Consider the following 72,089-nt stretch of genomic DNA (forward strand, 5'->3'; position numbering starts at 1 on the left):
CACACACACACACACACACACACACACACACACACACACACACACACACACACACACACACAAAGAGAAGCCAGGTCAGATCTGCATAACTTCTCTCCCTCTGTCAGATAGGATGTGAAAGGTTGAGTTGGAAGGGAAATGCCGGGGACATCACACTAAACGGCCCTCGCTGTGTGTGTGTGTGTGTGTGTGTGTGTGTGTGTGTGTGTGTGTGTGTGTGTGTGTGTGTGTGTGTGTGTGTGTGTGTGTGTGTGTGTGTGTGTGTGTTAAAGGGCAAAGTTAAAGGGTACCCAGCAGAGCCACCAGACTAAACTGCTGTCTGATTGTGTAGGAGGGTCTCAGCACTCGGAATGTACTTCCTCCTCTGATACTCACACCCTACCCTCCTCCCTCTTGTCTCTGTCCTCAACATCCCTCTGATTCGCACACCCTACCCTCCTCCCTCTTGTCTCTGTCCTCAACAACCCTCTGATACTCACCCCCTCCCTCTTGTCTCTGTCCTCAACAACCCTCTGATACTCACCCCCTCCCTCTTGTCTCTGTCAACAACTGATTCTCACCCCTCTGATACCCTCCTCCCTCTTGTCTCTGTCCTCAACAACCCTCTGATTCTCACCCCCTCCTCCCTCTTGTCTCTGTCCTCAACAACCCTCTGATTCTCACCCCCTACCCTCCTCCCTCTTGTCTCTGTCCTCAACAACTGATTCTCACCCCCTACCCTCCTGCCTCTTGTCTCTGTCCTCAACAATCCTCTGATACTCACCCCCTCCTCCCTCTTGTCTCTGTCCTCAACAACTGATTCTCACACCCTACCTTCCTCCCTCTTGTCTCTGTCCTCAACAACTGATTCTCACACCCTACCCTCCTCCCTCTTGTCTCTGTCCTCAACAACCCTCTGATTCTCACCCCCTACCCTCCTCCCTCTTGTCTCTGTCCTCAACAATTGATTCTCACCCCCTACCCTCCCTCTTTTCTCTGTCCTCAACAATTGATTCTCACCCCCTACCCTCCTATTTCTTGTCTCTGTCCTCAACAATTGATTCTCACCCCCTACCCTCCCTCTTTTCTCTGTCCTCAACAATCCTCTGATACTCACCCCCTACCCTCCTCCCTCTTGTCTCTGTCCTCAACAATTGATTCTCACCCCTACCCTCCTCCTCTTGTCTCTGTCCTCAACAATCCTCTGATACTCACCCCTACCCCCTCCCTCTTGTCTCTGTCCTCAACAATCCTCTGATACTCACACCCTACCCTCCTCCCTCTTGTCTCTGTCCTCAACAACCCTCTGATTCTCACCCCTACCCTCCTCCCTCTTGTCTCTGTCCTCAACAACCCTCTGATTCTCACCCCTACCCTCCTCCCTCTTGTCTCTGTCCTCAACAACCCTCTGATTCTCACCCCTACCCCCTCCCTCTTGTCTCTGTCCTGATTCTCAACCCTCCAACTCTTGTCTCTGTCCTCAACAATCCTCTGATTCTCACCCCTACCCTCCTCCCTCTTGTCTCTGTCCTCAACAATTGATACTCACCCCTACCCTCCCTCTTGTCTCTGTCCTCAACAACCCTCTGATTCTCACCCCCTACCCCCTCCCTCTTGTCTCTGTCCTCAACAATCCTCTGATCTCACCCCCTACCCCCTCCCTCTTGTTTCTGTCCTCAACAACCCTCTGATTCTCACCCCCTACCCTCCTCCCTCTTGTCTCTGTCCTCAACAATTGATTCTCACCCCCTACCCTCCTCCCTCTTGTCTCTGTCCTCAACATCCCTCTGATACTCACCCCCTACCCCCTCCCTCTTGTCTCTGTCCTCAACAACCCTCTGATACTCACCCCCTACCCTCCTCCCTCTTGTCTCTGTCCTCAACAATTGATACTCACCCCCTACCCCCTCCCTCTTGTCTCTGTCCTCAACAACCCTCTGATACTCACCCCCTACCCTCCTCCCTCTTGTCTCCCCTCACCCCTACCCTCCTCCCTCTTTTCTCTGTCCTCAACATCCCTGATACTCACCCCCTACCCCTCCCTCTTTTCTCTGTCCTCAACATCCCTCTGATACTCACCCCTACCCTCCTCCCTCTTGTCTCTGTCCTCAACATCCCTCTGATACTCACCCCTACCCTCCTCCCTCTTGTCTCTGTCCTCAACAACCCTCTGATTCTCACCCCCTACCCTCCTCCCTCTTGTCTCTGTCCTCAACATCCCTCTGATACTCACCCCCTACCCTCCTCCCTCTTGTCTCTGTCCTCAACAACCCTCTGATACTCACCCCCTACCCTCCTCCCTCTTGTCTCTGTCCTCAACAACCCTCTGATTCTCACCCCCTACCCCTCCCTCTTGTCTCTGTCCTCAACAATCTCTGATACTCACCCCCTACCCTCCTCCCTCTTGTCTCTGTCTCAACATCCCCTCACCCCCTACCCTCCTCCCTCTTGTCTCTGTCCTCAACAACCCTCTGATTCTCACCCCTACCCCCTCCTTCTTGTCTCTGTCCTCAACAACCCTCTGATACTCACCCCCTACCCCCTCCCTCTTGTCTCTGTCCTCAACAACCCTCTGATTCTCACCCCTACCCCCTCCCTCTTGTCTCTGTCCTCAACAATCCTCTGATTCTCACCCCTACCCTCCTCCTCTTGTTCTGTCCTCAACAACCCTCTGATTCTCACCCCCTACCCTCCTCCCTCTTGTCTCTGTCCTCAACAATTGATTCTCACCCCTACTCACCCCTACCCTCCTCCCTCTTTTTCTCTGTCCTCAACAATCCTCTGATACTCACCCCCTACCCTCCTCCCTCTTGTCTCTGTCCTCAACAATTGATTCTCACCCCCTACCCTCCTCCCTCTTGTCTCTGTCCTCAACAACCTCTGATTCTCACCCCCTACCCTCTTTTCTCTGTCCTCCAACTTGTCCCTCTCTGTCCTCAACAACCCTCTGATTCTCACCCCTACCCTCCTCCCTCTTGTCTCTGTCCTCAACAACCCTCTGATTCTCCCCCTACCCCCTCCCTCTTGTCTCTGTCCTCAACAACCCTCTGATTCTCACCCCCTACCCTCCCTCTTGTCTCTGTCCTCAACCTACCCTCCTCCCTCTTGTCTCTGTCCCCTGATACTCACCCCCTACCCCCCTCCTCTTGTCTCTGTCCTCAACAACCCTCTGATACTCACCCCTACCCTCCTCCCTCTTGTCTCTGTCCTCAACAACTGATACTCACCCCCTACCCCCTCCCTCTTGTCTCTGTCCTCAACAACCCTCTGATCTCACCCCCTACCCACCTCCCTCTTGTCTCTGTCCTCAACACCCCTCTGATGTCCTCTCACCCCTACCCCCTACCTCCTCTTTTCTCTGTCCTCAACAACTGATACTCACCCCCTACCCTCCTCCCTCTTGTCTCTGTCCTCAACAACTGATACTCACCCCCTACCCACCTCCCTCTTGTCTCTGTCCTCAACAACTGATACTCACCCCCTACCCCCTCCCTCTTGTCTCTGTCCTCAACAACCCTCTGATACTCACCCCTACCCTCCTCCCTCTTGTCTCTGTCCTCAACAACCCTCTGACCCTCCTCCCTCTTGTCTCTGTCCTCAACCTGATACTCACCCCCACCCTCCTCTTGTCTCTGTCCTCAACAACTGATACTCACCCCCTACCCCCCTCCCTCTTGTCTCTGTCCTCAACAACCCTCTGATACTCACCCCCTACCCACCTCCCTCTTGTCTCTGTCCTCAACAACCCTCTGATACTCACCTCTGATACTCACCCCTACCCCCTCCCTCTTGTCTCTGTCCTCAACAACCCTCTGATACTCACCCCCTACCCTCCTCCCTCTTGTCTCTGTCCTCAACAACCTCTGATTCTCACCCCACCCTCCTCCCTCTTGTCTCTGTCCTCAACAACTGATACTCACCCCCTACCCCCTCCCTCTTGTCTCTGTCCTCAACAACTGATACTCACCCCCTACCCCCTCCCTCTTGTCTCTGTCCTCAACAACTGATACTCACCCCCTACCCACCTCCCTCTTGTCTCTGTCCTCAACAACTGATACTCACCCCTACCCACCTCCCTCTTGTCTCTGTCCTCAACAACTCTCTGATACTTACCCCTACCCACCTCCCTCTTGTCTCTGTCCTCAACAACTGATACTCACCCCCCACCCCCTCCCTCTTGTCTCTGTCCTCAACAACTGATACTCACCCCTACCCACCTCCCTCTTGTCTCTGTCCTCAACAACCCTCTGATACTCACCCCTACCCACCTCCCTCTTGTCTCTGTCCTCAACAACTGATACTCACCCCCTACCCCTGTCCTCAACAACCTCTGATACTCACCCCCTACCCACCTCCCTCTTGTCTCTGTCCTCAACAATCCTCTGATACTCACCCCCCCCTCCCTCTTGTCTCTGTCCTCAACAACCCTCTGATACTCACCCCTACCCTCCTCCCTCTTGTCTCTGTCCTCAACAACCCTCTGATACTCACCCCCTACCTCCTCCCTCTTGTCTCTGTCCTCAACAACCCTCTGATTCTCACCCCTACCCTCCTCCCTCTTGTCTCTGTCCTCAACAACTGATACTCATCCCCCCTACCCACCTCCCTCTTGTCTCTGTCCTCAACAACTGATACTCACCCCCACCCCCCTCCCTCTTGTCTCTGTCCTCAACAACTGATACTCCTCAACCCCTACCCCTCCCTCTTGTCTCTGTCCTCAACAACCCTCTGATACTCACCCCCTACCCACCTCCCTCTTGTCTCTGTCCTCAACAACTGATACTCACCCCCTACCCCCTCCCTCTTGTCTCTGTCCTCAACAACTGATACTCACCCCCTACCCACCTCCCTCTTGTCTCTGTCCTCACATCCCTCTGATACTCACCCCCTACCCACCTCCCTCTTGTCTCTGTCCTCAACAACCCTCTGATACTCACCCCTACCCCCTCCCTCTTGTCTCTGTCCTCAACAATCCTCTGATACTCAACCCCTACCCCCTCCCTCTTGTCTCTGTCCTCAACAACCCTCTGATACTCACCCCTACCCTCCCCTCCCTCTTGTCTCTGTCCTCAACAACCCTCTGATACTCACCCCTACCCTCCTCCCTCTTGTCTCTGTCCTCAACAACCCTCTGATACTCACCCCTACCCTCCCCCTCTTGTCTCTGTCCTCAACAACTGATACTCATCCCCTACCCCCTCCCTCTTGTCTCTGTCCTCAACAATCCTCTGATACTCACCCCCTCCCCCCTCCCTCTTGTCTCTGTCCTCAACAACTGATACTCACCCCTACCCTCCTCCCTCTTGTCTCTGTCCTCAACAATCCTCTGATACTCACCCCCTACCCTCCTCCCTCTTGTCTCTGTCCTCAACAACTGATTCTCACCCCCTACCCTCCTCCCTCTTGTCTCTGTCCTCAACAACCCTCTGATTCTCTGTCCTCAACCCCTGATACTTACCCCCCACCTCCCTCTTGTCTCTGTCCTCAACAACTGATACTCACCCCCTACCCCCTCCCTCTTGTCTCTGTCCTCAACAATCCTCTGATACTCACCCCTACCCTCTCCCTCTTGTCTCTGTCCTCAACAACCCTCTGATACTCACCCCTACCCACCTCCCTCTTGTCTCTGTCCTCAACAACTGATACTCACCCCCTACCCCCTCCCTCTTGTCTCTGTCCTCAACAATCCTCTGATACTCACCCCCTACCCCCTCCCTCTTGTCTCTGTCCTCAACAACCCTCTGATACCTCCCTCCCTCTTGTCTCTGTCTCCCCTACCCTCCTCCCTCTTGTCTCTGTCCTCAACAACTGATTACTCACCCCTACCCCCTCCCTCTTGTCTCTGTCCTCAACAACCCTCTGATTCTCACCCCTACCCTCCCCCTCTTGTCTCTGTCCTCAACAACTGATACTCACCCCCTACCCCCTCCCTCTTGTCTCTGTCCTCAACAACCCTCTGATACTCACCCCTACCCACCTCCCTCTTGTCTCTGTCCTCAACAACCCTCTGATACTCACCCCCTACCCCCTCCCTCTTGTCTCTGTCCTCAACAACCCTCTGATACTCACCCCCTACCCCCTCCCTCTTGTCTCTGTCCTCAACAACCCTCTGATACTCACCCCCTACCCTCCTCCCTCTTGTCTCTGTCCTCAACAACCCTCTGATACTCACCCCCTACCCTCCTCCCTCTTTTCTCTGTCCTCAACATCCCTCTGATACTCACCCCTACCCACCTCCCTCTTGTCTCTGTCCTCAACAACCCTCTGATTCTCACCCCCTACCCTCCTCCCTCTTGTCTCTGTCCTCAACAATCCTCTGATTCTCACCCCCTACCTCCCTCTTGTCTCTGTCCTCAACAACTGATACTCAACCCCTACCCCCCTCCCTCTTGTCTCTGTCCTCAACAATCCTCTGATACTCACCCCTACCCCCTCCCTCTTGTCTCTGTCCTCAACAACCTCTGATACTCACCCTCCCTCTTGTCTCTGTCCTCAACCCTCTGATACTCCCCCTACCCTCCTCCCTCTTGTCTCTGTCCTCAACAATCCTCTGATACTCACCCCCCCCTCCTCCCTCTTGTCTCTGTCCTCAACAAACCTCTGATTCTCACCCCCTACCCTCCTCCCTCTTGTCTCTGTCCTCAACAACCCTCTGATTCTCATCCCCTACCCCCTCCCTCTTGTCTCTGTCCTCAACAATCCTCTGATACTCACCCCCTACCCTCCTCCCTCTTGTCTCTGTCCTCAACAACTGATACTCACCCTACCCCCTCCCTCTTGTCTCTGTCCTCAACAACCCTCTGATACTCACCCCCCCCTCCCTCTTGTCTCTGTCCTCAACAACCCTCTGATTCTCACCCCCTACCCCCTCCCTCTTGTCTCTGTCCTCAACAACCCTCTGATTCTCACCCCCTACCCACCCCTCTTGTCTCTGTCCTCAACAACTGATACTCACCCCCTACCCTCCTCCCTCTTGTCTCTGTCCTCAACAACCCTCTGATACTACCCCCACCCCCCTCCCTCTTGTCTCTGTCCTCAACAACTGATACTCACCCCCTACCCTCCTCCCTCTTGTCTCTGTCCTCAACAACCCTCTGATACTCACCCCCTACCCTCCTCCCTCTTGTCTCTGTCCTCAACAACCCTCTGATACTCACCCCTACCCTCCTCCCTCTTGTCTCTGTCCTCAACAACCCTCTGATACTCACCCCCTACCCTCCTCCCTCTTGTCTCTGTCCTCAACAACTGATACCACCCTCCTCCCTCTTGTCTCTGTCCTCAACAACCTCTGATACTCACCCCCTACCCTCCTCCCTCTTGTCTCTGTCCTCAACAACTGATTCTCACCCCTACCCCCTCCCTCTTGTCTCTGTCCTCAACAATCCTCTGATACTCACCCCTACCCCCTCCCTCTTGTCTCTGTCCTCAACAACCCTCTGATACTCACCCCTACCCTCCTCCCTCTTGTCTCTGTCCTCAACAACACCCCTCCTCCCCTCTTGTCTCTGTACTCAACCCCCTCACCCCTCCTCCCTCTTGTCTCTGTCCTCAACAACCCTCTGATTCTCACCCCTACCCTCCTCCCTCTTGTCTCTGTCCTCAACAACCCTCTGATATTACCCCCTACCCCCCTCCCTCTTGTCTCTGTCCTCAACAACTGATACTCACCCCCTACCCCCTCCCTCTTGTCTCTGTCCTCAACAATCCTCTGATACTCACCCCTACCCCCTCCCTCTTGTCTCCCTCAACCCTCTGATTCACCCCTACCCCCTCCCTCTTGTCTCTGTCCTCAACAATCCTCTGATTCTCACCCCCTACCCTCCTCCCTCTTGTCTCTGTCCTCAACATCCCTCTGATTCTCACCCCTACCCCCTCCCTCTTGTCTCTGTCCTCAACAATCCTCTGATACTCACCCCCTACCCTCCTCCCTCTTGTCTCTGTCCTCAACATCCTCTGATACTCACCCCCTACCCTCCTCCCTCTTGTCTCTGTCCTCAACAACCCTCTGATTCTCACCCCCTACCCTCCACCTCCCTCTTGTCTCTGTCCTCAACAACTGATACTCACCCCCCCTACCCCCTCCCTCTTGTCTCTGTCCTCAACAACCCTCTGATACTCACCCCCTACCCCCTCCCTCTTGTCTCTGTCCTCAACAACCCTCTGATACTCACCCCTACCCTCCTCCCTCTTGTCTCTGTCCTCAACAACCCTCTGATACTCACCCCTACCCCCTCCCTCTTGTCTCTGTCCTCAACAACCCTCTGATACTCACCCCTACCCTCCTCCCTCTTGTCTCTGTCCTCAACAACTGATACTCACCCCCTACCCCCTCCCTCTTGTCTCTGTCCTCAACAATCCTCTGATACTCACCCCCTACCCTCCTCCCTCTTGTCTCTGTCCTCAACAACCCTCTGATTCTCACCCCCTACCCTCCTCCCTCTTGTCTCTGTCCTCCTCAACAACCCTCTGATACTCACCCCCTACCCTCCTCCCTCTTGTCTCTGTCCTCAACAACCTCTGATACTCACCCCTACCCTCCTCCCTCTTGTCTCTGTCCTCAACAATCCTCTGATACTCACCCCTACCCTCCCTCTTGTCTCTGTCCTCAACAATCCCTCTGATACTCACCCCTACCCTCCTCCCTCTTGTCTCTGTCCTCAACAACCCTCTGATACTCACCCCCTACCCTCCTCCCTCTTGTCTCTGTCCTCAACATCCCTCTGATACTCACCCCTACCCCCCTCCCTCTTGTCTCTGTCCTCAACAACCCTCTGATTCTCACCCCCTACCCTCCTCCCTCTTGTCTCTGTCCTCAACAACTGATACTCACCCCCTACCCTCCCTCTTGTCTCTGTCCTCAACTCACCCTCCTCCCTCAACAACCCTCCCCCTCTTGTCTCTGTCCTCAACAACCCTCTGATTCTCACCCCTACCCCCTCCCTCTTGTCTCTGTCCTCAACAATTGATTCTCACCCCCTACCCCCTCCCTCTTGTCTCTGTCCTCAACAATCCTCTGATACTCACCCCTCTCCTCCCTCTTGTCTCTGTCCTCAACATCCCTCTGATACTCACCCCTACCCTCCTCCCTCTTGTCTCTGTCCTCAACAACCCTCTGATTCTCACCCCCTACCCCCTCCCCTCTTGTCTCTGTCCTCAACATCCCTCTGATACTCACCCCCTACCCTCCTCCCTCTTGTCTCTGTCCTCAACATCCCTCTGATACTCACCCCTACCATCCTCCTCTTGTCTCTGTCCTCAACAACCCTCTGATTCTCACCCCCTACCCTCCCTCTTGTCTCTGTCCTCAACAATCTTCTTATACTCTACCCTCCTCCCTCTACCCTGTCCTCCCTCTTGTCTCTGTCCTCTGTCCTCAACAACCCTCTGATTCGTACCCCCTACCCCCTCCCTCTTGTCTCTGTCCTCAACAACTGATACTCACCCCTACCCCCTCCCTCTTGTCTCTGTCCTCAACAATCCTCTGATACTCACCCCCTACCCTCCTCCCTCTTGTCTCTGTCCTCAACCCTGATTCTCACCCCTACCCTCCCTCCTCTTGTCTCTGTCCTCAACATCCTCTGATACTCACCCCCTACCCTCCCTCTTGTCTCTGTCCTCAACAATCCTCTGATACTCACCCCTACCCTCCCTCTTGTCTCTGTCCTCAACAACCCTCTGATTCTCACCCACCCCTCCTCCCTCTTGTCCCCTACCCTCCACCCCCTACCCTCCCTCCCTCTTGTCTCTGTCCTCAACAACCCTCTGATTCTCACCCCCCTACCCTCCTCCCCTTGTCTCTGTCCTCAACAATCTGATTCACCTCCCTCTTGTCTCTGTCCTCAACATCCCCTCTGATACTCACCCCTACCCCCCTCCTCTTGTCTCTGTCCTCAACAATCCTCTGATACTCACCCCTACCCCCTCCCTCTTGTCTCTGTCCTCAACAACCCTCTGATACTCACCCCCTACCCCCTCCCTCTTTTCTCTGTCCTCAACAATCCCTCACCCCCTCCTGATTCTCACCTGATTCCCTACCCTCCTCCCTCTTGTCTCTGTCCTCAACAATCTGATACTCACCCCCTACCCTCCTCCCTCTTGTCTCTGTCCTCAACAACCCTCTGATACTCAACCCTCCTCCTCTTGTCTCTGTCCTCAACAACCCTCTGATACTCACCCCCTACCCACCTCCCTCTTGTCTCTGTCCTCAACAACCCTCTGATACTCACCCCCTACCCTCCTCCCTCTTGTCTCTGTCCTCAACAATCCTCTGATTCTCACCCCCTACCCTCCTCCCTCTTGTCTCTGTCCTCAACAACCCTCTGATACTCACCCCCTACCCTCCTCCCTCTTGTCTCTGTCCTCAACATCCCTCTGATACTCACCCCTACCCTCCTCCCTCTTGTCTCTGTCCTCAACAACCCTCTGATTCTCACCCCTACCCCCTCCCTCTTGTCTCTGTCCTCAACAATTGATTCTCACCCCCTACCCTCCCTCTTGTCTCTGTCCTCAACCCCCTACCCTCCTCCCTCTTGTCTCTGTCCTCAACAGCCCTCTGATTCTCACCCCCTACCCTCCTCCCTCTTGTCTCTGTCCTCAACAACCCTCTGATACTCACCCCCTACCCTCCTCCCTCTTGTCTCTGTCCTCAACATCCCTCTGATTCTCACCCCCTACCCTCCTCCCTCTTGTCTCTGTCCTCAACATCCCTCTGATCCTCCTCTTGTCTCTGTCCTCAACCCCCTACCCCCTCCCTCTTGTCTCTGTCCTCAACAACCCTCTGATTCTCACCCCTACCCTCCTCCCTCTTGTCTCTGTCCTCAACAACCCTCTGATACTCACCCCCTACCCTCCTCCCTCTTGTCTCTGTCCTCAACTGAACCCCCCTACCCCCTCCTCTTGTCTCCTGATACTCACCCCTCCTCCCTCTTGTCTCTGTCCTCAACAACCCTCTGATTCTCACCCCTACCCTCCTCCCTCTTGTCTCTGTCCTCAACAATTGATTCTCACCCCCTACCCTCCCTCTTTTCTCTGTCCTCAACAATCCTCTGATACTCACCCCCTACCCTCCTCCCTCTTGTCTCTGTCCTCAATTGATTCTCACCCCTACCCTCCTTCTCCTTGTCACTGTCCTCAACAATTGATTCTCACCCCTACCCTCCCTCTTTTCTCTGTCCTCAACAATCCTCTGATACTCACCCCCTACCCTCCCTCTTGTGTCTGTCCTCAACAACCCTCTGATTCTCACCCCTACCCTCCTCCCTCTTGTCTCTGTCCTCAACAGCCCTCTGATACTCACCCCCACCCCCTCCCTCTTGTCTCTGTCCTCAACATCCCTCTGATACTCACCCCCTACCCCCTCCTCTTGTCTCTGTCCTCAACAACCCTCTGATTCTCACCCCCTACCCTCCTCCCTCTTGTCTCTGTCCTCAACACCCTCCTTTCTCTGATACTCACCCCTACCCTCCTCCCTCTTGTCTCTGTCCTCAACAACCCTCTGATACTCACCCCCTACCCTCCTCCCTCTTGTCTCTGTCCTCAACAATCTGATTCTCACCCCCTACCCTCCCTCTTTTCTCTGTCCTCAACAACCCCTCTGATTCTCACCCCTACCCTCCTCCCTCTTGTCTCTGTCCTCAACAATCCCTCTGATACTCACCCCTACCCTCCTCCCTCTTGTCTCTGTCCCCTCACCCCTACCCTCCTCCCTCTTGTCTCTGTCCTCAACATCCTCTGATACTCACCCCTACCCTCCTCCCTCTTGTCTCTGTCCTCAACATCCCTCTGATACTCACCCCTACCCTCCTCCCTCTTGTCTCTGTCCTCAACATCCCTCTGATACTCACCCCCTACCCTCCCTCTTTTCTCTGTCCTCAACAATCCTCTGATTCTCACCCCTACCCTCCTCCCTCTTGTCTCTGTCCTCAACAATCCCTCTGATACTCACCCCTACCCTCCTCCCTCTTGTCTCTGTCCTCAACAACCCTCTGATTCTCACCCCCTACCTCCCTCTTGTCTCTGTCCTCAACTCTGATACTCACCCCCTACCCCTCCCTCTTGTCTCTGTCCTCAACAACCCTCTGATTCTCACCCCCTACTCCCCCCTACCCTCCCTCTTGTCTCTGTCCTCAACATCCCTCTGATACTCACCCCTACCCTCCCTCTTTTCTCTGTCCTCAACAATCCTCTGATACTCACCCCCTACCCTCCTCCTCTTGTCTCTGTCCTCAACAACCCTCTGATTCTCACCCCTACCCTCCTCCCTCTTGTCTCTGTCCTCAACAACCCTCTGATACTCACCCCTACCCTCCTCCCTCTTGTCTCTGTCCTCAACAACCCTCTGATACTCACCCCCTACCCTCCTCCCTCTTGTCTCTGTCCTCAACAACTCCTCTGATACTCCCCCTACCCTCCTCCTCTTGTCTCTGTCCTCAACAATCCCTCTGATACTCACCCCCTACCCTCCTCCCTCTTGTCTCTGTCCTCAACAACCCTCTGATACTCACCCCTACCCTCCTCCCTCTTGTCTCTGTCCTCAACATCCCTCTGATACTCACCCCCTACCCTCCTCCCTCTTTTCTCTGTCCTCAACATCCCTCTGATACTCACCCCCTACCATCCTCCCTCTTGTCACTGTCCTCAACATCCCTCTGATTCTCACCCCCTACCCTCCCTCTTGTCTCTGTCCTCAACAACCCTCTGATACTCACTTGTCCCTCAACCTGATACTCCTCCTCTTGTCTCTGTCCTCAACAACCCTCTGATACTCTCCCTCTTGTCTCTGTCCTCAACCCTGATACTCACCCCTCCCCCTCCCTCTTGTCTCTGTCCTGATCAACCTCCTCTTGTCCTGTCCTGATACTCACCCCCTACCCTCCTCCCTCTTGTCTCTGTCCTCAACATCCCTCTGATACTCACCCCCTACCCTCCCTCTTGTCTCTGTCCTCAACAATCCTCTGATCTCCCCCCTACCCCTCCCTCTTGTCTCTGTCCTCAACAATCCCTCTGATACTCACCCCTACCCTCCTCCCTCTTGTCTCTGTCCTCAACAACCCTCTGATTCTCACCCCCCTCCTCCCTCTTGTCTCTGTCCTCAACATCCCTCTGATTCTCACCCCCTACCCTCCTCCCTCTTGTCTCTGTCCTCAACAACCCTTGATTCTCACCCCCTACCCTCCTCCCTCTTGTCTCTGTCCTCAACAATTGATTCTCACCCCTACCCTCCCTATTTTCTCTGTCCTCAACAATCCTCTGATACTCACCCCTACCCTCCTCCCTCTTGTCTCTGTCCTCAACAATTGATTCTCACCCCTACCCTCCTTCTCCTTGTCACTGTCCTCAACAATTGATTCTCACCCCTACCCTCCCCTCTTTTCTCTGTCCTCAACAATCCTCTGATACTCACCCCCTACCCTCCCTCTTGTGTCTGTCCTCAACAACCCTCTGATTCTCACCCCTACCCTCCTCCCTCTTGTCTCTGTCCTCAACAGCCCTCTGATACTCACCCCTACCCCCTCCCTCTTGTCTCTGTCCTCAACATCCCTCTGATACTCACCCCCTACCCCCTCCCTCTTGATTCTGTCCTCAACAACCCTCTGATTCTCACCCCCTACCCTCCTCCCTCTTTTCTCTGTCCTCAACAATTGATACTCACCCCCTACCCCCTCCCTCTTGTCTCTGTCCTCAACAACCCTCTGATACTCACCCCCTACCCTCCTCCCTCTTGTCTCTGTCCTCAACAATTGATACTCACCCCCTACCCTCCCTCTTTTCTCTGTCCTCAACAACCCTCTGATTCTCACCCCCTACCCTCCTCCCTCTTGTCTCTGTCCTCAACAATTGATACTCACCCCCTACCCTCCCTCTTTTCTCTGTCCTCAACATCCCTCTGATACTCACCCCCTACCCTCCCTCTCTTCCTCCTCTGTCCTCAACAACCCTCTGATACTCACCCCCTACCCTCCTCCCTCTTGTCTCTGTCCTCAACATCCCTCTTGTCTCTACTCACAACCCCCTACCCCCTCCTCCCTCTTGTCTCTGTCCTCAACAACCCTCTGATACTCACCCCCTACCCTCCTCCCTCTTGTCTCTGTCCTCAACATCCCTCTGATACTCACCCCCTACCCTCCTCCCTCTTGTCTCTGTCCTCAACAACCCTCTGATTCTCACCCCTACCCTCCCTCTTTTCTCTGTCCTCAACTCTGATACTCACCCCTACCCTCCTCCCTCTTGTCTCTGTCCTCAACAACCCTCTGATACTCACCCCCTACCCTCCTCCCTCTTGTCTCTGTCCTCAACAACCCCCTGCCCACCTCCCTCTTGATACTCACCCCCCTACCCCCTCCCTCTTGTCTCTGTCCTCAACAATCCCTCTGATACTCACCCCCTACCCTCCTCCCTCTTGTCTCTGTCCTCAACAACCCTCTGACCCTCCCCTCTTGTCTCTGTCTCAACATCCTCCTCACCCCTACCCTCCCTCTTGTCTCTGTCCTCAACAATCCTCTGATACTCACCCCCTACCCCCCCTCCCTCTTGTCTCTGTCCTCAACAATCCCTCTGATACTCACCCCTACCCTCCTCCCTCTTGTCTCTGTCCTCAACAACCCTCTGATTCTCACCCCCTACCCTCCTCCCTCTTGTCTCTGTCCTCAACATCCCTCTGATTCTCACCCCTACCCCCTCCCTCTTGTCTCTCTCCTCAACACTCCTCCTCCCTCTTGTCTCTGTCCTCAACAACCCTCTGATACTCACCCCTACCCTCCTCCCTCTTGTCTCTGTCCTCAACAACCCTCTGATACTCACCCCTACCCTCCCCTCTTGTCTCTGTCCTCAACAACCCTCTGATTCTCACCCCCCTACCCTCCCCCTCTTGTCCTGTCCTCAACCTCTTGTACCCCCTCCCTCTGTCCTCAACAATCCTCTGATACTCACCCCCTACCCCCCCCTCTTGTCTCTGTCCTCAACAACTGATACTCACCCCCTACCCTCCTCCCTCTTGTCTCTGTCCTCAACATCCTCTGATACTCACCCCCTACCCTCCTCCCTCTTGTCTCTGTCCTCAACAATCCCTCTGATTCTCACCCCCTACCCTCCTCCCTCTTGTCTCTGTCCTCAACAATCTGATTCTCACCCCCTACCCTCTTCTTGTCTCTGTCCTCAACAATTGATTCTCACCCCCTACCCTCCTCCCTCTTTCTCTGTCCTCAACAATCCTCTGATACTCACCCCCCTACCCCCTCCCTCTTGTCTCTGTCCTCAACAACCCTCTGATTCTCACCCCTACCCTCCTCCTCTTGTCTCTGTCCTCAACCCCCCTCCCTCTTGTCTCTGTCCTCAACACCCCCTACCCCCTCCCTCTTGTCTCTGTCCTCAACAACCCTCTGTCTCTTCTCACCCCCTCACCCTCCTCCTCTCTTGTCCTCAACAATCCTCTGTCACCCCCTACCCCCTCCCCTCAACAACCCTCTGATACTCACCCCTACCCTCCTCCCTCTTGTCTCTGTCCTCAACAACCCTCTGATACTCACCCCCTACCCCCTCCCTCTTGTCTCTGTCCTCAACAACCCTCTGATACTCACCCCTACCCCCTCCCCTCTTGTCTCTGTCCTCAACAATTGATACTCACCCCCTACCCTCCTCCCTCTTTTCTCTGTCCTCAACATCCCTCTGATACTCACCCCTACCCTCCTCCTCTGTCCTTGTCTCTGATACTCACCCCCTACCCTCCTCCCTCTTGTCTCTGTCCTCAACAACTGATACTCACCCCCTACCCTCCTCCCTCTTGTCTCTGTCCTCAACAACCCTCTGATTCTCACCCCCTACCCACCTCCCTCTTGTCTCTGTCCTCAACAACTGATACTCACCCCCTACCCCTCCCTCTTGTCTCTGTCCTCAACAATCCTCCTACCCCTCCCTCCTCTGTTTTCTCTGTCCTCAACAATCCTCTGATTCTCACCCCCTACCCTCCTCCCTCTTGTCTCTGTCCTCAACATCCCTCTGATTCTCACCCCTACCCTCCTCCCTCTTGTCTCTGTCCTCAACAACCCTCTGATTCTCACCCCTACCCTCCTCCCTCTTGTCTCTGTCCTCAACATCCTCTGATACTCACCCCCTACCCTCCTCCCTCTTGTCTCTGTCCTCAACAACCCTCTGATTCTCACCCCCTACCCTCCTCCCTCTTGTCTCTGTCCTCAACAATTGATTCTCACCCCCTACCCTCCCTCTTTTCTCTGTCCTCAATCCTCTGATACTCACCCCCTACCCTCCTCCCTCTTGTCTCTGTCCTCAACATCCCTCTGATACTCACCCCCTACCCTCCTCCCTCTTGTCTCTGTCCTCAACAACCCTCTGATCTCACCCCCTACCCTCCTCCCTCTTGTCTCTGTCCTCAACATCCCTCTGATACTCACCCCTACCCCCTCCCTCTTGTCTCTGTCCTCAACATCCTCTGATACTCACCCCCTACCCTCCCTCCCTCTTGTCTCTGTCCTCAACATCCCCTGATACTCACCCCCTACCCTCCTCCCTCTTGTCTCTGTCCTCAACAACCCTCTGATTCTTTACCCTCCTCCCTCTTGTCTCTGTCCTCAACAACTGATACTCACCCCTACCCCCTCCTCTTGTCTCTGTCCTCAACATCCTCTGATACTCACCCCCTACCCCCTCCCTCTTTGTCTCTGTCCTCAACTCCTCTGATACTCACCCCCTACCCTCCTCCCTCTTGTCTCTGTCCTCAACAACCCTCTGATTCTCACCCCTACCCTCCTCCCTCTTGTCTCTGTCCTCAACAACCCTCTGATTCTCACCCCCTACCCTCCTCCCTCTTGTCTCTGTCCTCAACAATCCTCTGATACTCACCCCCTACCCTCCCCTCTTGTCTCTGTCCTCAACAACCCTCTGATTCTCACCCCTACCCTCCTCCCTCTTGTCTCTGTCCTCAACAACCCTCTGATTCTCACCCCTAGGGACCTCCTCTTGTCTCTGTCCTCAACAACCCTCTGATTCTCACCCCTACCCTCCTCCCTCTTGTCTCTGTCCTCAACAATCCTCTGATTCTCACCCCTACCCCCTCCCTCTTGTCTCTGTCCTCAACCCCTGCCCCCTCCCTTGTCTCTGTCCTCACCCCTACCCTCCCTCTCCCTCTTGTCTCTGTCCTCAACAACCCTCTGATACTCACCCCCTACCCTCCTCCTCTTGTCTCTGTCCTCAACAACCCCCTCCCTCTGATCTCTGTCTCAACAATCCTCTGATACTCACCCCTACCCTCTCCTCCCTCTTGTCTCTGTCCTCAACAATTGATTCTCACCCCCTACCCTCCCTCTTGTCTCTGTCCTCAACAGCCCTCTGATACTCACCCCTACCCTCCTCCCTCTTGTCTCTGTCCTCAACAATCCTCTGATACTCACCCCTACCCTCCTCCCTCTTTCTCTGTCCTCAACAATCTGATTCTCACCCCCTACCCTCCTCCCTCTTGTCTCTGTCCTCAACAATTGATACTCACCCCCTACCCTCCTCTTTTCTCTGTCCTCAACAATCCCTCTGATTCTCACCCCCTACCTCCCTCCCTCCCTCTTCTCTCTGTCCTCAACATCCCTCCCACCCCCTACCCTCCTCCCTCTTTCTCTCTCTGTCCTCAACAACCCTCTGATCCTCACATCCCCCTACCCCCTCCTCCTCCCTCTTGTCTCTGTCCTCAACATCCCTTCTGATACTCACCCCCTACCCTCCTCCCTCTTGTCTCTGTCCTCATACTCAACCCTCCTCTTGTCTCTGTCCTCAACAATCCTCTCTCACCCCCTACCTACCTCCCTCTTGTCTCTGTCCTCAACAACTGATGCTCACCCCTACCCCCTCCCTCTTGTCTCTGTCCTCAACAAACTGATTCTCACCCCTACCCCTCCCTCTTGTCTCTGTCCTCAACAACCCTCTGATCTCACCCCCTACCCCCTCCCTCTTGTCTCTGTCCTCAACAATCCTCTGATACTCACCCCCTACCCTCCTCCCTCTTGTCTCTGTCCTCAACATCCCTCTGATACTCACCCCCTACCCTCCTCCCTCTTGTCTCTGTCCTCAACATCCTCTGATACTCACCCCCTACCCTCCTCCTCTTGTCTCTGTCCTCAACAACCCTCTGATACTCACCCCCTACCCTCCTCCCTCTTGTCTCTGTCCTCAACAACCCTCTCTACCCTCCTTATCTTGTCTCTGTCCTCAACAATTGATTCTCACCCCTACCCTCCCTCTTGTCTCTGTCCTCAACAATCCTCTGATTCTCACCCCTACCCTCCTCCCTCTTGTCTCTGTCCTCAACATCCCTCTGATACTCACCCCTACCCTCCTCCCCTCTTGTCTCTGTCCTCAACAACCCTCTGATTCTCACCCCCTACCCTCCTCCCTCTTGTCTCTGTCCTCAACATCCTCTGATACTCACCCCCTCCTCTTGTCTCTGTCCTCAACAACCCTCTGATACTCACCCCTACCCTCATCCCTCTTGTCTCTGTCCTCAACAACCCTCTGATACTCACCCCCTACCCTCCTCCCTCTTGTCTCTGTCCTCAACAACCCTCTGATTCTCACCCCCTACCCTCCCCCCTCTTGTCTCTGTCCTCAACAACAACCCCCTCCCTCTTGTCTCTGTCCTCAACAATCCTCTGATACTCACCCCTACCCCCTCCCTCTTGTCTCTGTCCTCAACAACTGATACTCACCCCTACCCCCTCCCTCTTGTCTCTGTCCTCAACAATCCTCTGATACTCACCCCTCCTCCCTCTTGTCTCTGTCCTCAACAACCCTCTGATTCTCACCCCTACCCTCAACAATTGATTCTCACCCCTACCCTCCTCTTGTCTCTGTCCTCAACAATTGATTCTCACCCCCTACCCTCCCTATTTTCTCTGTCCTCAACAATCCTCTGATCTCACCCCTACCCTCCTCCCTCTTGTCTCTGTCCTCAACAATTGATTCTCACCCCCTACCCTCCTTCTCCTTGTCACTGTCCTCAACAATTGATTCTCACCCCCTACCCTCCCTCTTTCTCTGTCCTCAACAATCCTCTGATACTCACCCCCTACCCTCCCTCTTGTGTCTGTCCTCAACAACCCTCTGATTCTCACCCCTACCCTCCTCCCTCTTGTCTCTGTCCTCAACAGCCCTCTGATACTCACCCCTACCCCCTCCCTCTTGTCTCTGTCCTCAACATCCCTCTGATACTCACCCCCTACCCCCCTCCCTCTTGATTCTGTCCTCAACAACCCTCTGATTCTCACCCCCTACCCTCCTCCCTCTTTTCTCTGTCCTCAACAATTGATACTCACCCCCTACCCCCTCCCTCTTGTCTCTGTCCTCAACAACCCTCTGATACTCACCCCCTACCCTCCTCCCTCTTGTCTCTGTCCTCAACAACCCTCTGATTCTCTGTCCTCCCCCCTACCCTCTCTCCTCCCTCTTGTCTCTGTCCTCAACATCCCCTCTGATTCTCACCCCCTACCCTCCCTCTTTCTCTGTCCTCAACAATCCTCTGATACTCACCCCTACCCTCCTCCCTCTTGTCTCTGTCCTCAACATCCCTCTGATACTCACCCCCTACCCTCCTCCCTCTTGTCTCTGTCCTCAACAATCTGATTCTCACCCCTACCCTCCTCCCTCTTGTCTCTGTCCTCAACATCCCTCTGATACTCACCCCTACCCTCCTCCCTCTTGTCTCTGTCCTCAACAACCCTCTGATTCTCACCCCCTACCCTCCTCCCTCTTGTCTCTGTCCTCAACAATTGATTCTCCCCCTACCCTCCTCCCTCTTTCTCTGTCCTCAACAATCCCTCTGATACTCACCCCTACCCTCCTCCCTCTTGTCTCTGTCCTCAACAACCCTCTGATACTCACCCCCTACCCTCCTCCCTCTTGTCTCTGTCCTCAACATCCCTCTGATTCTCACCCCTCACCCCCTACCCCCCTCCCTCTTGTCTCTGTCCTCAACAATCCTCTGATACTCACCCCCTACCCTCCTCCCTCTTGTCTCTGTCCTCAACATCCTCTGATACTCACCCCTACCCTCTCCCTCTTGTCTCTGTCCTCAACAACCCTCTGATGCTCACCCCCTACTCCCTCCTCCCTCTTGTCTCTGTCCTCAACAATCCTCTGATACTCTCCTCCCCCCTACCCTACCCTCCCTCTTGTCTCTCTGTCCTCAACTGTCCTCCAATCCTCTGATACTCACCCCCTACCCTCCTCCCTCTTGTCTCTGTCCTCAACACCCCTCTGATACTCACCCCCTACCCTCCTCCCTCTTGTCTCTGTCCTCAACATCCCTCTGATACTCACCCCCTACCCTCCTCCCTCTTGTCTCTGTCCTCAACAACCCTCTGATTCTCACCCCCTACCCTCCCTCTTTCTCTGTCCTCAACAATCCTCTGATTCTCACCCCCCCTCCTCCCTCTTGTCTCTATCTCACCCCTACCCTCCTCCCTCTTGTCTCTGTCCTCAACAATCCTCTGATACTCACCCCCTACCCTCCTCCCTCTTGTCTCTGTCCTCAACAACCCTCTGATTCTCACCCCTACCCTCCTCCCTCTTGTCTCTGTCCTCAACAATCCCTCTGATACCCTCCTCCCTCTTGTCTCTGTCATCCCTCCTCACCCCCTACCCTCCTCCCTCTTGTCTCTGTCCTCAACAATCCCTCTGATTACCCTCTCCCTCTTGTCTCCCTACCCTACCCTCCTCCCTCTTGTCTCTGTCCTCTGATTACTCACCCCTACCCCCTCCCTCTTGTCTCTGTCCTCAACACCCCTGATACTCACCCCTACCCTCCTCCCTCTTGTCTCTGTCCTCAACATCCCTCTGATACTCACCCCCTACCCTCCTCCTCTTGTCTCTGTCCTCAACAACCCTCTGATTCTCACCCCTACCCTCCTCCCTCTTGTCTCTGTCCTCAACATCCTCTGATACTCACCCCTACCCTCCTCCCTCTTGTCTCTGTCCTCAACATCCCTCTGATACTCACCCCTACCCTCCTCCCTCTTGTCTCTGTCCTCAACATCCCTCTGATACTCACCCCCTACCCTCCTCCCTCTTTTCTCTGTCCTCAACAATCCCTCTGATACTCACCCCTACCCTCCTCCCTCTTGTCTCTGTCCTCAACAACCCCTCTGATACTCACCCCCTACCCTCCTCCCTCTTGTCTCTGTCCTCAACAACCCTCTGATACTCACCCCCTACCCTCCTCCCTCTTGTCTCTGTCCTCAACAACTGATACTCACCCCCTACCCCCTCCCTCTTTTCTCTGTCCTCAACAATCCTCCTCACCCCTCCTCCCTCTTGTCTCTGTCCTCAACAACTGATACTCACCCCCTGTCCTCAACATCCCTCTGATACTCACCCCCTACCCTCCCTCTTTTCTCTGTCCTCAACAATCCTCTGATACTCACCCCCTACCCTCCTCCCTCTTGTCTCTGTCCTCAACATCCCTCTGATACTCACCCCCTACCCTCCTCCCTCTTGTCTCTGTCCTCAACAACCCTCTGATTCTCACCCCCTACCCTCCTCCCTCTTGTCTCTGTCCTCAACATCCCTCTGATACTCACCCCCTACCCTCCTCCCTCTTGTCTCTGTCCTCAACAACCCTCTGATTCTCACCCCCTACCCTCCTCCCTCTTGTCTCTGTCCTCAACACCCTCCTCTTTTCTCTGTCCTCAACCCTCTGATACTCACCCCTACCCTCCTCCCTCTTGTCTCTGTCCTCAACAACCCTCTGATACTCACCCCTACCCTCCTCCCTCTTGTCTCTGTCCTCAACATCCCTCTGATTCTCACCCCTACCCCCTCCCTCTTGTCTCTCTCCTCACCCCTCCCTCTTGTCTCTGTCCTCAACAGCCCTCCTCACCCCCTACCCTCTCCCTCTTGTCTCTGTCCTCAACAACCCTCTGATACTCACCCCCTACCCTCCTCCCTCTTGTCTCTGTCCTCAACAACCCTCTGATTCTCACCCCTACCCTCCCCCTCTTGTCTCTGTCCTCAACAACTGATTCTCATGCCCTACCCCCTCCCTCTTGTCTCTGTCCTCAACAATCCTCTGATACTCACCCCCTACCCCCTCCCTCTTGTCTCTGTCCTCAACAACTGATACTCACCCCCTACCCCCTCCCTCTTGTCTCTGTCCTCAACAATCCTCTGATACTCACCCCCTCCTCCCTCTTGTCTCTGTCCTCAACAACCCTCTGATTCTCACCCCCTACCCTCCTCCCTCTTGTCTCTGTCCTCAACAATTGATTCTCACCCCCTACCCTCCTATTTCTTGTCTCTGTCCTCAACAATTGATTCTCACCCCCTACCCTCCTATTTTCTCTGTCCTCAACAATCCTCTGATACTCACCCCTACCCTCCTCCCTCTTGTCTCTGTCCTCAACAATTGATTCTCACCCCCTACCCTCCTTCTCCTTGTCACTGTCCTCAACAATTGATTCTCACCCCCTACCCTCCCTCTTTTCTCTGTCCTCAACAATCCTCTGATACTCACCCCCTACCCTCCCTCTTGTGTCTGTCCTCAACAACCCTCTGATTCTCACCCCCTACCCTCCTCCCTCTTGTCTCTGTCCTCAACAGCCCTCTGATACTCACCCCCTACCCCCCTCCCTCTTGTCTCTGTCCTCAACATCCTCTGATACTCACCCCTACCCCCTCCTCTTGATTCTGTCCTCAACAACCCTCTGATTCTCACCCCCTACCCTCCTCCCTCTTTTCTCTGTCCTCAACAATTGATACTCACCCCCTACCCCCCTCCCTCTTGTCTCTGTCCTCAACAACCCTCTGATACTCACCCCCTACCCTCCTCCCTCTTGTCTCTGTCCTCAACAATTGATACTCACCCCTACCCTCCCTCTTTTCTCTGTCCTCAACAACCCTCTGATTCTCACCCCTACCCTCCTCCTCTTGTCTCTGTCTCTGATACTCACCCCTACCCTCCCTCTTTTCTCTGTCCTCAACAATCCTCTGATACTCACCCCCTACCCCCTCCCTCTTGTCTCTGTCCTCAACAATCCCTCTGATACTCACCCCCTACCCTCCTCCCTCTTGTCTCTGTCCTCAACATCCCTCTGATACTCACCCCTACCCTCCTCCCTCTTGTCTCTGTCCTCAACAACCCTCTGATACTCACCCCTACCCTCCTCCCTCTTGTCTCTGTCCTCAACAACCCTCTGATTCTCACCCCCTACCCTCCTCCCTCTTGTCTCTGTCCTCAACAACCCTCTGATTCTCACCCCCTACCCTCCCCTCCCTCTTGTCTCTGTCCTCAACCCTGATTCTCACCCCCTCACCCCTACCCCCTCCCTCTTGTCTCTGTCCTCAACAACCCTCTGATACTCACCCCTACCCTCCTCCCTCTTGTCTCTGTCCTCAACATCCCTCTGATACTCACCCCTACCCTCCTCCCTCTTGTCTCTGTCCTCAACAACCCTCTGATTCTCACCCCCTACCCCCTCCCTCTTGTCTCTGTCCTCAACAATCCTCTGATACTCACCCCCCCTCCCTCTTGTCTCTGTCCTCAACATCCCTCTGTCTCTGTCCTCAACACTCACCCCTACCCTCCTCCCTCTTGTCTCTGTCCTCAACAACCCTCTGATTCTCACCCCCTACCCTCCTCCCTCTTGTCTCTGTCCTCAACATCCCTCTGATATCTCACCCCCCCCCTCCCTCTTGTCTCTGTCCTCAACAACCCTCTGATACTCACCCCCTACCCTCCTCCCTCTTGTCTCTGTCCTTCTCTGTCACCCCTACCCCTCCTCCCTCTTGTCTCTGTCCTCAACATACCCTCTGATTCTCACCCCTACCCTCCTCCCTCTTGTCTCTGTCCTCAACATCCCTCTGATTCTCACCCCCTACCCTCCCTCTTGTCTCTGTCCTCAACAATCTTGATACTCACCCCCTACCCTCCTCCCTCTTGTCTCTGTCCTCAACAACCCTCTGATCTCACCCCCTACCCTCCTCCCTCTTGTCTCTGTCCTCAACAATCCTCTGATTCTCACCCCTACCCTCCTCCCTCTTGTCTCTGTCCTCAACATCCCTCTGATACTCACCCCTACCCCCTCCCTCCTGTCTCTTGTCTCTGTCCTCAACATCCCTCTGATTCTCACCCCCTACCCTCCCTCTTGTCTCTGTCTCCTCAACCCCCACCCTCTGTCCTACTCTGTCTCACCCCCTACCCTCCCCTCTTGTCTCTGTCCTCAACAATTGATTCTCACCCCCTACCCTCCTCCCTCTTGTCTCTGTCCTCAACAACCCTCTGATACTCTCCCCTCACCCCTACCCTCCTCCCTCTTGTCTCTGTCCTCAACTCACTCACCCCTACCCTCCCTCTTGTCTCTGTCCTCAACCTCTGATTCTCAGCCCCTGATACTCACCCCCCCCCTCCCTCTTGTCTCTGTCCTCAACAATCCTCTGATCTCACCCCTACCCTCCCTCTTGTCTCTGTCCTCAACAACCCTCTGATCTCACCCCTACCCTCCTCCCTCTTGTCTCTGTCCTCAACAACCCTCTGATTCTCACCCCCTACCCTCCTCCCTCTTGTCTCTGTCCTCAACATCCCCTCTGATACTCACCCCCTACCCCCTCCCTCTTGTCTCTGTCCTCAACAACCCTCTGATTCTCACCCCCTACCCTCCTCCCTCTTGTCTCTGTCCTCAACAATCTGATGATCTCACCCCTACCCCCTCCCTCTTGTCTCTGTCCTCAACATCCCTCTGATACTCACCCCCTACCCTCCTCCCTCTTGTCTCTGTCCTCAACAATCCCTCTGATTCTCACCCCCTACCCACCTCCCTCTTGTCTCTGTCCTCAACAATCCTCTGATCTCATCTCACCCCCCTCTTGTCTCCCTCTGATACTCACCCCTACCCTCCTCCCTCTTGTCTCTGTCCTCAACAACCCTCTGATACTCACCCCCTACCCCCTCCTCCCTCTTGTCTCTGTCCTCAACATCCCTCTGATACTCACCCCCTACCCTCCCTCTTGTCTCTGTCCTCAACAACCCTCTGATACTCACCCCTACCCCCTCCCTCTTGTCTCTCTGTCCTCCACCCTCCCTCTTGTCTCTGTCCTCAACAACCCTCTGATTCTCCCCTACCCTCCTCCCTCTTGTCTCTGTCCTCAAACTGATTCTCACCCCCTACCCCTCTTGTCTCTGTCCTCAACAACCTCTGATCTCACCCCTACCCTCCTCCCTCTTGATTCTCACCCCTACCCTCCTCCCTCTTGTCTCTGTCCTCAACAACCCTCTGATTCTCACCCCTACCCTCCTCCCTCTTGTCTCTGTCCTCAACATCCCTCTGATACTCACCCCCCTACCCTCCTCCCTCTTGTCTCTGTCCTCAACAACCCTCTGATACTCACCCCCTACCCTCCTCCTCTTGTCTCTGTCCTCAACAATCTGATTCTCACCCCTACCCCCTCCCTCTTGTCTCTGTCCTCAACAATCCTCTGATACTCACCCCTACCCTCCTCCCTCTTGTCTCTGTCCTCAACAACCCTCTGATTCTCACCCCCTACCCTCCTCCCTCTTGTCTCTGTCCTCAACAATTGATTCTCACCCCCTACTCCTCCCTCTTTCTCTGTCCTCAACAATCCCTCTGATACTCACCCCTACCCTCCTCCCTCTTGTCTCTGTCCTCAACATCCCTCTGATTCTCACCCCTACCCTCCTCCCTCTTGTCTCTGTCCTCAACAATCCCTCTGATACTCACCCCCTACCCTCCTCCCTCTTTTCTCTGTCCTCAACAATCCTCTGATACTCACCCCTACCCTCCTCCCTCTTGTCTCTGTCCTCAACATCCCTCTGATACTCACCCCCTACCCTCCTCCCTCTTGTCTCTGTCCTCACCCTCTGATTCTCACCCCCTACCCTCCTCCCTCTTGTCTCTGTCCTCAACAGCCCTCTGATACTCACCCCTTCCTCTTGTCTCTGTCCTCAACAACCCTCTGATACTCACCCCCTACCCTCCTCCCTCTTGTCTCTGTCCTCAACAACCCTCTGATACTCACCCCTACCCTCCTCCTCTTGTCTCTGTCCTCAACCCCCTATTCCTCCTCTCCCCCTCTTGTCTCCCTCTTTCTCATGCCCTACCCCCTCCCTCTTGTCTCTGTCCTCAACAATCCTCTGATACTCACCCCCTACCCCCTCCCTCTTGTCTCTGTCCTCAACATCCTCTGATACTCACCCCCCCCCCTCCCTCTTGTCTCTGTCCTCAACAACCCTCTGATACTCACCCCCTCCTCCCTCTTGTCTCTGTCCTCAACAACCCTCTGATTCTCACCCCCTACCCTCCTCCCTCTTGTCTCTGTCCTCAACAATTGATTCTCACCCCCTACCCTCCTCCTCTTGTCTCTGTCCTCAACAATTGATTCTCACCCCTACCCCCACCCCCCTGATACTCACCCCCTACCCTCCTCCTCTTGTCTCTGTCCTCAACAACTGATTCTCACCCCCCTACCCTCCTTCTCTCTTGTCACTGTCCTCAACAATTGATTCTCACCCCCTACCCTCCCTCTTTTCTCCTCAACAATCCTCCCCTACCCTCCCTCTTGTCTCTGTCCTCAACAACCCTCTGATTCTCACCCCTACCCTCCTCCCTCTTGTCTCTGTCTCAACAACCCTCTGATACTCACCCCTCCTCCCTCTTGTCTCTGTCCTCAACAACCCTCTGATTCTCACCCCCTACCCCCTCCCTCTTTCTCTGTCTCAACAACCCTCTGATTCTCATCCCTCTCTTGTCTCTGTCCCCCTGATACTCCTACCCCTCCCTCTTGTCTCTGTCCTCAACATCCCTCTGATACTCACCCCCTACCTCCCTCTTTTCTCTGTCTCAACAACCCTCTGATTCTCACCCCCTACCCTCCTCCCTCTTGTCTCTGTCCTCAACAATTGATACTCACCCCCTACCCTCCCTCTTTTCTCTTTCTCACCCCTACCCTCCTCCCTCTTGTCTCTGTCCTCAACATCCCTCTGATACTCTCACCCCCTACCCTCCTCCCTCTTTCTCTGTCCTCAACAACCCTCTGATTCTCACCCCTACCCTCCTCCCTCTTGTCTCTGTCCTCAACATCCCTCTGATACTCACCCCTACCCTCCTCCCTCTTGTCTCTGTCCTCAACATCCCTCTGATTCTCACCCCCTACCCTCCTCCCTCTTGTCTCTGTCCTCATTCTCACCCCCCTACCTCCCTCTTTTCTCTGTCCTCATAACAATCCTCTGATACTCACCCCTACCCTCCTCCCTCTTGTCTCTGTCCTCAACAATTGAACTCACCCCCTACCCTCCTCCCTCTTGTCTCTGTCCTCAACACCCCCTCACCCCCTCCTCCCTCTTGTCTCTGTCCTCAACAATCTGATACTCACCCCCTACCCCCTCCCTCTTGTCTCTGTCCTCAACAACCTCTGATTCTCACCCCCTACCCTCCTCCCTCTTGTCTCCCCTCACCCTACCCTCCTCCCTCTTGTCTCTGTCCTCAACAGCCCTCTGATTCTCACCCCCTACCCTCCTCTTGTCTCTGTCCTCAACATCCCTCTGATACTCACCCCTACCCCCTCCCTCTTGTCTCTGTCCTCAACATCCCTCTGATACTCACCCCCTACCATCCTCCCTCTTGTCTCTGTCCTCAACATCCCTCTGATTCTCACCCCCTACCCTCCCTCTTTTCTCTGTCCTCAACAATCTTCTTATACTCACCCCCTACCCTCCTCCCTCTTGTCTCTGTCCTCAACAACTGATACTCACCCCCTACCCTCCTCCCTCTTGTCTCTGTCCTCAACAACCCTCACCCCCTACCCCCTCCCTCTTGTCTCTGTCCTCAACAACCCTCTGATACTCACCCCCTACCCTCCTCCCTCTTGTCTCTGTCCTCAACATCCCTCTGATACTCACCCCTACCCTCCTCCCTCTTGTCTCTGTCCTCACCCCCTGATTCTCACCCCCCCTCCTCCCTCTTGTCTCTGTCCTCAACATCCCTCTGATACTCACCCCCTACCCTCCTCCCTCTTTCTCTGTCCTCAACATCCCTCTTGTCTCTGTCTCATCCCCCTCACCCTACCCTCCCTCTTTTCTCTGTCCTCAACAATCTTCTGATACTCACCCCCTACCCTCCTCCCTCTTGTCTCTGTCCTCAACATCTGATACTCACCCCCTACCCTCCTCCCTCTTGTCTCTGTCCTCAACAACCCTCTGATTCTTACCCCCTACCCACCTCCCTCTTGTCTCTGTCCTCAACAACTGATACTCACCCCCTACCCCCTCCCTCTTGTCTCTGTCCTCAACAATCCTCTGATACTCACCCCCTACCCTCCCCCTCTTGTCTCTGTCCTCAACAATTGATACTCACCCCCTACCCTCCCTCTTTTCTCTGTCCTCAACATCCCTCTGATACTCACCCCCTACCCTCCCTCTTTTCTCTGTCCTCAACAATCCTCTGATACTCACCCCCTACCCTCCTCCCTCTTGTCTCTGTCCTCAACATCCCTCTGATACTCACCCCCTACCCTCCTCCCTCTTGTCTCTGTCCTCAACACCCTCTGATTCTCACCCCTACCCTCCTCCCTCTTGTCTCTGTCCTCAACATCCCTCTGATACTCACCCCTACCCTCCTCCCTCTTGTCTCTGTCCTCAACAACCCTCTGATTCTCACCCCCTACCCTCCTGCCTCTTGTCTCTGTCCTCAACATTCTCACCCCCTACCCTCCCTCTTTCTCTGTCCTCAACAATCCTCTGATACTCACCCCCTACCCTCCTCCCTCTTGTCTCTGTCCTCAACAACCCTCTGATACTCACCCCCTACCCTCCTCCCTCTTGTCTCTGTCCTCAACATCCCTCTGATTCTCACCCCTTACCTCTCTCAACAACCTTGATTCTCTTCCTCCTCCTCTTGTCTCTGTCCTCAACAATCCCTCTGATACCCTCTGATCTCACCCCCCTGTCCTACCCTCTGATTCCACCCCTACCCCCTCCCTCTTGTCTCTGTCCTCAACAATCCTCTGATACTCACCCCTACCCCCTCCCTCTTGTCTCTGTCCTCAACAACCCTCTGATACTCACCCCCTACCCTCCTCCCTCTTGTCTCTGTCCTCAACAATCCCTCTGATACTCACCCCCCTACCCTCCCTCTTGTCTCTGTCCTCAACAACCCTCTGATTCTCACCCCTACCCTCCTCCCTCTTGTCTCTGTCCTCAACATCCTCTGATTCTCACCCCCTACCCTCCTATTTCTTGTCTCTGTCCTCAACAATCTGATTCTCACCCCCTACCCTCCCCTCTTGTCTCTGTCCTCAACATCCCTCTGATACTCACCCCCTACCCTCCTCCCTCTCTTGTCTCTGATTCTCACCCCTACCCTCCTCCCTCTTGTCCTCCTCAACAACCCTCTGATTCTCACCCCCTACCCTCCTCCCTCTTGTCTCTGTCCTCAACCAACAACCCTCTTGATTCTCACCCCCTACCCTCCCCCTCTTGTCTCTGTCCTCAACATCCCTCTGATTCTCACCCCCTACCCTCCTCCCTCTTGTCTCTGTCCTCAACAATCCTCTGATACTCACCCCCTCCCTCCTCCCTCTTGTCTCTGTCCTCAACAACCCTCTGATTCTCACCCCCTACCCCCTCCCTCTTGTCTCTGTCCTCAACAACCCTCTGATTCTCACCCCCTACCCACCTCCCTCTTGTCTCTGTCCTCAACAACCCTCTGATACTCACCCCCTACCCTCCTCCCTCTTGTCTCTGTCCTCAACAACCCCTCTGATCTCACCCCCTACCCTCCTCCCTCTTGTCTCTGTCCTCAACAACCCTCTGATTCTCACCCCCTACCCTCCTCCCTCTTGTCTCTGTCCTCAACATCCCTCTGATTCTCACCCCCTACCCTCCTCCCTCTTGTCTCTGTCCTCAACAATCTGATTCTCACCCCTACCCTCCCAACACATCCTCTCTCACCCTCTGATACTCACCCCCCCTCCCTCTTGTCTCTGTCCTCAACAACCCTCTGATACTCACCCCCTACCCTCCTCCCTCTTGTCTCTGTCCTCAACATCCCTCTGATACTCACCCCTACCCTCCTCCCTCTTGTCTCTGTCCTCAACAACCCTCTGATTCTCACCCCCTACCCTCCTCCCTCTTGTCTCTGTCCTCAACAACCCTCTGATCCTCTCATCCCCCCTACCCCCTCCCTCTTGTCTCTGTCCTCAACAACCCTCTGATACTCACCCCTACCCTCCTCCCTCTTGTCTCTGTCCTCAACAACCCTCTGATCTCACCCCCTACCCTCCCCTCTTGTCTCTGTCCTCAACAACCCTCTGATTCTCACCCCCTACCCTCCTCCCTCTTGTCTCTGTCCTCAACAACTGATTCTCACCCCCTCCCTCTTGTCTCTGTCCTCAACAATCCTCTGATACTCACCCCTACCCCCTCCCTCTTGTCTCTGTCCTCAACAACTGATACTCACCCCCTACCCCCTCCCTCTTGTCTCTGTCCTCAACAATCCTCTGATACTCACCCCCTCCTCCCTCTTGTCTCTGTCCTCAACAACCCTCTGATTCTCACCCCCTACCCTCCTCCCTCTTGTCTCTGTCCTCAACAATTGATTCTCACCCCCTACCCTCCTATTTCTTGTCTCTGTCCTCAACAATTGATTCTCTGATATTTTCTCTGTCCTCACCCCCTACCCCTACCCTCCTCCCTCTTGTCTCTGTCCTCAACAATTGATTCTCACCCCCTACCCTCCTTCTCCTTGTCACTGTCCTCAACTCACCCCCTACCCTCCCTCTTTTCTCTGTCCTCAACAATCCTCTGATACTCACCCCCTACCCTCCCTCTTGTGTCTGTCCTCAACAACCCTCTGATTCTCACCCCCTACCCTCCTCCCTCTTGTCTCTGTCCTCAACATCCCTCTGATACTCACCCCCTACCCCCTCCCTCTTGTCTCTGTCCTCAACAACCCTCTGATTCTCACCCCCCTACCCTCCTCCCTCTTTTCTCTGTCCTCAACAATTGATACTCACCCCCCTACCCCCTCCCTCTTGTCTCTGTCCTCAACAACCCTCTGATACTCACCCCCTACCCTCCTCCCTCTTGTCTCTGTCCTCAACAATTGATACTCACCCCCTACCCTCCCTCTTTTCTCTGTCCTCAACAACCCTCTGATTCTCACCCCCTACCCTCCCCTCTTGTCTCTGTCCTCTCAACATCCTCTGATACTCACCCCCTACCCTCCTCTTTGTCTCTGTCCTCAACATCCCTCTGATACTCACCCCCTACCCTCCTCCCTCTTGTCTCTGTCCTCAACTCCCTCTGATTCTCACCCCCTACCCTCCTCCCTCTTGTCTCTGTCCTCAACATCCCTCTGATACTCACCCCCTACCCTCCTCCCTCTTGTCTCTGTCCTCAACAACCCTCTGATTCTCACCCCTACCCTCCTCCCTCTTGTCTCTGTCCTCAACAACCCTCTGATACTCACCCCCTACCCTCCTCCCTCTTGTCTCTGTCCTCAACAACTGATACTCACCCCCTACCCTCCTCCCTCTTGTCTCTGTCCTCAACAACCCTCTGATTCTTACCCCCTACCCACCTCCCTCTTGTCTCTGTCCTCAACAACTGATACTCACCCCCTACCCCCTCCCTCTTGTCTCTGTCCTCAACAATCCTCTGATACTCACCCCCTACCCTCCTCCCTCTTGTCTCTGTCCTCAACATCCCTCTGATACTCACCCCCTACCCTCCTCCCTCTTGTCTCTGTCCTCAACAACCCTCTGATTCTCACCCCCTACCCTCCTCCCTCTTGTCTCTGTCCTCAACATCCTCTGATACTCACCCCCTACCCTCCTCCCTCTTGTCTCTGTCCTCAACAATCCCTCTGATACTCACCCCTACCCTCCTCCCTCTTGTCTCTGTCCTCAACAACCCTCCCTCTGTCCTCAACAACCTCTGATACTCACCCCCTACCCTCCTCCCTCTTGTCTCTGTCCTCAACAATCTGATACTCACCCCCTACCCTCCTCCCTCTTGTCTCTGTCCTCAACAACCCTCTGATTCTCACCCCTACCCTCCCCCTCTTGTCTCTGTCCTCAACAACTGATACTCACCCTACCCTCCTCTTGTCTCTGTCTCAACATCCTCTGATTCACCCCTACCCTCCTCCCTCTTGTCTCTGTCTCAACAATCCTCTGATACTCACCCCTACCCTCCTCCCTCTTGTCTCTGTCCTCAACAATCCTCTGATACTCACCCCCTACCCTCCTCCCTCTTGTCTCTGTCCTCAACAACCCTCTTTTCTCTCTCACCCCTACCTCCTCCCTCTTGTCTCTGTCCTCAACATCCCTCTGATACTCACCCCTACCCTCCTCCCTCTTGTCTCTGTCCTCAACAACCCTCTGATACTCACCCCTACCCTCCTCCCTCTTGTCTCTGTCCTCAACATCCCTCTGATTCTCACCCCCTACCCTCTCCTCTTTTCTCTGTCCTCAACAATCCTCTGATTCTCACCCCTACCCTCCTCCCTCTTGTCTCTGTCTCAACACCTCTGATACTCTCCCTCCTCCCTCTTGTCTCTGTCTCAACACCCTCTGATTCTCTGTCCTCCCCCTACCCTCCCTCCCTCTTGTCTCTGTCCTCAACAATCCTCTGATACTCACCCCTACCCTCCTCCCTCTTGTCTCTGTCCTCAACATCCCTCTGATACTCACCCCCTACCATCCTCCCTCTTGTCACTGTCCTCAACATCCCTCTGATTCTCACCCCCTACCCTCCCTCTTTTCTCTGTCCTCAACAATCTTCTTATACTCACCCCCTACCCTCCTCCCTCTTGTCTCTGTCCTCAACAACTGATACTCACCCCCTACCCTCCTCCCTCTTGTCTCTGTCTCAACAACCTCTGATTCTTACCCCTACCCCACCTCCCTCTTGTCTCTGTCTCAACAACTGATACTCACCCCTACCCTCCTCCCTCTTGTCTCTGTCCTCAACAATCCTCTGATACTCACCCCCTACCCTCCCCCTCTTGTCTCTGTCCTCAACAATTGATACTCACCCCCTACCCTCCCTCTTTTCTCTGTCCTCAACATCCCTCTGATACTCACCCCCTACCCTCCCTCTTTTCTCTGTCCTCAACAATCCTCTGATACTCACCCCCTACCCTCCTCCCTCTTGTCTCTGTCCTCAACATCCCTCTGATACTCACCCCCTACCCTCCTCCCTCTTGTCTCTGTCCTCAACAACCCTCTGATTCTCACCCCTACCCTCCTCCCTCTTGTCTCTGTCCTCAACATCCCTCTGATACTCACCCCCTACCCTCCTCCCTCTTGTCTCTGTCCTCAACAACCCTCTGATTCTCACCCCCTACCCTCCTCCCTCTTGTCTCTGTCCTCAACAATTGATTCTCACCCCCTACCCTCCCTCTTTTCTCTGTCCTCAACAATCCTCCTCACCCCTACCCTCCTCCCTCTTGTCTCTGTCCTCAACATCCTCTGATTCTCACCCCTACCCTCCTCCCTCTTGTCTCTGTCCTCAACAACCCTCTGATTCTCACCCCTACCCTCCTCCCTCTTGTCTCTGTCCTCAACATCCCTCTGATACTCACCCCCTTCCTCTTGTCTCTGTCCTCAACAACCCTCTGATACTCACCCCCTACCCTCATCCCTCTTGTCTCTGTCCTCAACAACCCTCTGATACTCACCCCTACCCTCCTGCCTCTTGTCTCTGTCCTCAACAACCCTCTGATTCTCACCCCCTACCCTCCCCCTCTTGTCTCTGTCCTCAACAACTGATTCTCACCCTACCCCCTCCCTCTTGTCTCTGTCCTCAACAATCCTCTGATACTCACCCCCTACCCCCTCCCTCTTGTCTCTGTCCTCAACAACTGATACTCACCCCCCCTACCCCCTCCCTCTTGTCTCTGTCCTCAACAATCCTCTGATACTCACCCCCTCCTCCCTCTTGTCTCTGTCCTCAACAACCCTCTGATTCTCACCCCTACCCTCCTCCCTCTTGTCTCTGTCCTCAACAATTGATTCTCACCCCCTACCCTCCTATTTCTTGTCTCTGTCCTCAACAATTGATTCTCACCCCTACCCCCCTATTTTCTCTGTCCTCAACAATTGATTCTCACCCCTACCCTCCTTCTCCTTGTCTCTGTCCTCAACAATTGATTCTCACCCCCTACCCTCCTCTTTTCTCTGTCCTCAACAACCCTCTGATTCTTCACCCCCTACCCCCTCCCTCTTGTCTCTGTCCTCAACAACCCTCTGATACTCACCCCCTACCCCCTCCCTCTTGTCTCTGTCCTCAACAATCCTCTGATACTCACCCCTACCCTCCTCCCTCTTGTCTCTGTCCTCAACATCCCTCTGATACTCACCCCCTACCCTCCTCCCTCTTGTCTCTGTCCTCAACAACCCTCTGATTCTCACCCCTACCCTCCTCCCTCTTGTCTCTGTCCTCAACATCCCTCTGATACTCACCCCTACCCTCCTCCTCTTGTCTCTGTCCTCAACAACCCTCTGATTCTCACCCCCTACCCTCCTGCCTCTTGTCTCTGTCCTCAACAATTGATTCTCACCCCCTACCCTCCCTCTTTTCTCTGTCCTCAACAATCCTCTGATACTCACCCCCTACCCTCCTCCCTCTTGTCTCTGTCCTCAACATCCCTCTGATACTCACCCCCTACCCTCCTCCCTCTTGTCTCTGTCCTCAACAACCCTCTGATTCTCACCCCCTACCCTCCTCCCTCTTGTCTCTGTCCTCAACATCCCTCTGATACTCACCCCCTTCCTCTTGTCTCTGTCCTCAACAACCCTCTGATACTCACCCCCTACCCTCATCCCTCTTGTCTCTGTCCTCAACAACCCTCTGATACTCACCCCCTACCCTCCTCCCTCTTGTCTCTGTCCTCAACAACCCTCTGATTCTCACCCCCTACCCTCCCCCCTCTTGTCTCTGTCCTCAACAACTGATTCTCATGCCCTACCCCCCTCCCTCTTGTCTCTGTCCTCAACAATCCTCTGATACTCACCCCCTACCCCCTCCCTCTTGTCTCTGTCCTCAACAACTGATACTCACCCCCTACCCCCTCCCTCTTGTCTCTGTCCTCAACAATCCTCTGATACTCACCCCCTCCTCCCTCTTGTCTCTGTCCTCAACAACCCCCTCTGATTCTCACCCTACCCTCCTCCCTCTTGTCTCTGTCCTCAACAATTGATTCTCACCCCCTACCCTCCCTTTCTTGTCTCTGTCCTCAACAATTGATTCTCACCCCTCTTGTCTATTTGTCTCTGTCCTCAACAGCCTCTGATACTCACCCCTACTCCTCCTCTTGTCTCTGTCCTCAACAATCCTCTGATACTCACCCCCTACCCTCCTTCTCTTGTCTCTGTCCTCAACAACCCTCTGATTCTCACCCCCTACCCTCCTCCCTCTTGTCTCTGTCCTCAACATCCCTCTGATACTCACCCCCCCCTCCTCCCTCTTGTCTCTGTCCTCAACATCCCTCTGATTCTCACCCCTACCCTCCTCCTCTTGTCTCTGTCCTCAACATCCCTCTGATACTCACCCCTACCCCCTCCCTCTTGTCTCTGTCCTCAACAACCCTCTGATACTCACCCCTACCCCTCCTCCCTCTTGTCTCTGTCCTCAACAACCCTCTGATACTCACCCCCTACCCCCTCCCTCTTGTCTCTGTCCTCCAACATCCCTCTGATTCTCACCCCCTACCCTCCTCCCTCTTGTCTCTGTCCTCAACAACCTCTGATGTTCTCACCCCCTCACCCTACCCTCCTCCCTCTTGTCTCTGTCCTCAACACCTCTGATACTCATCCTCTGATACTCCCTCCCTCCTCCCTCTTGTCTCTGTCCTCAACATCCCTCTGATACTCACCCCCTACCCCCTCCCTCTTGTCTCTGTCCTCAACAGCCTTGCTTTCTGATTCTCACCCCCTACCCTCCTCCCTCTTGTCTCTGTCCTCAACATCCCTCTGATACTCACCCCTACCCTCCTCCTCTTGTCTCTGTCCTCAACAACCCTCTGATTCTCACCCCTACCCTCCTCCCTCTTGTCTCTGTCCTCAACAATTGATTCTCACCCCTACCCTCCCTCTTTTCTCTGTCCTCAACAATCCTCTGATACTCACCCCTATCCCTCCTCCCTCTTGTCTCTGTCCTCAAGGGGAACTGAACTCACCCCCTATCCCTCCTCCCTCTTGTCTCTGTACATCTCTCTGCAACTCACCCCTACCCTCCCCTCTGTCCTTGTCAGATTTGACTCTGTCCTCAACAACCCTCTGATTTCTCACCCTGCCTCCTCCTCTTGTCTCTGTCCTCAACATCCCTCTGATACTCCCCCCCTCCCTCCTCCCTCTTGTCTCTGTCCTCAACACCTTTAGGAGCTGAGTTCTCACCCCCTACCCTCCTCCCTCTTGTCTCTGTCCTCAACAATCCTCTGAGCTCACCCCTACCCCCTCCCTCTTGTCTCTGTCCTCAACAACCCTTGATTCTCACCCCTACCCCCTCCCTCTTGTCTCTGTCCTCAAGAATCCTCTGATACTCACCCCTCCTCCCTCTTGTCTCTGTCCTCAACAGACCCTCTGATTCTCACCCCTACCCTCCTCCCTCTTGTCTCTGTCCTCAACAACCCTCTGATTCTCACCCCTACCCTCCTCCCTCTTGTCTCTGTCCTCAACAGCCCTCTGATTCTCACCCCCTACCCCCTCCCTCTTGTCTCTGTCCTCAACAACCCTCTGATTCTCACCCCTACCCTCCCCCTCTTGTCTCTGTCCTCAACAACTGATTCTCATAACCCACACCCCCTCCCTTTTCTCTCTGTCTCAACAATCCCTCTGATACTCACCCCCTACCCTCCCTCTTGTCTCTGTCCTCAACAACTGATCCTCCCCCTACCCCCTGAGTCTCTGTCCTCACAGGCAATCCTCTGATACTCACCCCCTCCTCCCTCTTGTCTCTGAGACCTCAACAACCCTCTGATACTCACCCCCTACCCTCCTCCCTCTTGTCTCTGTCCTCAACAATCCAGTGTTGATTCTGATTCTCCTAATTTTCCCTCACCCTCAGAGCACCCCTACCCTCCTCCCTCTTGTCTCTGTCCTCAACAATTGATACTCACCCCCTACCCTCCTTCTCTTGTCTCTGTCCTCAACAATTGATTCTCACCCCCTACCCTCCCTCTCTTGTCTCTGTCCTCAACAATCCTCTGATGCTTCACCCCCCTACCCTCCCTGTTTCTCTGTCCTCAACAACCCTCTGATTCTCACCCCCTACCCTCCTCCCTCTTGTCTCTATTGTCCTCAACATCCCTCTGATACTCACCCCCCCCCCTCCCTCTTGATTCTGTCCTCAACAACCCTCTGATTCTCACCCCTACCCTCCTCCCTCTTTCTCTGTCCTCAACAATCATTTCTGATGCTCACCCCTACCCTCCTCCCTCTTGTCTCTGTCCTCAACATCCCTCTGATACTGTTCCCCCCTACCCTCCTCCCTCTTGTCTCTGTCCTCATACACCCTGTCACCCCTCTGTTTCTCTTCCTCACGGCAACCCTCCTACCCCCTACCCTCCTCCCTCTTGTCTCTGTCCTACTCAACTAATCCCTCTCTCTGATACTCTGTATGCATACCCCTCCCACTCCTCCTCCCTCTTGTCTCTGTCCTCAACAATCCTCTGATACTCACCCCTACCCTCCTCCCTCTTGTCTCTGTCCTCAACAATTGATTCTCACCCCCTACCCCCTCTTTTCTCTGTCCTCAACAATCCTCTGATACTCACCCCCTACCCTCCTCCCTCTTGTCTCTGTCCTCAACACCCCTCTGATTCTCACCCCCTGAACCCTCCTCCCTCTTGTCTCTGTCTCAACAATTGATTCTCACCCCCCCTACCCTCCCTCTTTTCTCTGTCCTCAACAATCCCTCTGATACTCACCCCTATCCTCCTCCCTCTTGTCTCTGTCCTCAACAACTGATACTCACCCCTACCTCCTCCCTCTTGTCTCTGTCCCTCAACAACCCTCTGATTCTCACCCCCTACCCACCTCCCTTTTCTCTGTCCTCAACAGGTGATTGATCCTCTGATACTCTTCCCTCAACCCTCCTGCCCTCTTGTCTCTGTCCTCAACAATCCTCTGATACTCACCCCCTACCTCCTCCCTCTTGTCTCTGTCTCAACATCCTCTGATTACTCACCCCTACCCTCTCCCTCTTGTCTCTGTCCTCAACCCTCTGATTCTCACCCCCTACCCTCCTCCTCTTGTCTCTGTCCTCAACAAATCCTCTGATACTCACCCCCCTCCACTCCCTCTTGTCTCTGTCTCAACAACCCTCTTGATCTGTCCTTCCCCTCTGATACCACTCCTCCCTCTTGTCTCTGTCTCAACAACCTCTGATTCTCACCCTGCTCCTCCTCCCTCTTGTCTCTGTCTCTCATTCTCACAACCTATTTCTGATGTCTCACCCCCCTCACCCCCTCTCCCTATTGTCTCTGTCCTCAACAATTGATTCTCACCCCCTACCCTCCCCTCTTGTCACTGTCCTCAACAATTGATTCTCACCCCCTACCCCTCCTCTTTTCTCTGTCCTCAACAATCCTCTGATACTCACCCCCTACCCTCCCTCTTGTGTCTGTCCTCAACAACCTCTGATTCTCACCCCTACCCTCCTCCCTCTTGTCTCTGTCCTCAACATCCCTCTGATACTCACCCCACCCCTACCTCCTCTTGATTCTGTCCTCAACAACCTCTGATTCTCACCCCCTACCCTCCTCCCTCTTTCTCTGTCCTCAACAATTGATACTTCACCCCTACCCCTCCCTCTTGTCTCTGTCCTCAACAACCCTCTGATACTCACCCCTACCCTCCTCCCTCTTGTCTCTGTCCTCAACAATTGATACTCCCCCTACCCTCCCTCTTTTTCTCTGTCCTCCAGCAACCCTCTGATTCTCACCCCCTACCCTCCTCCCTCTTGTCTCTGTCCTCAACAATTGATACTCACCCCTACCCTCCTCTTTTCTCTGTCCTCAACATCCCCTCTGATACTCACCCCTACCCTCCCTCTTTTCTCTGTCCTCAACAATCCTCTGATACTCACCCCCTACCCTCCTCCCTCTTGTCTCTGTCCTCAACATCCCTCTGATACTCACCCCTACCCTCCTCCCTCTTGTCTCTGTCCTCAACCCTCTGATTCTCACCCCTACCCTCCTCCCTCTTGTCTCTGTCCTCAACATCCCTCTGATACTCACCCCCTACCCTCCTCCTCTTGTCTCTGTCCTCAACACCTCTGATTCTCACCCTACCCTCCTCCCTCTTGTCTCTGTCCTCAACAATTGATTCTCACCCCTACCCTCCCTTTTTTTCTGTAAACTCAACAATCCTCTGATACTCACCCCCTCCCTCCTCCCTCTTGTCTCTGTCTCAACAAGGAACTGATGCTCACTAAAATTTACCCTCCTCCTCTTGTCTCTGTCCTCAACAACCCTCTGATTCGCCACCCCCTACCCACTCCCTCTTGTCTCTGTCCTCAAAAACTGATACTCACCCCCCCCTCCCTCTTGTCTCTGTCCTCAACAATCCTTCTGATACTCACCCCCTACCCTCCTCCCTCTTGTCTCTGTCCTCAACATCCCTCTGATACTCACTACCCTCCTCCTCTTGTCTCTGTCCTCAATAAACCCTCTGATTTCACTAAATCACTACCCCTCCCTCTTGTCTCTGTCCTCAACATCCTCTGATACTGACATACCCCTCCAGATCTATCTACCTCTTTTCTGTCCTCAACATCCTCTGATTCTCACCCTACTCCTCCTCCCTCTTGTCTCTGTCCTCCAACAATCCCTCTGTTAATTACTCACCCCTACCCTCCTCCCTCTTGTCTCTGTCCTCAACAACTGATACTCACCCCTACCCCTCCTCCCTCTTGTCTCTGTCCTCAACATCCCTCTGATTCTCACCCCTACCACCTCCCTCTTGTCTCTGTCCTCAACAACCCTCTGATACTCACCCCTACCCTCCTCCCTCTTGTCTCTGTCCTCAACAATCTCCTCTGATACTCACCCCCCCCTCTTTGTACCTGTCTCAACATCTACCTCCCTCTTGTCTCTGTCCTCAACAACCCTCTGATAGTTCCCCCTACCCTCCTCCCTCTTGTCTCTGTCCTCAACAACCCTCTGATTCTCACCCCTACCCTCCTCCCTCTTGTCTCTGTCCTCAACAGCCCTTGATTCTCACCCCTACTCCCCTCCCTCTTGTCTCTGTCCTCAACATCCTCTGATACTCACCCCTACCCTCCTCCCTCTTGTCTCTGTCCTCAACATCCCTCTGATACTCACCCCCTCCCTCCCTCTTGTCTCTGTCCTACCCTCTCTACTCACTCCTCCCTCTTTTTCTCTGTCCTCAACAACCCTCTGATTCTCACCCCCTACCCTCCTCCCTCTTGTCTCTGTCCTCAACATCCCTCTGATAGTTCACCCCTACCCTCCCTCCCTCTTGTCTCTGTCCTCAACACCCTCTGATTCTCACCTACCCTCCTCCTCTTGTCTCTGTCCTCAACATCCTCTGATACTCACCCCCTTCCTCTTGTCTCTGTCCTCAACAACCCTCTGATACTCTGCCCCCTACCCTCATCCCTCTTGTCTCTGTCCTCAACAACCCTCTGATACTCACCCCCTACCCTCCTCCCTCTTGTCTCTGTCCTCAAGCAACCCTCTGATTCTCACCCCCTACCCTCCTCCTCTTGTCTCTGTCCTCAACAAACTGATTCTCCCCCTACTCCTCCCTCTTGTCTCTGTCCTCAACAATCCTCTGATACTCACCCCCTACCCCCCCCTCTTGTCTCTGTCCTCAACATCCCTCTGATACTCACCCCCCCCTCCTCTTGTCTGTCCTCAACAACCCTCTGATTCTCACCCCCTACCCTCATCCCCTCTCTTGTCCAATAATTGATTCTCAGAGAAACCCTCCTTCTCCTTGTCACTGTCTCAACAATTGATTTCACCCCTACTCCTCCCTCTTTTCTTGTCTCAATGAATCCTCTGATACTCAACCCTACCCCCTCTTGTGATTCTCAACCCTCTGATCCTCACCCCTCCTCCTCCTCTTGTCTCTGTCCTCAACATCCTCTGATACTCACCCCTACCCCCTCCCTCTTGATTCTGTCCTCAACAACCCTCTGATTCTCACCCCCTACCCTCCTCCCTCTTTTCTCTGTCCTCAACGGGACAATTGATACTCACCCCTACCCCCTCCCTCTTGTCTCTGTCCTCAACAACCCTCTGATACTCACCCCTACCCTCCTCCTCTTGTCTCTGTCCTCAACAATTGATTCTCACCCCCTACCCTCCCTCTTTTCTCTGTCCTCAACAACCCTCTGATTCTCACCCCTACCCTCCTCCCTCTTGTCTCTGTCCTCAACAATTGATACTCACCCCCTACCCTCCTCTTTTCTCTGTCCTCAACATCCTCTGATACTCACCCCTACCCTCCCTCTTTTCTCTGTCCTCAACAATCCTCTGATACTCACCCCCCTACCCTCCTCCCTCTTGTCTCTGTCCTCAACATCCTCTGATACTCACCCCCCTACCCTCCTCCCTCTTGTCTCTGTCCTCAACAACCCTCTGATTCTCACCCCTACCCTCCTCCCTCTTGTCTCTGTCCTCAACATCCTCTGATACTCACCCCCTACCCTCCTCCCTCTTGTCTCTGTCCTCAACAACCCTGACATTTATTCTCACCCCCTTCCCTCCTCCCTCTTGTCTCTGTCCTCAACAACTGATACTCACCCCCTACCCTCCTCCCTCTTGTCTCTGTCCTCAACAAGCCCTCTGATTCTCACCCCTACCCTCCTCTTCTCGTGTCTCTGTCCTCAACAACTGATACTCACCCCTACCTCCCCCTCTTGTCTCTGTCCTCAACAATCTGATACTCACCCCTACCTCCTCCCTCTTGTCTCTGTCCTCAACATCCCTCTGATACTCACCCCCTACCCTCCTCCCTCTTGTCTCTGTCCTCAACAACCCTCTGATTCTCACCCCCTACCCTCCTCCCTCTTGTCTCTGTCCTCAACATCCCTCTGATACTCACCCCCTACCCTCCTCCCTCTTGTCTCTGTCCTCAACAACCCTCTGATTCTCACCCCTACCCTCCTCCCTCTTGTCTCTGTCCTCAACATCCCTCTGATACTCACCCCCTACCCTCCTCCCTCTTGTCTCTGTCCTCAACAACCCTCTGATTCTCACCCCCTACCCTCCTCCCTCTTGTCTCTGTCCTCAACAATTGATTCTCACCCCCTACCCTCCCTCTTTTCTCTGTCCTCAACAATCCTCTGATACTCACCCCCTACCCTCCTCCCTCTTGTCTCTGTCCTCAACAACTGATACTCACCCCCTACCCTCCTCCCTCTTGTCTCTGTCCTCAACAACCCTCTGATTCTCACCCCTCCTCCTCCACTTAACTGATCCTCCTCTTGTCCCTCTGTCCTCTCAACATCCCTCTGATACTCATCCCCCTAACCCTCCTCCTCTTGTCTCTGTCCTCAACATCCCTCTGATACTCACCCCCCTACCCTCAATCCTCTCTTCCTCTCTTGTCTGAATCTCAACATCCCTCTGATACTCACCCCCTACCCTCCTCCCTCTTTTCTCTGTCCTCAACAACCCTCTGATTCTCACCCCCTACCCTCCTCCTCTTGTCTCTGTCCTCAACATCCTCTGATTCTCATGCCCTACCCTCCTCCCTCTTGTCTCTGTCCTCAACAATCTTCTGATACTCACCCCCTACCCCCTCCCTCTTGTCTCTGTCCTCAACAACTGATACTCACCCCCTACCCCCTCCCTCTTGTCTCTGTCCTCAACAACCCTCTGATACTCACCCCCTCCTCCCTCTTGTCTCTGTCCTCAACAACCCTCTGATTCTCACCCCTACCCTCCTCCCTCTTGTCTCTGTCCTCAACAATTGATTCTCACCCCTACCCTCCTATTTCTTGTCTCTGTCCTCAACAATTGATTCTCACCCCCTATCCCCCTATTTTCTCTGTCCTCAACAATCCTCTGATACTCACCCCTACCCTCCTCCCTCTTGTCTCTGTCCTCAACAATTGATTTTCACCCCCCTCCCCTCCTTCTCCTCTGTCACTGTCTCTGTCCTCAACAATTGATTCTCACCCCCTACCCTCCCTCTTTTCTCTGTCCTCAACAATCCTCTGATACTCACCCCCTACCCTCCCTCTTGTGTCTGTCCTCAACAACTGATTCTCACCCTACCCTCCTCCCTCTTGTCTCTGTCCTCAACATCCCTCTGATACTCACCCCTCCTCCCTTGTCTCTGTCTCAACATCCTCTGATACTCACCCCCTCCCTCTTGATTCTGTCCTCAACAACCCTCTGATTCACCCTCACCTTGTCCCTCAACCCTCCTCCCTCTTTCTCTGTCCTCAACAATTGATACTCACCCTTCCCCCCTACCCCCTCCCTCTTGTCTCCCTCCTCAACAACCCTCAACAACTGATTCTCACCCCCCTACCCTCCTCCCTCTTGTCTCTGTCCTCAACATCCCTCTGATACTCACCCCCTCCCTCCCTCTTGTCTCTGTCCTCAACACCCTCTGATTCTCACCCCTACCCTCCTCCCTCTTGTCTCTGTCCTCAACATCCTCTGATACTCACCCCCTACCCTCCTCTTTTCTCTGTCCTCAACATCCCTCTGATACTCACCCCCTACCCTCCCTCTTGTCTCTGTCCTCAACAATCCTCTGATACTCACCCCCTACCCTCCTCCCTCTTGTCTCTGTCCTCAACATCCCTCTGATACTCACCCCTACCCTCCTCCCTCTTGTCTCTGTCCTCAACAACCCTCTGATTCTCACCCCTACCCTCCTCCCTCTTGTCTCTGTCCTCAACATCCCTCTGATACTCACCCCTACCCTCCTCCCTCTTGTCTCTGTCCTCAACAACCCTCTGATACTCACCCCCTACCCTCCTCCCTCTTGTCTCTGTCCTCAACAATTGATTTTCACCCCCTACCCTCCCTCTTTCTCTGTCCTCAACAATCCTCTGATACTCACCCCCTACCCTCCTCCCTCTTGTCTCTGTCCTCAACAATTGATTCTCACCCTACCCCCCTACCCTCCTCCCTCTTATTCTCTGTCCTCAACAACCCTCTGATACTTACCCCCTACCCACCTCCCTCTTGTCTCTGTCCTCAACAACTGATACTCACCCCTACCCTCCTCTCTCTTGTCTCTGTCCTCAACAATCCTTGATACTCACCCCCTACCTCCTCCCTCTTTTCTCTGTCCTCAACATCCCTCTGATACTCACCCCCTACCCTCCTCCCTCTTGTCTCTGTCCTCAACAACCCTCTGATTCTCACCCCCTACCCTCCTCCCTCTTGTCTCTGTCCTCAACATCCCTCTGATACTCACCCCCTACCCTCCTCCCTCTTTTCTCTGTCCTCAACATCCCTCTGATACTCACCCCCTACCATCCTCCCTCTTGTCACTGTCCTCAACATCCCTCTGATTCTCACCCCCTACCCTCCCTCTTTTCTCTGTCCTCAACAATCTTCTTATACTCACCCCCTACCCTCCTCCCTCTTGTCTCTGTCCTCAACAACCCTCTGATACTCACCCCTACCCTCCTCCCTCTTGTCTCTGTCCTCAACAACCCTCTGATACTCACCCCTACACTCCTCCCTCTTGTCTCTGTCCTCAACAACCCTCTGATACTCACCCCCTACTCCCCTCCCTCTTGTCTCTGTCCTCAACATCCCTCTGATACTCACACCCTACCCACCTCCCTCTTGTCTCTCTCCTCAACATCCCTCTGATACTCACCCCTACCCTCCTCCCTCTTGTCTCTGTCCTCAACAACCCTCTGATTCTCACCCCCTACCCTCCTCCCTCTTGTCTCTGTCCTCAACAATTGATTCTCACCCCCTACTCCCCTCCCTCTTGTCTCTGTCCTCAACATCCCTCTGATACTCACCCCTACCCACCTCCCTCTTGTCTCTCTCCTCAACATCCCTCTGATACTCACCCCATCCCTCTTGTCTCTGTCCTCAACAATCCTCTGATTCTCACCCCCCCTCCCTCGTGTCTCTGTCCTCAACAACTGATTCTCACTCCCTACCCTCCTCCCGCTTGTCTCTGTCCTCAACAACCCTCTGATACTCACCCCCCTCCCTCGTGTCTCTGTCCTCAACAACTGATTCTCACTCCCTACCCTCCTCCCTCTTGTCTGTCTCCTCAACATCCCTCTGATACTCACCCCCTCCCTCCCTCTTGTCTCTGTCCTCAACATCCCTCTGATACTCACCCCCTACCCCCCTCCCTCTTGTCTCTCTCCTCAACATCCCTCTGATACTCACCCCCTCCCTCTTGTCTCTGTCCTCAACAATCCTCTGATTCTCACCCCCCCTCCCTCGTGTCTCTGTCCTCAACAACTGATTCTCACTCCCTACCCTCCTCCCTCTTGTCTCTGTCCTCAACAACCCTCTGATACTCACCCCCCTCCCTCTTGTCTCTGTCCTCAACTGAACCCTCTGACCCTCCTCTTGTCTGTCTCCTCAACCCTCCTCATCCCCCCTCCCTCTTGTCTCTGTCCTCAACATCCCTCTGATTCTCACCCCTACCCCCTCCCTCTTGTCTCTGTCCTCAACAATCCTCTGATACTCACCCCCTACCCCCTCCCTCTTGTCTCTGTCCTCAACAACCCTCTGATACTCACCCCCTACCCCCTCCCTCTTGTCTCTGTCCTCAACAATCCTCTGATTCTCATCCCCCTACCCTCCTCCCTCTTGTCTCTGTCCTCAACAACCCTCTGATTCTCACCCCCTACCCTCCTCCCTCTTGTCTCTGTCCTCAACAACTGATACTCACCCCCTACCCCCTCCCTCTTGTCTCTGTCCTCAACAATCCTCTGATACTCACCCCCTCCTCCCTCTTGTCTTTGTCCTCAACAACCCTCTGATTCTCACCCCTATCCTCCTCCCTCTTGTCTCTGTCCTCAACAATTGATTCTCACCCCCTACCCTCCCTCTTTTCTCTGTCCTCAACAATCCTCTGATTTTCACCCCCTACCCCCTCCCCTCTTGTCTCTGTCCTCAACATCCCTCTGATACTCACACCCTACCCCTCCCTCTTGTCTCTCTCCTCAACATCCCTCTGATACTCACCCCTCCCTCCCTCTTGTCTCTATCCTCAACATCCCTCTGATACTCACCCCTACCCCCTCCCTCTTGTCTCTCTCCTCAACATCCCTCTGATACTCACCCCTCCCTCTTTCTTGTCTCTGTCCTCAACAATCCTCTGATTCTCACCCCCTCCCTCTTGTCTCTGTCCTCAACAACTGATTCTCACCCCTACTCTCCCTCCCTCTTGTCTCTGTCCTCAACAACCCTCTGATTCTCACCCCCTACCCTCCTCCCTCTTGTCTCTGTCCTCAAAAACCCTCTGATACTGACCCCCTACCTTCCTCCCTCCTGACCCTGTCCTCACCACTCTTGTGGCCAGCCAACCCCATGCCATTCCTCCATCTCTAAGACGTGAATGTGAGGTTACTAAATGCTGCCCTCTTTTGGTCAGATTTACCACACTGCAACATTCGCAGAAACTCTCTTGTCTTTCCAGATTCACTTGCCACTTACCCAGAACCGTTCAGTAAAGGTAATACATAATGTATCGGTAATACAATGTCATGGAGTTCATGACAGCACCGTAAAGATACCTACATTATATGTTCACTGGTATATTTCACTGGTCATCCCCAAAGCCAACACCTGCTGTGGCCGCCTTTCCTTCCAGTTCTCTGCTACCAATGACTGGAACGAATTGCAAAAATCATTGAAGTTTAAGATATATCTCCCTCACTAACTTTAAGTGTCAGCTGTCAGAGCAGCTTACTGATCCCTGCAGCTGTACACAGCCCATCTGTAAATAGCCCATCCAACCAACTACCTACCTCATCCCATATTTGTTTTCTGCTCTTTTGCACACCAGTATTTCTACTTGCACATCCTCATCTGCACATATATCACTCCAGTGTAAATTGCTAAATTGTAATTACTTCGCCACTATTGACCTATTTATTGCCTTATACCTCCTTATTTCATTTTGCACACACTGTATACAGATTTGACTATTGTGTTGACTGTTTGTTTACTCCATGTGTAACTCTGTGTTGTTGTTTTTGTCGCACTGCTTTGCTTTATCTTGGCCAGGTCGCAGTTGTAAATGAGAACTTGTTTTCAATGGGCCTACCTGGTTAAATAAAGGTGAAATAAAAAATAAAAAACATTTCTCCCTTCGTGATAGAAGTCAATGGACTAGGAGAAAATCAGAAAATAGACTGAATATTTTGAGAACAAAACAAAAAGGGAAAAAATAGAATCCATTTCACACCTTTAGGAGCGTGACGTTTGTCTGACCTTTGATATCAGGTTTTATGCACACAAGGGGGAATATGAAGACTGACAGTCACACACACTGTCACACCAAATGGTCACACACACACACATTGACACACACACTGCACACACACACACACACACACACACACACACACACACACACACACACACACACACACACACACACACACACACACACACACACACACACACACACATTGACACACACACTGCCACACTGCCACACACTCACTGCACACACACACACACACACACACACACACACACACACACACACACACACACACACACACACACACACACACACAGACAGAAAGACAGACAGATATAACTGGCAGTGGCATTTAAACAGTCAAGGGGGAATGGTGTGACACATGGAAATGTTGATGCAATAATCGGCAAGTTCAATCTTGTCACATAGGGTTCTCTCAGCTGTCAATCAATTACAGAGTAATTTAGAGATTGAGATAGCGAGAGAAAGCGAGAGAGAGCCAGAGAAAGAGAGAGAAAACAAGAGCGAGAGAGAAAGAAAGAGAGAGAGAAAGAAAGACAGAGAGAGAGAAAGAAAGAAAGAAATAGAGAGACAGAAAGAGAGAGAGCGGGAGAGAAAGAGAGCGAGAAAGAGAGAGCGAAAGAGAGAGTGAGAAAGAGAGAGGGGGAAAGGGAAAGGGAGAGCGAGGGAGAGAGAAAGAGAGAGCGAGAGAGAGAGAGAGAGAGGCAGAGAGAGAGAGAGAAAGAGAGAGAGAGACAGAGAGAGAGAGAGAGAGCGAAAGAGAGACGGGGAAAGGGAGAGCGAGGGAGAGAGAGAGAGAGAGAGAGAGAGAGAGAGGCAGAGAGAGAGAGAGAGAAAGAGAGAGAGAGACAGAGAGAGAGAGAGAGAGAGAGAGCGAAAGAGAGACGGGGAAAGGGAGAGCGAGGGAGAGAGAGAGAGAGAGAGAGAGACAGAGAGAGAGAGAGAGAGAGAGAGACAGAGACAGAGAGAGAGAGAGAGCGAGAGAGAGAATATGATATGAGGCAACAGCTTTGCTTCTAATGCAATAGCTTCAACTGCAGAGAGACAGACTGACAGCGACACACACTAACACACTGACACGCACACACTGACACCACAGGAGGCTGCTGAGGGGAGGACGGCTCATAATATTGTCTGGAATGGAGTAAATGGAATGGATCACATGGAAACCATGTGTTTGATGAGTTGATATCATTTCATTTACTCCATTTTAGTCATTACTATGAGCCCATCCTCCCCAAAAGGTGCCACCAACCTCCTGTGACACACATACACAGTCGTAGTTACACAGGCAAACACACACACACACACACACACACACACACACACACACACACACAGAGAGAGAGAGAGACACACAGACACACACACACACACCTCATTAGAGTTTTTCTCCTCTTTGTGACACTAATGGATGTTTCTGTCTGACCGTATCTCTAGATAGATCCGTCTTAAACGTGTGCACACACATCCAGTGTTCTTCATAGGCGAGCTGCCCAGTGACGCAAGCTTACCAGACGAGCTAAATGCCTTTTATGATTGCTTTGAGGCAAGCAACAATGAAGCATGCACGAGAGCACCAGCTTTTCTGGATGACTGTGTGATAATGCTCTCGGTAGCCGATGTGAACAAAACCTTTAAACAGGTCAACATTCACAAAGCCGCAAAACAGAGGGATTACCAGGACGTGTACTCAAAGTATGCGCAGACCAACTGGCAAGTGTCTTCACTGACATTTTCAACCTCTCCGTGACCGAGTCTGTAATACCTACATGTTTCAAGCAGACCACCATTGTCCCTGTGCCCAAGGAAGCAAAGGTAACCTGCCTAGATGATTACCGCCCTGTGTCACTCACATCGGTAGTCATAAAGTGCTTTGAAAGGCTGGTCATGGCTCACATCAACAGCATCCTCGCGGACACCCAAGATCCACTCCAATTCACATACCGCCCTAACATATCCACAGATGATGCAATCTATATTGCACTCCACATTGCCCTTTCCCACCTGGACAAAAGGAACACTTATGTGAGAATGCTATTGGTGTCCACATCTCCAACAAACTATCATGGTCCAAACATACCAAGACAGTCGTGAAGAGGGCCCGACAAAACCTTTTCCCCCTCAGGAGAATGAAAATCATTTGCATGGGCACCTAGATCCTCAAAAGGTTCTACAGCTGCACCAACGAGAGCATCCTGACCGGTTGCATCGCCGCCTGGTATGGCAACTGTTCGGCATCTGACCTTAAGGTGCTACAGAGGATAGTGCAAACTTTCCAGTACATCACTGGGACCAAGTTTCCTGCCATTCAGGACCTATATAATAGGCGGTGTCAGAGGAAAGCCCATAAAATTGCCAGAGACTCCTGTCACCCAAGTTATAAACTGGTTTCTCTGCTACCGCACGGCAAGCGGTACCGGAGTGCCAAGTCTAGGACCAAAGGGCTCATCAACAGCTTCTACCCCCAAGCCATTATACTACTGAACAATTCATAAACATCGCCACCGGACAATTTACATTGACCCCCCTGCTGTTACTCACAGTTTGTTTGTTACCTATGCATAGTCATTTCACCCCCACCTACCAACTAGCCTGTACCCCTGCACACTGACTTGGTACCGGTGCCCCCTGTATATAGCCTCGTTATTGTTATTCTTATTGTGCTACTTTTTATTATTACCTTTTATTTTAGTCTACTTGGTAAATATTGTCTTCTTCTTGAACTGCACTGTCGGTCAAGGGCTTTTAAGTAAAGCATTTCACGGTAAAGTCTACACTTGTTATATTCAACGCATGTGGCAAGTAAAGTTTGATTTGATTTGAGAAACATAAGACAACACACACGTATATACAGAAACACACACACAAAACATACTCAGGCCTTGATGACCACTCCTAAAGGCATATTCCTCTGAGGTGGGTTTGGTACGTCCATTTAGCCAAAAATATGTCTGTCAAAATAGTGGCAGGGTGCCGGCATTGTTGTTATTTGAATCCATAATTGCCTCTATAAAGGTGTCTTTAACTTCTTATGGCTGGGGGGCAGTTTTGAGTAGCTTGGATGAATAAGGTGCCCAGAGTAAACTGCCTGCTCCTCAGTCCCAGATACTAATATATGCCTATTATTAGTATATTTGGATGGAAAACACTCTGAAGTTTCTAAAACTGTTTGAATGATGTCTGTGAGTAAAACAGAACTCATATAGCAGGCAAAAACCTGAGAAAAAATCAAACCAGGAAGTGGGAAATCTGAGGTTGGTTGATTTTCAACTCAGCCCCTATCGAAGATACAGTGGGATATTACTCATGTTGCACTTCCTAAGGCTCCCACTAGATGTCAACCGTCTTTAGAAACTTGTTTGATGCTTCTACTGTGAAGTGGGGCCGAATGAGAGGTGATTGAGTCAGAGGTCTGGCAGCAGTCACGCGCTGGTCACGCATTTCACATGAGAGGTATCTCGCGTTCCTTTGCTTTTCTGAAGACAAAGGATTTCTCCGGTTGGAATATTATTGAAGATTTATGTTTAAAAACATCCTAAAGATTGATTCCATACATCGTTTGACAAGTTTCTACGGACTGTCACGGAACTTTTTGACATTTCGTCTGCAACTAGTGAACGCGCTTTGTGAGTTTTGATTTGTTTACCAAACGCGCTAACAAAAGTAGCTATTTGGACATAAATTATGGACATTATCGAACAAATCAAACATTTATTGTGGAACTGGGATTCCTGGGAGTGCATTCTGATGAAGATCATCAAAGGTAAGTGAATATTTATAATGTTATTTCTGACTTCTGTTGACTCCAACATGGCGGATATATGTATTTGTTCTCTGAGCGCCGTTCTCAGATTATAGCATGGTTTGCTTTTTCCACAATGCTTTTTTGAAATCTGACACAGCAGTTGCATGAAGGAGAAGTATATCTTTAATTCTTGTATTTATAACACTTGTATTTTCATCAACATTTATGATGAGTATTTCTGTAAATTGATGTGGCTCTCTGCAAAATGACTTGATGTTTTTGGAACTACTGAACATAACGCGCCCAATGTATACTTAGATTTTTTTATATAAATATGAACTTTATCAAACAAAACATACATGTATTGTGTAACATGAAGTCCTATGAGTGTCATCTGATGAAGATCATCAAAGGTTAGTGATTCATTGTATCTCTATTTGTGCTTTTTGTGCTTTCTCTTTGGCTGGAAAAAGGGCTGTGTTTTTCTGTGAATAGGTGCTAACCTAACATAATCGTTTGTGGTGCTTTCGCTGTAAAGCCTATTTGAAATCGGGCACTGTGGTGGGATTAACAACAAGATTACCTTTCAAATGGTATAAGATATGTTTGAGGAATTTTAATTATGAGATTTGTGTTGATTTGAATTTGGAGCCCAACACTTTCACTGGCTGTTGTCTAATTGATCCCATTAACGGGATTTCAGCCCAAAGAAATTTCAAGGGCGATAGGCTAGTGTTGCATCAGTCAGGAAAAGCCTGGATCCTTACCAGACAGACAGAGAGAGAGGAATTTAGAGAGAGAGGGCACTATAGAACAGTCTGCAGCACCCAGCCTCACCCAAATAGAATCTAAAGTCAAATTTCTACTATATACTGATGAGCTGGTGCTTCTGTCCCCAACCAAGGAGGGCCTACAGCAGCACCTAGATCTCCTGCACAGATTCTGCCAGACCTGGGCCCTGACAGTAAATTTCAGTAAGGCAAAAATAATGGTGTTCCAATAAAGGTCCAGTTGCCAGGACCACAAACACAAATTTCATCTAGACACCATTACCCTAGAGCAAGCAACATTTTTTAAATACCTTGGTGTCACGTTCTGACCTTAGTCCTTTTCTTATGTCTTTGTTTTAGTAGTTTAGTATGTCTTTGTCCCCAGTCCGGAGGTCGGCGGCGAGGGTCGCCGCTTTAAAGAGGCCACGGAGGCGGGTTAAAAGGTGGACAAAGACTATGGTGGAGTGGGGTCCACGTCCCGCGCCAGAGCCGGCACCGCGGACAGACACCCACCCAGAACCTCCCCTATAGGTTCAGGTTTTGCGGCCGGAGTCCGCACCTTTGGGCGGGGGGAGGGGGTACGTTTTGACCTTAGTTCTTTTGTTATGTCTTTGTTTTAGTATGGTCAGGGCGTGAATTGGGTAGGCTGTCTATGTTCTTTTTTCTATAATTTGGGATTTCTGTGTTTGGCCTGGTATGGTTCTCAATCAGAGGCAGCTGTCAATCGTTGTCCGTGATTGAGAACCATACTTAGGTAGCCTGGTTTCACCTTTGAGTTGTGGGTGATTGTTTCCTGTTGTAATGTTTGTTTCACATTTCAGGACTGTTTCGGTTTTCGTTTGTATCATTCACTTTGTTATTTTGTGTTCAGTTGAATAAACTAAAATGGACACTTACCACACTGCACATTGGTCCGACCTCTCTTACTCCTCGTCAGAAGAAGAGGAGAATCGTTACACTTGGCCAAAACATCAGCACCACAGGTAACTTCCACAAAGCTGTGAACAATCTGAGAGACAAGGCAAGGAAGGCCTTCTATTGCATCAAAAGGAACATAAAATTTGACATACCAATTAGGATCTGGCTAAAATTACTTGAATCAGTTATAGAACCCATTGTCCTTAATGGTTGTGAGGTGTGGGGTCCGCTCACACACCAAGAATTCACACACAAAAAACCCCCACCAGATTGAGACTCTGCATGCAGAATCCTGCAAAAATATCTGTGAACAACGTAAAACACCAAATAATGCATGAAGAGCAGAATCTGTAAATTGATGTGGCTCTCTGCAAAATTACTTAGCTACCTGTTAATGATCAAAGTCCAGAAAAGAGCTGTTCAATTCTACAACCACCGAAAGGAAACGATTCCCAAACCTCCCATAACAAAGCGATCACCAACAGAGAGATGAACCTGGAGAAGAGTCCCTAATAAGGATCAGACCCTTTTCTTCAGTTTTCACCTAAAATCACATACCCAAATCTACCTGCCTGTAGCTAATGACATACGCAAATCTACCTGTCTGTAATTAATGACATACCCAGATCTATCTACCTGTAGTTAATGACATACCCAGATCTACCTACCTGTAGTTAATGACATACCCAAATCTACCTGTCTGTAGCTAATAACATACCCAGATCTACCTGCCTGTAGTTAATGACATACCCAAATCTACCTGTCTGTAGTTAATTACATACCCAGATCTACCTGCCTGTAGTTAATGAAATACCCACATCTACCTGTCTGTAGTTAATTACATACCCAAATCTACCTGTCTGTAGCTAATAACATACCCAGATCTACCTGCCTGTAGTTAATGAAATACCCACATCTACCTGTCTGTAGTTAATTACATACCCAAATCTACCTGTCTGTAGCTAATGAAATACCCAAATCTACCTGTCTGTAGCTAATAACATACCCAAATCTACCTGTCTGTAGCTAATAACATACCCAAATCTACCTGTCTGTAGCTAATAACATACCCAGATCTACCTGCCTGTAGTTAATGACATACCCAAATCTACCTGTCTGTAGTTAATTACATACCCAAATCTACCTGTCTGTAGTTAATTACATACCCAAATCTACCTGCCTGTAGTTAATGACATACCCAAATCTACCTGTCTGTAGTTAATGACATACCCACATCTACCTGTCTGTAGTTAATTACATACCCAAATCTACCTGTCTGTAGCTAATGAAATACCCAAATCTACCTGTCTGTAGCTAATAACATACCCAAATCTACCTGTCTGTAGCTAATAACATACCCAAATCTACCTGTCTGTAGCTTAATGACCAGATCTACCTGCCCAAATCTACCTGTCTGTAGTTAATTACATACCCAAATCTACCTGTCTGTAGTTAATTACATACCCAAATCTACCTGCCTGTAGTTAATGACCATACCCAAATCTACCTGTCTGTAGTTAATTACATACCCAAATCTACCTGTCTGTAGTTAATTACATACCCAAATCTACCTGCCTGTAGCTAATGACATACCCAAATCTACCTGCCTGTAGTTAATGACATACCCAAATCTACCTACCTGTAGTTAATGACATACCCAAATCTACCTACCTGTAGTTAATGACATACCCAAATCTACCTGCCTGTAGTTAATGACATACCCAAATCTACCTGCCTGTAGTTAATGACAAACCCAAATCTACCTACCTGTAGTTAATGACATACCCAAATCTATCTGCCTGTAGCTAATGACACACCCAAATCTACCTGCCTGTTGTTAATAACAAACCCAAATCTACCTGCCTGTAGTTAATGACATACCCAAATCTACCTGCCTGTAGATATTGACATTCCCAGATCTAACTGCCTGTAGTTAATTACATACCCAAATCTATCTGCCTGTAGTTAATGACATACCCAAATCTATCTGCCTGTAGCTAATGACATACCCAAATCTATCTGCCTGTAGTTAATTACATACCCAAATCTAACTGCCTGTAGCTAATGACATACCCACATCTAACTGCCTGTAGTTAATGTCATACCAAAACGAACTGCCTCTAGCTAATGACATACCAAAATCGATCTGCCTGTAGCTCAGGCCCTGAAGCAACTATATGCATATTATTGATACAATTTGAAAGGAAACACTTTGAAGTTTGTGGAAATGTGAAAATGCCATAGGAGAATATAACACATCTGATCTGGTCAAAGATAATACAAAGAAAAAAACATGATTATTTTCTATGTTTTTGTACCATCATCTTTGAAATGCAAAGAGAAAGGCCATAATGAATTATTCTAGCCCAGGCGCAATTTAGACTTTGGCCACTATGTGCAAAGTTTTAGAGTAATCCAATGAACTATTGCATATATATTCAAAATGTTGTATCAAATGTGCCTAATTGGTTTATTCATACATTTTCAAGTTCATAATTGTCTACTGTCCTCGAACAATAGCATGGCATTCTTTCACTGTAAAAGCTACTGTAAATTGGCAGTTAGATTAACAAGAATTTAATCTTTCTGCCCATATCAGATATGTCTATATCCCGGGAATTGTTTTTGTTTCTTACAACCTCATGCTAATCACATTAGCCTACATTAGCTCAACTGTCCCAAAGACGGGACACCGATCCTGTAGAGGATGCAAGCTGGTCCTGGTGCTCTGTTCACAAGCAGAGACACATGTTTCTCTCAGATTACACAGATCCACAAAGAATTCAAAAACAATCCAATTTTGATAAACTCCCATATCTACTGTGTGAAATACCACAGTGAACAATCACAACAGCAATATTTTTGACCTGTTGCCACAAGAAAAAGGCAACCAGTGGAGAACAAAAACCAGTGCAAAGACAACCCATATTTATGAATATTCCCTTTTGTACTTTTTTTTATTTTTTTAACTATTTGCACATCATTACAAAACTGTATATAGGCAAATGTCTTTATTCTTTTGGAACTTTTGTGAGTGTAATGTTTACTCTTCATTTTTATTTTATTTATTTCACTTTTGTTTATTATCTATTTAATTTGCTTTGGCAATGTAAACATATGTTTCCCATGCCAATAAAGCCTTTTGAATTGACTGATATGAGAGAGAGAGAGAGAGAGAGAGAGAGAGAGAGAGAGAGAGAGAGATGATTGTTGGTGTGTGTGTGTGTGTGTGTGTGTGTGTGTGTGTGTGTGTGTGTGTGTGTGTGTGTGTGTGTGTGTGTGTGTGTGTGTGTCAGTGCTCCTCTGTCTCTCCTCTGTCTCTCTACTATGACAGCTAACACTGATGTAGACTGTCGCACCCGGCAGGGGATAAGTCAGGACTGACACAACACACACATACACACACACAGGCAAGAGAGTATGCATATTTCACTGTTGCTTCCATAAATATATTAAAGGGGGTAACATACATGTAATAAAATTGTGTATTCAAAAAAGACAACTTTGAGTTACATTGCCACGTATCCATCGTCCATCAATGATGACATCACAGCCTGTAGCCAGATGGTATGACATTTAAACGCTTGCACCTCATTAAATACTTCCTGAAACCCTGGAGATTTCATTTGTCTCAATTTCCCTCCTGTTGTGAATTCCTTCTCCCGTCTCTCTTTCTCTTTTGTTCCCTATTGCTGTCTCTTTTCTCCACACCCTCCTCCTCCTCCTCCTTCCCCCTCTCTCCAGAAGCCCAGGAGCGTTTAGGAGTAGGAGCCAGGGTAAACTGCTAAATGATACTTCCTCTGTGAGAGTGGGATAATAGCTAAGGGGTGTGTATGAGAGATGTGTGTCAATGCAGATGTAAATGGACAGGGTGATAGAAAACAGTTACATGCCCGAGAACCTTCACCATCATATCAATATAGACCTGTCAGAGCTGCCTCACACCAGGGAGATCGGTCAAGATTGAAGTGGAAATTCAACACGTGTCCATGTCCTGAGGACGTAGGGAAAGGCCTTCAAAACCGGCCACTAGGGGCAACAATGAGCACTATTACCATCAAGTAGGTTCGCTTTTGCTAAGGCATTGTGCACTTATGTGGTTGATTGACATAATCCCCAGAGCACTGGTTTAGAAGGTTGAGTGTTCAATCCCAGTCACGAACACTGTTTTTTTTATTTTGTGTTTAATCCTATCCCAAACCTTAACCCTTACCGTAACCATTCAGAATGAGTGACTAAACTTAATGTTTAAATCCTATCCCAAACCTTAACCCTTACCGTAACCATTCAGAATGAGTGACTAAACTTAATGTTTAAATCCTATCCCAAACCTTAACCCTTACCGTAACCATTCAGAATGAGTGACTAAACTTAATGTTTAAATCCTATCCAAACCTTAACCCTTACCGTAACCATTCAGAATGAGTGACTAAACTTAATGTTTAAATCCTATCCCAAACCTTAACCCTTACCGTAACCATTCAGAATGAGTGACTAAACTTAATGTTTAAATCCTATCCCAAACCTTAACCCTTATCTTAACCATTCAGAATGAGTGACTAAACTTAATGTTTAAACCCTATCCCAAACCTTAACCCTTACCGTAACCATTCAGAATGAGTGACTAAACTTAATGTTTAAATCCTATCCAAACCTTAACCCTTACCGTAACCATTCAGAATGAGTGACTAAACTTAATGTTTCATCCCTATCCCACTTACTTTAACCCTTACCGTAACCATTCAGAATGAGTGACTAAACTTAATGTTTAAATCCTATCCCAAACCTTAACCCTTACCGTAACCATTCAGAATGAGTGACTAAACTTAATGTTTAAATCCTATCCCAAACCTTAACCCTTACCGTAACCATTCAGAATGAGTGACTAAACTTAATGTTTAAATCCTATCCCAAACCTTAACCCTTACCGTAACCATTCAGAATGAGTGACTAAACGTAATGTTTAAATCCTATCCCAAACCTTAACCCTTACCGTAACCATTCAGAATGAGTGACTAAACTTAATGTTTTATCTCTATCCCAAACCTTAACCCTTATCTTAACCATTCAGAATGAGTGACTAAACTTAATGTTTAAATCCTATCCCAAACCGTAACCCTTATCTTAACCATTCAGAATGAGTGACTAAACTTAATGTTTAAATCCTATCCCAAACCTTAACCCTTACTGTAACCATTCAGAATGAGTGACTAAACTTAATGTTTAAATCCTATCCCAAACCTTAACCCTTACCGTAACCATTCAGAATGAGTGACTAAACTTAATGTTTAATCCTATCCCAAACCTTAACCCTTACCGTAACCATTCAGAATGAGTGACTAAACTTAATGTTTAAATCCTATCCCAAACCTTAACCCTTACCGTAACCATTCAGAATGAGTGACTAAACTTAATGTTTAAATCCTATCCCAAACCTTAACCCTTACCTTAACCATTCAGAATGAGTGACTAAACTTAATGTTTAAATCCTATCCCAAACCTTAACCCTTACCTTAACCATTCAGAATGAGTGACTAAACTTAATGTTTTATCTCTATCCCAAACCTTAACCCTTATCTTAACCATTCAGAATGAGTGACTAAACTTAATGTTTAAATCCTATCCCAAACCTTAACCCTTATCTTAACCATTCAGAATGAGTGACTAAACTTAATGTTTCATCCCTATCCCACTTACTTTAACCTTTACCTTAACCATTCAGAATGGGTGACTAAACTTAATGTTTCATCCCTATCCCACTTACTTTAACCTTTACCTTAACATTTAAGAATGGGTGACTAAACTTAATGTTTCATCCCTATCCCAAACCTTAACCTTTACCTTAACCATTCAGAATGAGTGACTAAACTTAATGTTTAAATCCCTATCCCAAACCTTAACCTTTACCTTAACATTCAGAATGGGTGACTAAACTTAATGTTTCATCCCTATCCCAAACCTTAACCTTTACCTTAACATTTAAGAATGGGTGACTAAACTTAATGTTTCATCCCTATCCCAAACCTTAACCTTTACCTTAACATTTAAGAATGGGTGACTAAACTTAATGTTTAAATCCTATCCCAAACCTTAACCCTTATCTTAACCATTCAGAATGGTGACTAAACTTAATGTTTCATCCCTATCCCACTTACTTTAACCTTTACCTTAACATTTAAGAATGGGTGACTAAACTTAATGTTTCATCCCTATCCCAAACCTTAACCTTTACCTTAACATTTAAGAATGGGTGACTAAACTTAATGTTTAAATCCTATCCCAAACCTTAACCCTTACCGTAACAATTCAGAATGAGTGACTAAACTTAATGTTTAATCCTATCCCAAACCTTAACCCTTACCGTAACCATTCAGAATGAGTGACTAAACTTAATGTTTAAATCCTATCCCAAACCTTAACCCTTACCGTAACCATTCAGAATGAGTGACTAAACTTAATGTTTAAATCCTATCCCAAACCTTAACCCTTACCGTAACCATTCAGAATGAGTGACTAAACTTAATGTTTAAATCCTATCCCAAACCTTAACCCTTACCGTAACCATTCAGAATGAGTGACTAAACTTAATGTTTAAATCCTATCCCAAACCTTAACCCTTACCGTAACCATTCAGAATGAGTGACTAAACTTAATGTTTAAATCCTATCCCAAACCTTAACCCTTATCTTAACCATTCAGAATGAGTGACTAAACTTAATGTTTAAATCCTATCCCAAACCTTAACCCTTACCGTAACCATTCAGAATGAGTGACTAAACTTAATGTTTCATCCCTATCCCAAACTTAACCCTTTAACCTTTACCTTAACATTTAAGAATGGGTGACTAAACTTAATGTTTAAATCCTATCCCAAACCTTAACCCTTACCGTAACCATTCAGAATGAGTGACTAAACTTAATGTTTAAATCCTATCCCAAACCTTAACCCTTACCGTAACCATTCAGAATGAGTGACTAAACTTAATGTTTAAATCCTATCCCAAACCTTAACCCTTATCTTAACCATTCAGAATGAGTGACTAAACTTAATGTTTAAATCCTATCCCAAACCTTAACCCTTATCTTAACCATTCAGAATGAGTGACTAAACTTAATGTTTAAATCCTATCCCAAACCTTAACCCTTACCGTAACCATTCAGAATGAGTGACTAAACTTAATGTTTAAATCCTATCCCAAACCTTAACCCTTACCGTAACCATTCAGAATGAGTGACTAAACTTAATGTTTAAATCCTATCCCAAACCTTAACCCTTACCTTAACCATTCAGAATGAGTGACTAAACTTAATGTTTTATCTCTATCCCAAACCTTAACCCTTATCTTAACCATTCAGAATGAGTGACTAAACTTAATGTTTAAATCCTATCCCAAACCTTAACCCTTATCTTAACCATTCAGAATGAGTGACTAAACTTAATGTTTAAATCCTATCCCAAACCTTAACCCTTATCTTAACCATTCAGAATGAGTGACTAAACTTAATGTTTCATCCCTATCCCACTTACTTTAACCTTTACCTTAACATTTAAGAATGGGTGACTAAACTTAATGTTTAAATCCTATCCCAAACCTTAACCCTTACCGTAACCATTCAGAATGAGTGACTAAACTTAATGTTTAAATCCTATCCCAAACCTTAACCCTTACCGTAACCATTCAGAATGAGTGACTAAACTTAATGTTTAAATCCTATCCCAAACCTTAACCCTTACCGTAACCATTCAGAATGAGTGACTAAACTTAATGTTTAAATCCTATCCCAAACCTTAACCCTTACCGTAACCATTCAGAATGAGTGACTAAACTTAATGTTTAAATCCTATCCCAAACCTTAACCCTTACCGTAACCATTCAGAATGAGTGACTAAACTTAATGTTTAAATCCTATCCCAAACCTTAACCCTTACCGTAACCATTCAGAATGAGTGACTAAACTTAATGTTTAAATCCTATCCCAAACCTTAACCCTTACCGTAACCATTCAGAATGAGTGACTAAACTTAATGTTTAAATCCTATCCCAAACCTTAACCCTTATCTTAACCATTCAGAATGAGTGACTAAACTTAATGTTTAAATCCTATCCCAAACCTTAACCCTTACCGTAACCATTCAGAATGAGTGACTAAACTTAATGTTTCATCCCTATCCCAAACCCTTACCTTAACATTTAAGAATGAGTGACTAAACTTAATGTTTAAATCCTATCCCAAACCTTAACCCTTACCGTAACCATTCAGAATGAGTGACTAAACTTAATGTTTAAATCCTATCCCAAACCTTAACCCTTACCGTAACCATTCAGAATGAGTGACTAAACTTAATGTTTAATCCTATCCCAAACCTTAACCCTTATCTTAACCATTCAGAATGAGTGACTAAACTTAATGTTTAATCCTATCCCAAACCTTAACCCTTATCTTAACCATTCAGAATGAGTGACTAAACTTAATGTTTAAATCCTATCCCAAACCTTAACCCTTACCGTAACCATTCAGAATGAGTGACTAAACGTAATGTTTAAATCCTATCCCAAACCTTAACCCTTACCGTAACCATTCAGAATGAGTGACTAAACTTAATGGTTAAATCCTATCCCAAACCTTAACCCTTACCTTAACCATTCAGAATGAGTGACTAAACGTAATGTTTTATCTCTATCCCAAACCTTAACCCTTATCTTAACCATTCAGAATGAGTGACTAAACTTAATGTTTAAATCCTATCCCAAACCTTAACCCTTATCTTAACCATTCAGAATGAGTGACTAAACGTAATGTTTTATCTCTATCCCAAACCTTAACCCTTATCTTAACCATTCAGAATGAGTGACTAAACTTAATGTTTAAATCCTATCCCAAACCTTAACCCTTACCGTAACCATTCAGAATGAGTGACTAAACTTAATGTTTAAATCCTATCCCAAACCGTAACCCTTATCTTAACCATTCAGAATGAGTGACTAAACTTAATGTTTAAATCCTATCCCAAACCTTAACCCTTACCGTAACCATTCAGAATGAGTGACTAAACTTAATGTTTCATCCCTATCCCACTTACTTTAACCTTTACCTTAACATTTAAGAATGGGTGACTAAACTTAATGTTTAAATCCTATCCCAAACCTTAACCCTTACCGTAACCATTCAGAATGAGTGACTAAACTTAATGTTTAAATCCTATCCCAAACCTTAACCCTTACCGTAACCATTCAGAATGAGTGACTAAACTTAATGTTTAATCCTATCCCAAACCTTAACCCTTATCTTAACCATTCAGAATGAGTGACTAAACTTAATGTTTAATCCTATCCCAAACCTTAACCCTTATCTTAACCATTCAGAATGAGTGACTAAACTTAATGTTTAAATCCTATCCCAAACCTTAACCCTTACCGTAACCATTCAGAATGAGTGACTAAACTTAATGTTTAAATCCTATCCCAAACCTTAACCCTTACCGTAACCATTCAGAATGAGTGACTAAACTTAATGTTTAAATCCTATCCCAAACCTTAACCCTTACCTTAACCATTCAGAATGAGTGACTAAACTTAATGTTTTATCTCTATCCCAAACCTTAACCCTTATCTTAACCATTCAGAATGAGTGACTAAACTTAATGTTTAAAATCCCAAACCTTAACCCTTATCTTAACCATTCAGAATGAGTGACTAAACTTAATGTTTTATCTCTATCCCAAACCTTAACCCTTATCTTAACCATTCAGAATGAGTGACTAAACTTAATGTTTAAATCCTATCCCAAACCTTAACCCTTACCTTAACCATTCAGAATGAGTGACTAAACTTAATGTTTAAATCCTATCCCAAACCTTAACCCTTACCGTAACCATTCAGAATGAGTGACTAAACTTAATGTTTAAATCCTATCCAAACCTTAACCCTTATCTTAACCATTCAGAATGAGTGACTAAACTTAATGTTTCATCCCTATCCCACTTACTTTAACCTTTACCTTAACATTTAAGAATGGGTGACTAAACTTAATGTTTAAATCCTATCCCAAACCTTAACCCTTACCGTAACCATTCAGAATGAGTGACTAAACTTAATGTTTAAATCCTATCCCAAACCTTAACCCTTACCGTAACCATTCAGAATGAGTGACTAAACTTAATGTTTAAATCCTATCCCAAACCTTAACCCTTACCGTAACCATTCAGAATGAGTGACTAAACGTAATGTTTAAATCCTATCCCAAACCTTAACCCTTACCGTAACCATTCAGAATGAGTGACTAAACTTAATGTTTTATCTCTATCCCAAACCTTAACCCTTATCTTAACCATTCAGAATGAGTGACTAAACTTAATGTTTAAATCCTATCCCAAACCGTAACCCTTATCTTAACCATTCAGAATGAGTGACTAAACTTAATGTTTAAATCCTATCCCAAACCTTAACCCTTACCGTAACCATTCAGAATGAGTGACTAAACTTAATGTTTCATCCCTATCCCACTTACTTTAACCTTTACCTTAACATTTAAGAATGGGTGACTAAACTTAATGTTTAAATCCTATCCCAAACCTTAACCCTTACCGTAACCATTCAGAATGAGTGACTAAACTTAATGTTTAAATCCTATCCCAAACCTTAACCCTTACCGTAACCATTCAGAATGAGTGACTAAACTTAATGTTTAAATCCTATCCCAAACCTTAACCCTTACCGTAACCATTCAGAATGAGTGACTAAACTTAATGTTTAAATCCTATCCCAAACCTTAACCCTTACCGTAACCATTCAGAATGAGTGACTAAACTTAATGTTTAAATCCTATCCCAAACCTTAACCCTTACCGTAACCATTCAGAATGAGTGACTAAACTTAATGTTTAAATCCTATCCCAAACCTTAACCCTTACCGTAACCATTCAGAATGAGTGACTAAACTTAATGTTTAAATCCTATCCCAAACCTTAACCCTTACCTTAACCATTCAGAATGAGTGACTAAACTTAATGTTTTATCTCTATCCCAAACCTTAACCCTTATCTTAACCATTCAGAATGAGTGACTAAACTTAATGTTTAAATCCTATCCCAAACCTTAACCCTTATCTTAACCATTCAGAATGAGTGACTAAACTTAATGTTTAAATCCTATCCCAAACCTTAACCCTTACCGTAACCATTCAGAATGAGTGACTAAACTTAATGTTTTATCTCTATCCCAAACCTTAACCCTTATCTTAACCATTCAGAATGAGTGACTAAACTTAATGTTTAAATCCTATCCCAAACCTTAACCCTTATCTTAACCATTCAGAATGAGTGACTAAACTTAATGTTTCATCCCTATCCCACTTACTTTAACCTTTACCTTAACCATTCAGAATGGGTGACTAAACTTAATGTTTCATCCCTATCCCAAACCTTAACCTTTACCTTAACATTTAAGAATGGGTGACTAAACTTAATGTTTAAATCCCTATCCCAAACCTTAACCATTTACCTTAACCATTCAGAATGGGTGACTAAACTTAATGTTTAAATCCTATCCCAAACCTTAACCCTTACCTTAACATTCAGAATGAGTGACTAAACTTAATGTTTCATCCCTATCCCAAACTTTAACCTTTACCTTAACATTTAAGAATGGGTGACTAAACTTAATGTTTAAATCCTATCCCAAACCTTAACCCTTTACCTTAACCATTCAGAATGAGTGACTAAACTTAATGTTTAAATCCTATCCCAAACCTTAACCCTTACCTTAACCATTCAGAATGAGTGACTAAACTTAATGTTTAAATCCTATCCCAAACCTTAACCCTTATCTTAACCATTCAGAATGAGTGACTAAACTTAATGTTTAAATCCCTATCCCAAACCTTAACCCTTACCTTAACCATTCAGAATGAGTGACTAAACTTAATGTTTAAATCCTATCCCAAACCTTAACCCTTACCGTAACCATTCAGAATGAGTGACTAAACTTAATGTTTAAATCCTATCCCAAACCTTAACCCTTACCGTAACCATTCAGAATGAGTGACTAAACTTAATGTTTAAATCCTATCCCAAACCTTAACCCTTACCGTAACCATTCAGAATGAGTGACTAAACTTAATGTTTAAATCCTATCCCAAACCTTAACCCTTACCGTAACCATTCAGAATGAGTGACTAAACTTAATGTTTAAATCCTATCCCAAACCTTAACCCTTACCGTAACCATTCAGAATGAGTGACTAAACTTAATGTTTAAATCCTATCCCAAACCTTAACTTTACCTTAACCATTCAGAATGAGTGACTAAACTTAATGTTTAAATCCTATCCCAAACCTTAACCCTTACCGTAACCATTCAGAATGAGTGACTAAACTTAATGTTTTATCTCTATCCCAAACCTTAACCCTTATCTTAACCATTCAGAATGAGTGACTAAACTTAATGTTTAAATCCTATCCCAAACCTTAACCCTTACCGTAACCATTCAGAATGAGTGACTAAACTTAATGTTTCATCCCTATCCCAATCCTATCCCAAACCTTAACCCTTTAACCATTCAGAATGAGTGACTAAACTTAATGTTTAAATCCTATCCCAAACCTTAACCCTTACCGTAACCATTCAGAATGAGTGACTAAACTTAATGTTTAAATCCTATCCCAAACCTTAACCCTTACCTTAACCATTCAGAATGAGTGACTAAACTTAATGTTTAAATCCTATCCCAAACCTTAACCCTTATCTTAACCATTCAGAATGAGTGACTAAACTTAATGTTTAAATCCTATCCCAAACCTTAACCCTTATCTTAACCATTCAGAATGAGTGACTAAACTTAATGTTTAAATCCTATCCCAAACCTTAACCCTTATCTTAACCATTCAGAATGAGTGACTAAACTTAATGTTTAAATCCTATCCCACTTACTTTAACCTTTACCTTAACATTTAAGAATGGGTGACTAAACTTAATGTTTAAATCCTATCCCAAACCTTAACCCTTATCTTAACCATTCAGAATGAGTGACTAAACTTAATGTTTAAATCCTATCCCAAACCTTAACCCTTATCTTAACCATTCAGAATGAGTGACTAAACTTAATGTTTAAATCCTATCCCAAACCTTAACCCTTACCGTAACCATTCAGAATGAGTGACTAAACTTAATGTTTCATCCCTATCCCACTTACTTTAACCTTTACCTTAACATTTAAGAATGGGTGACTAAACTTAATGTTTAAATCCTATCCCAAACCTTAACCCTTACCGTAACCATTCAGAATGAGTGACTAAACTTAATGTTTAAATCCTATCCCAAACCTTAACCCTTACCTTAACCATTCAGAATGAGTGACTAAACTTAATGTTTAAATCCTATCCCAAACCTTAACCCTTACCTTAACCATTCAGAATGAGTGACTAAACTTAATGTTTTATCTCTATCCCAAACCTTAACCCTTATCTTAACCATTCAGAATGAGTGACTAAACTTAATGTTTAAATCCTATCCCAAACCTTAACCCTTATCTTAACCATTCAGAATGAGTGACTAAACTTAATGTTTCATCCCTATCCCACTTACTTTAACCTTTACCTTAACATTTAAGAATGGGTGACTAAACTTAATGTTTACATCCTATCCCAAACCTTAACCCTTACCGTAACCATTCAGAATGAGTGACTAAACGTAATGTTTTATCTCTATCCCAAACCTTAACCCTTATCTTAACATTTAAGAATGGGTGACTAAACTTAATGTTTCATCCCTATCCCAAACCTTAACCTTTACCTTAACATTTAAGAATGGGTGACTAAACTTAATGTTTCATCCCTATCCCACTTACTTTAACCTTTACCTTAACATTTAAGAATGGGTGACTAAACTTAATGTTTCATCCCTATCCCAAACCTTAACCTTTACCTTAACATTTAAGAATGGGTGACTAAACTTAATGTTTCATCCCTATCCCAAACCTTAACCTTTACCTTAACATTTAAGAATGGGTGACTAAACTTAATGTTTCATCCCTATCCCACTTACTTTAACCTTTACCTTAACATTTAAGAATGGGTGACTAAACTTAATGTTTCATCCCTATCCCACTTACTTTAACCTTTACCTTAACATTTAAGAATGGGTGACTAAACTTAATGTTTCATCCCTATCCCACTTACTTTAACCTTTACCTTAACATTTAAGAATGGGTGACTAAACTTAATGTTTCATCCCTATCCCAAACCTTAACCTTTACCTTAACATTTAAGAATGGGTGACTAAACTTAATGTTTCATCCCTATCCCAAACCTTAACCCTTACCTTAACATTTAAGAATGGGTGACTAAACTTAACCCTTAACTTGGAAATGAATGTCTAAACTTAACCTTCGAAATCTGACGTTTATGGACAAATGTCTGATTCTGAGACATTTGTGTGAGAGCTTGTTGATCTCTGAGTAAAGCTGTGATTTCATGTCATAGAGGTTCAACCTCTAGATTTATAAAACATGCAATGCGTAAAGAACTGCAGCACTATGGAGTGTGTGTGTGTGTGTGTGTGCGTGTGTGTGTGTGTGTGTTTGTGCGTGTGTATGCGTGTGTGCGTGTGCGTGCGTGTGTGTGTGTGAGTGTGCATGAGTGTGCATGAGTGCCTGTGTGTGTGTTCACTCTAAATGGAACTGGACTGAATAATTGAACAGAAAGAACAGATCCACCCCTAAAATACTTTATGCTACCAGCGCCACACACACACACCAGTGGCGGTCAGATGAGGGAGGGAGATTTTCTTTTCATGAGCATGGCCTTATTTCTATTACAGCATATTGGATTACAGCATATTGGATGACTATCATTCATATTTCATTCACCCAGTTCAATGAACAGCGATAGGTTTAGGCAACTACATGATATTCAAATTTCCCTACAACCATCATGAGGTTGCTACAACCTAGCCTATGAATGACAATTTACAACGTACAGTAGGTGCAAACAGGTCGAGAGACAAATTTGAGGTGACATTTAATACCGCCTTGCACACTCTTGCCTGCATCTAGCTGATCTATGGTGTAATCATTAGTCCAACAGTTACAAACAAGAGTTTCTATTGGACAAATTCAGATATGTTTATCCCCGTTTTGTTCCGTTTAAGAAATGTTTTTCAACAGAATCAGTGGAATGAATACACCCCTGATCACGCGTAAACACAGTTCACATTCATTGCAGCCACGTTGTATTCCTTCTTTCATCTATGCGCTCTTCTTCTTTCACCTTTTCCCTTCGCTTGTGGACTTCAATCAACAGCACGTCAGCTCTATGTGACCATGTAGTAATGTCCTAGTCAACATAGCTAATAGAACTAACGCGTTAGTAAACCCGCTATAATCATGCAGTAACGTTACAGTGTAGAGTCAGTAAGCAATTAGACAGGCCACAGTGGAAATAAATTAGTAAAACCAAAAGCTTACCTTGACGTGGAAGAGTTCCAGTGTTGTGTTGGATAGTCATAGCCAGCTAGCTAATATAGCATCCCTCTGGTTGAGTTGGGTGTTTCGGTAGGAGTAAGTAGCTAGCTGCATTTGCTAGCTAAGTAAGTGAAACTGAAAATGAAAAAAAATGACACTCTCTTTCTCTCTCTATTTTTCTCTTACTTCTCCTTCATTTTGGAAGAAATTAATTTGTTAAAAACTGTTCAACTATTGTCTTTCTCTCTTTTGAGTCAACTACTCACCACATTTTATGCACTGCAGCTAACTGTCGTTTATGCTTTCAGTACTAGATTAATTATCTGATCCTTTGATTGGGTGGAAAACATCAGTTCATTATGCAAGAGCTCTGATAGATTGGAGGACGTCCTCCGGAAGTTGTAATAATTACTGTGTAAGTCTAAAGAAGGTGGTGAGAACCATGAGCCTCCTAGGTTTTGTATTGAAGTCAATGTACCCAGAGGAGGACGGAAACTAGCTGTCTTCCGGCTACACCATGTTGCTACCCAACAGAGTGCTGCTGAGGCTATTGTAGACGTTTGTAAAATAGTGCGTTTTAATCAATTATTTGGTGACGTGATTATACTGTATTTAGTATAGTTTTATCTAAAAATGATAACTTTTTAAATGTTTTACATTTTGTATTTTTATGAAATTCACTCAGGAGGATGGTCCTCCCCTACCTCCTCTGAGTAGCCTCCACTCCCAAACACAAACACACTCAGATGCATACCACATACACGCACTGGGACACACAGAACAAACATAGTGGTTTGCATGCATCACACAGTTCCACAGATGGTGTTCTGTCACTTTTACTCATGTTGTCTCTATCCATTTCAGGTCACATTTCCTTCTCTCACACACACACACACACACACACACACACACGCACACGCACGCACGCACGCACGCACGCACGCACGCACGCACGCACGCATGCACGCACACACACACACAGGGAGACTGTTGGCTATATCAATTTCAGGTCACATTATCCTCCTGTGCTTTTGCTCTCAAGCTGAAATCGTTCCACCAGACCGGATTATTCTTATTCATATTTGTGAAACTGTATTGTTGGTTAAGGGGTTGTAAGTAAGCATTTCACTGTAAGGTTTACACCTGTTGAATTAGGCACATGTGACTAATAACATTTGATTTGATTTTATGTGATTTGATTGTTTAGTGGGTTGCTGCTAACTTTAATCACATGTATCTTCCATAGTTGAGTGTGTGTGTGTGTGTGTGTGTGTGTGTGTGTGTGTGTGTGTGTGTGTGTGTGTGTGTGTGTGTGTGTGTGTGTGTGTGTGTGTGTGTGTGTGTGTGTGTGTGTGTGTGTGTGTGTGTGTGTGTGTGTGTGTGTGTGTGTGTGTGTGTGTGTGTGTGTGTCCGTGTGTGTGGTATACTTTATTCATCAACTGATTGTTAGCCAGTAGAGAATATACTGTTTGTTACAAACTTGGAGAATACAAACACATGTACACATTCACGTGTCAGGAAGTTCTGTAAATTCTCAGAATTTAATTTTAAAAAATTGTTTACTTCTGAAATCCCATTTAGTACGATTATTTTTATTCAGTTTCTTGTAAGATTTTTTTCCAACGTCATTTTGTCTTTGAAGTAGTACTTGGAAACAGGATTATGTTGAACATTTAGTAATACTAAAACCATATGAAGAGTAACAAGTTTTAATGCTCACATTGTATAGACTCTATACTATAGAGCATATCTGTCAATATATTTTCTACCTAGTTTGAACCCTGGCATTTCTTCCAATTCTTAAATGTTTCATTCCAATGTTCTATTGATTGTCGAATGTGTTCTAACTTTTTCTTTTCAACAAATCAGAACCACATTTTGAAAAATATTTTGTTTACTGATTCAACATCGTTTTAGAAAAATAATTACAACATAATCTATCAATGTGTACTTCCAGTTTAGTTTGAATCATTGTGCTTTCTGTTCTTTGACTGCCTGCCATGTTATTGCATGCAGACAACACTTAATATGTCAATCATGTTAAACACAATTCATTCATCATTTGTCTGTATTGTATTTTTCATGCATTCAACATGAAACACAATGAAGATTGATTGTCAGTAATTATTGTTATTGTGGACAGTGGCTGGCTTACCATGGAATTCCAACAGCTATTCATCCCCATTTTGAGTCATGCAACTATTATCAACTGTTTCAAAGACTCTGACAATAACTATGGCTAAAAATATATTAGATAAACAAGCATAACAACAACTGGTGGATCCGCTAGACTTTGTTTCTTTTTAGTCAGTCTGGATAGAAAAAAAAATAATTTTTAAGGAGGAAGGTTAAGAGTGAAAGTGGTTCATAGAGAATAAAATAAACCTCAATGTTAAAAACTAGAAGGAGATGGTTGTATTCCATTTCCTTAGACAGCTCTTGGATCAGTCTACCTGTGTGTGTGTGTGTGTGTGTGTGTGTGTGTGTGTGTGTGTGTGTGTGTGTGTGTGTGTGTGTGTGTGTGTGTGTGTGTGTGTGTGTGTGTGTGTGTGTGTGTGTGTGTGTGTGTGTGTGTGTGTGTGTGTGTGTGTGTGTGTGTGTGTGTGTGTGTGTGTGTGTGTGTGTAAATCTTTGTCAAGTTAAGGACACAAATAACCATACTACATCTCTTTGGTGGGGAAATATACACACTAAAGATGAAAGACTGTGACAACTGCCTGTAGTCAATATCTAATGACCTTAAACATGATTGTGAGAGGACACACACACACACAAATGACATTTTATTTGTCACATGCGCCAAATACAACAGGTGTAGACCTTAAAGTGAAATGCTTACTTAACCAACAACACAGTTTTAAGAAAATACAAAAAATAAAAAATAACGCAAAGAATGCAAATCATTAAAGAGCAGTAGTAAATAACAATAGCGGGGCTATATACAGGGGGTACCGGTACAGAGTCAATGTGTGGGGGCACCGGTGTCGAGGTAAATGAGGTAATATGTACATGTAGGTAGAGTTATTAATGTGAATATGCATAGATAATAACAGACAGCAGCAGCATAGAAGAGGGGGGGGGGGGGCGAGGGGGCAATGCAAATAGTCTGGGTGCTCAGGAGTCTTATGGCTTGGGGTAGAAGCTGTTTAGAAGCCTCTTGGACCTTGGCGCTCCGGTGCCGCTTGCCGTGCGTTAGCAGAGAGAAAAGTCTATGACTAGGGTGGCTGGGGTTTTTGACCATTTTTAGGGCCTTCCTCCGACACCGCCTCGTATAGAGGTCCTGGAAGGCAGGAAGCTTGACCCCGGTGATGTACTGGGCCATACGCACTACCCTCTGTGGTGCCTTACGGTCGGAGGCCAAGCAGTTGCCATACTAGGCAGTGATGCAACCAGTCAGGATGCTCTCGATGGTGCAGCTGTAGAACCTTTTGAGGATCTCAGGACCCATGCTAAATCTTTTCAGTCTCCTGAGGGGGAATAGGTTTTGTTGTGTCCTCTTCACGACTGTCTTGGTGTACTTGGACCATGTTAGTTTGTTCGTGATATGGACGCCAAGGAACTTGAAGCTCTCAACCTGCTCCACTACAGCCCCGTCGATGAGAATGGGGGCGTGCTCGGTCCTCCTTTTCCTGCAGTCCACTATCATCTCCTTTGTCTTGATCACGTTGAGGGAGAGGTTGTTGTCCTTACACCACACGGTCAGGTCTCTGACCTCCTCCCTATAGGCTGTCTCATCATTGTCGGTGATCAGGCCTACAACTGTTGTGTCATCAGATAACTTAAT

The sequence above is a fragment of the Oncorhynchus nerka genome, linkage group LG16, assembly GCF_034236695.1.
Source record: "Oncorhynchus nerka isolate Pitt River linkage group LG16, Oner_Uvic_2.0, whole genome shotgun sequence".
Classification (NCBI taxonomy): Eukaryota; Metazoa; Chordata; class Actinopteri; order Salmoniformes; family Salmonidae; genus Oncorhynchus; species Oncorhynchus nerka.